At 39.6% G+C, this 60,485-nt stretch overlaps 1 protein-coding gene and 1 long non-coding RNA gene across 2 annotated transcripts; one reads left to right on the top strand and one right to left on the bottom strand.

Annotated features, from left to right (window-relative positions):
* The first annotated feature begins 18,021 nt into the window (after positions 1-18,021).
* Positions 18,022-49,512, top strand: GDA (guanine deaminase). The gene is made up of 14 exons (XM_086869342.1): positions 18,022-18,326; positions 23,318-23,406; positions 25,102-25,273; positions 27,823-27,910; positions 29,157-29,262; positions 33,585-33,612; positions 35,030-35,137; positions 35,603-35,710; positions 37,822-37,919; positions 38,419-38,486; positions 38,936-39,082; positions 41,284-41,402; positions 42,225-42,252; positions 42,972-49,512. The coding sequence occupies exons 1-14, from the start codon at positions 18,096-18,098 to the stop codon at positions 43,040-43,042; spliced, it is 1,461 nt and encodes a 486-aa protein (XP_086725468.1). The 5' UTR covers positions 18,022-18,095; the 3' UTR covers positions 43,043-49,512.
* Positions 26,241-32,556, bottom strand: LOC111941609 (uncharacterized). The gene is made up of 3 exons (XR_002870133.2): positions 32,058-32,556; positions 30,068-30,145; positions 26,241-26,344 (listed from the first exon to the last, which is right to left on the bottom strand). It is a non-coding gene; the product is annotated as an uncharacterized LOC111941609 (long non-coding RNA).
* Positions 49,513-60,485: the final 10,973 nt, after the last annotated feature.

Below are 60,485 nucleotides of genomic sequence, written 5' to 3'. Positions count from 1 at the left end.
TTAGAGGAATTACTTTCACGGCTGGAACAATAAAAAGAAAGCTATAGATCAACAAAAATTCATCCAGAACAAATAATTCAAATCAACAAATCAAATTCATCCAGATCTGAGAATCTTCAGACCCAAGGTCTTGCAAATTCAATACAAAGAGTAAGTATGACATGTCTCAGCCCCCGTTAGCTGCTCTGAGCCACCGTGGAAATGGGAAAAGATACCATTGCTGCCATTTGTACCCTAAAAAAGCCAACTAACAAGTGCTTTAGGAGCATGATTATTTCTGAAACTTTTGACAGGAAGGAGAGAGGGAGTTGCCTCTCCTCAAAGGTATTTGATGGGATCAGGATTTATAAAAAAGAGATATTAAGCTGTTAGAGAGTGTTCAAAGGAGGACCATGAGGATGGTGAAGGGCCTTGAGGGGAAGCCTTGTGAGGAGTGGCTGAGATCCCTTGGTCTATTCAGCCTGGAGAAGAGGAGACTGAGGGGAGACTTCATCACAGTCTTCAAAATCTTCATGAGGAGAAGCAGAGGGGCAGGCACTGATTTCTTCTCTGCAGTGACCAGTGACAGGAGCCAAGAGAATGGGCTGAAGTTGTGTCAGGGGAGGTTTAGGCTGGATATTAGGAAAAGGCTCTTCACCCAGAGGGTGGCTGGGTACTGGAATAGGCTTCCCAGGGAAGTGGTCACAGCACCAGCCTGATAGAGATCAAGAAGCATTTGGCCAATACTCTGAGGCAAATGGTGTGACTCTTGGGAATGGTGCTGTGCAGGGCCAGCAATTGGACTCAATGATCCTTTTGGGTCCTTTCCAACTTAGCATATTCTGTGATTCTGTCACCTAGATGAAGGGATTGAATGTCCCCTCAGCAAGTTTGCTGATGGTACAAAACTGGGGGCAGTGGCTGATCCACCTGAAGGTTGTGCTGACATTCAGCAGGACCTTCATAGGCTGCAGATTTGGGTGGAGAAAATCCCAATGAGGTTAAACAAGGGCAAGTGTAGGGTGCTGCCCCTGGTGAGGAATAACCCCAGGTACCAGCACAGGTCAGGGGCTGACCTGCTGGAGAGCGGCTCTGCCGAGAAGATCAGGGAGTCTTCATGGATGACAAACTGGTTGAACACACAGAGAACAATTGTTTTCCATATAAGGCAAGGTGATCATAGAATGTTTAGGGGTTGCTCTGCCCCTAACCAGTGCTGTAGCCCCATCACAGATCACCAAATTTGTCAGGCATGATTTCCCCTTTGTAAAGGCATATTGCCTGTTACCAATCACCTCTTCATTTTCAATATACCTCAGCACAGTTTCCAGAATTTGTTTCATGATCTTCTCTGGCACTAAACTGAGACTGACTGGTCTTTAGTTCCGAGTATTTTTTCCTCTTTTAAAAAATGCATGTTATATTTCCTTTTTTCCAGTCATCAGGGACTTCACCTGACTGCCATGATTTTTCAAAAATTATGGATAGTGGCTTATTTCTGAATAAGCAACTTCATCTGCCCTCAGGACCTAGGGAGGAATCTCATTGGATCCCATAGGCTTGTGCACATTCAGGTTCCTTAGGTGGTCTTGAAACTGATCCTCTCCTATGGTGGACCTGGGGATTTTATTCTCCCAATTCCTAAATTTTCTATTCCGGACTTAGGAGGCATGGCTGGAGAACATTGTCAGAGAACAGACCTTGAAGTTCAAGCACAAAAACTTTGCCTTTTTCAGAGAACTTGTAGGTGGGATCTCATAGGAAGTATTCTGAAGGGGAAAGAGTTCCATCCAAGTTTGTTGGCCTTCAGGGACAGCATTCTTCAAGTACAAGAATAATCCATCCTCATGAAAACAAGAAGACATCTATTAGTAGGCCAGCTTCATGAAGCAAGAAAATTGTGACACATCTTCAACAAAAAAAGTACATACAGGTGGGGAAGGAAGGAATAAATAAACACTGCCAAGGCATGTAGAGGCAGAATAAGAGAAGCCAAAATTCCATTGGATTGCAAGAAGTGCCAGGGGCAGTGGATGTTTTTACTGCTACGTTAGTCACAGGAGGCTGACCATTGCAGGATGGGGTTGGGGATCCAGTGACAGCAGACGTGGAAAAGGCAGGCCTTCACCATCCTGCTTGCTGTCACCAGCAAAGTCTGACAGGTCTCTGCACTCAGAAGGAGGAGAAGAGCTATCAGTCCATTTTGATGGTCAAGTCAGGGATGATGTGGGAGCACTTCACACCCACACACAGCCTGGGACCAGCTCTGCTGCACCCCAGGGTGCTGAGGGACATAGCTGATGTCCACGTACAACCAGTTTCCATCGGCCTTCCAAGGCTGCAGATACCAGGGAGAACCCCAACAACTGGAAAAAGCCAAGTGTCACAGCTGCCAGGAACCACATGTCTGTTGGCTGACAATCAGTCTGGGGTAAAATCAAGGAGGGATACATCCTGGAGCCCACACCTGGGCACCTGAGGGAGAAGACAGTGATGGGGAGCAGTAGCAAGAATTTACCAAGGGTATTTGTTGCTGCTGGAGAAAGAGTCTCACAGTCAAACTCTCAATCCAGAGAATTTACATTTGCAGAAATAAACTAGGCATTCATCTGAAGTAAACACAAATTGAGCTACATGATGTTTTCTTCAGCTGTGAAATGCTTACTTTTTCAGAGGTTGGGTGATTGGAAAGTGGGAACCAGAGCCCAATTCTCGTAACTCCCAAGCCTAGATGGAAGATTACTGGATGCTGTACTTATCCTACAGGAAAATGATTCTACTTTTGCTGCATTCTATCCTTTTGTGTGGCAGCTGTATTATGGGGGATGCTGAAATATGTACATAATGAATAAATTCTTAGGGATCATAATCTGCAGAATGTCTCTTTTGCTGCTTTCTATCCATCAAGTTTTCCTGAATACAATGAGTGATCATTCTATGGAATAGTCAATATGTACCATCCTAGTAGCAGCACTAGCCACTCTCATTTCTATATAGTTTCAGAAAATAAAATGCAATCTGCTTTCCATTATTTCTCCTATTGCACAAGAGCTGGAAAGTATATGATTCAATAAAACACACTGGTTTGTTAAGGTAGAGAAAGATCCAGAAGGAAAGACCTGTATGAATATTTTAGATTCCTGAATATGTCTTCCTCTTTTAGTCTTCACTGAGTCTTCAGGATGACTGGAAATACAAAGCCTGATTTTAAACCAGTGGGAGTCAGGTCAGCTCCATTAAGGACCAATCTGTAAGGCAAAATGGCCTCTGAGTGTCAGGCTCACCTGAGAATCTTGAAAGGGAAATTCAGTTTAGCCATGAAATTGGTGTATTTTTATGAGCTGATAAAGACATGAGAGAAGGACTCCCCCATTATTAAGAACAGAAATAAAATTTAATGACACTTCCCAAATAGCTCATAAATATAAAACCCCTACAGTGAAAATGATTTTACTCTGAAGCAGAAGAATAGTAGGGAAACATACATGATGCATTCAGCAATTCTACAGAGCTTCCCTAATGCAGAAAGCAGCAACTAATCTTTCAAGCCCTATCTTTCAAAAATAAAACTAACCAATTTCTCAAGTATCTCCAAAACACCTGTAGAAGTAATGTTAAAAATAATGAAGAAACAGTTTTACCCAGTGTCCCAAGACAGAAAGAATTATACAAGGGAAAAAAATCTCTTCTGTTTCATTAAGAGCAATGGACTAATTTTTTCCCAGAATAAAATCACCACCTTGTTTTTTGGGTCCTTCTTTATTATGCTATTCACAATTCTCATCACAAATCTTTGAAATGCAACCTTACTCTCCCCTTCTACTGCAGCTGCAGTGATCCATAATTTGAGTTCACAGCAGATGCAAGCCTTATTGCAGCCTCCTCTTACGGAACTTCTAGTATGAAATAGGGAAATTAGTTTGGTGTGTTATTGTTTAGGAGTGGTGTTCTCCAGTTTTGTGCTCCCACTGAAACCATGAACTGCTCACTCCCTCCTCTCCCTCTCTGGTGCAGTGTGCTTGAGAGGGGAGCTGGGGCACAAAAGGCAAAGAGCAGGGGTTGAGATAAGAACAATTTACTGGAAACAACAAGATAAGAAAATAACCAGAAACAGCAACAATACTAATGACAGAATGTACAGGAGAGGGTGATTCATATGTAAAATGCTCACCTGTCAGCCTTGACCAGAAGACAGCCCTACTCCCTGGAAGAGACTGCCTTCCCCCACTCCTGGCAATGAATTGAGATGGTATAGAATAACTTCTGGGTTCTGGCCATGACCCTGCTGGCTACTGCAAAAATTAACGCTGTCCTGGCTGGAATCAGGACAGATGTGAAATAAGTTAACATATTTTTATTTCCTCCCTTCCTTTCTTGTCCTCCTGTTACTGAATTCCCATATTCTTCATCTGAAGTCTGTCCAGCCACAGTCTGTTGTAACTGGGGCCTTTGAGAGAACAGGTGTATGACCTACAGCCATTATAATTATGAAAGAACAACTTATTACCTGAAAGAAAAACCTGACAGAACAGCTACTTGTGGAGACCATTTCATTATAAGAGACAGGCTGACCTCAGTTCTGTCTTCTCACACTGTCCTCGAGATCTCTTCTTGAGATAAAATTAAACTTCCAAATTTTTAAGTAGAAATCTCAAAAGCCCTTCAAGAAAATCCTTTGGGGTAGGAGTTTCAGGGCTAGTATAATAAGCTGTTTCACATCCTCCACATTGAAACCGCCTCTCTGAAACTTTTTATACCTCAGTTAGAGATCTGTTAAGCAGAAAGCTATGAAAAAGCTCTTTTTTGGCTCTGCAAGCAAGCACCCAATGGAGATTGGACAGTCACAACAAAAAGAATTGCTGCTAAGTGAAATACATAATTTCAGAAGCTTAAGTCAGAAAAAAGGAAAAAAGCAGGGCCAGAAGTACGGGTTAGGCTTGCACATACAAGCTTATCTATACCCCATGTGAAACACATATTGTCTTAGCAGGCACACTTTCACTGCAAAAGCATGTAATATGTAAACAGTCTTAAAAAACCCCTCAAGACTATCTTTAACCAGGTCCATCTGAGCATGATTTAAAAGAATGAGTTATCAACAAAGTGGGTGGTTGCATGTGGGAAGTGAATGAAGTTGTTCGGCAGTGAGGAGTTAACGAATTCTGGTGGGTGTTGCTATTTTTATTTAAGGCACACAGAGTTGCTGTTAGTATTAATACAACCTCCAATAATCAGTTGCTTAGTCTTTAACCATTACAGGGTATTAGAAAAGGTATCTTCTATCTTCTCAGTCCCAAAACTAGTTCAATTAAGTTGCCTAGAAAGTGAACCACAATCTGGCATTTTTTATGCCTTCACTGTACAAAGCTTCACAATACATTCCTTCTCCCTGGAGGAAGAAACAGGTCCCTATCAGTAATAAAATACAATTCTAATATACACAAAATCATATATTTCTGCTGTATTTTACTGCCAAAAGTACAGGCAATTGTAAACCGCAGTTTCATTTTGTGATGTAAAACACAATTGCCCACTTTTTCCTTGTAGTTTGGCTGTGTCAAAATAGCCTTGTTTTTTCAGTTCAAACTTAATTGCTCGTCTGAGGAGTGAAAGATGCAAATGAAGGTTCCACTGCAGATCAGCCTTCCTTATAATTTGATAACTTTCTTATTTAATCAATTTTGTGATTATATAGACGAAGCAAAGTCATGAAGTCTAACAGCAACCATTTCATAATCACTGCCTGTTATTTCATTTCATCCAGTTCCAGTTGATTCAAGATTCCTAGACTTACATGGGATTTAAGTTTTGCAGCAGCAGAACTTTTAGGTCAGTGTTTAAGGAGCATCACCATTCATAGCAAGAAATCAGAATGGAGTAACTGAGTAACTGAGAGGTCCATGACATTTTCCAGTCAGAAACTTGCTTGGATATTTCTGCATGATTTAACATGGTTAATTATTATTTAAAATGCTGGGTTTTGCCAGCACATGGCTCTGGAATAGCCCAGACACATCCAGCTTTTTAGTTTCCCAGTGTCCCCTGGCCACTGGCTGTGCTGTGCAAATGCCTCTGCAGCAGCAATGTGCTTTCTGGAAACCAGGAATTGCCATGCATCTCTTGAACCCAGACCACCACCTAACTGATCATCATCCTGCTTGGGATTTGCCCTGGATGTTGGCAATCCCCTTCTGCACAGTGAAGATGGCCTTCCCTCTTGGCAGTCACTATTGCAATACTGGATACCAATTATATGCCAGTTTCAAAATCTGTCTGGCTTTATCATGGAATCCACCTACCCAGAGCCTCCACTGAAGAATGGCACACATATGTGACCTCTGATCTTGCAGGCCTGGGAGGTCTGTAGGTGCTGCAAGTACAGCTATAAACTCATTGACTCATAGCACTTACACTTTTCAGGAAGTAATGTTTTGCTTAAATTTCTTGGAGAAAAAGCATTTTAAAAGCAAAAAAGTATAGACAGAACCATTTTCTATAACATCCATTTTTGAGAATTAAATTAGAAATCAGTGTTGATACCGTGGGAGTTACAGAACTTGTCCTGGGTATGTATGGGAGCTGCTTTCCTTTTCCCTCAGCCCAGCAGGTGTTTCTGCCTCTATTTGCCTTGGAAGCTGTAGGGTTGGGATACAGCAAAACTTGTGTGGCTGTAGAGTCACAGTGTAGAAGTTCTCTTTCTCAAGTGACACAGCCAGAGCAGAAAGAGTATCTTTGGCTGGTACTTACCTGGTTGTCCAGACATCCATTTTTTTCTCATTTGACAGAGCAATAGGATAAAATAGCTCATACTCTAGACAGTGAAACACTCACTGAGAAACTGTGGTAGGTGCCTCAGCTGTTTTTCTGAAGCTCAGTGTGGAGGACTGAGAAAAAAGAGCCTATTTGATTTGCATAAATTAACTGCCTTTAACAAAGGCTTAGTTGTGTTGTTTTTTTTTTTCTTTTCCTCCCTGTTGTATCTAATAGAAAAAAAAACCCAAATTAAAGTGTTTTAACAGTGAAAGTGTGTGAATGAGTGTGACTTACCAGGGACCAAGATTCTCAAAGCAGACAATCCACTTTGCCTGCTCTGTCTTTCTGTCATGGTGTACTATTAAAAGCATCATACTTGCATATCAAAAGAGCCTGTGAGTCACGACAGAACTTCTGAATCACAAAAAGTCTCGCTTGTGCCACGGATGAAAAAATAGCTTTGCTGTGAATGCTAGCAGGCAGCAGATAATTGAATACCTATGTTTATGAGAGTAGATGTCCAAAGCAGAGCTTCTGCATTCCCAGGAAGCAGCTTGCTACTTGAGCTACTTGATAGTTGCAAGGACCATAGGGTGGACCTGAAAATATTCATAATACATGGTTTAAATACAGACGGCATGTCCTGTGTTCTCCAATTCTTTAAGGGATGTAAGAAACCACTTAAGAGACTGATGACATATTCTGCTTCTGCACACAGACTATTTGGGTTAGGAAAGCTGGAGCCTGGAAAAGAGTGGGTAAAAAAAAAAAAAAAAAGATGATTTCCTGGAAGAGAAGGGAGACTGGAGATCAGAGGGCTGAGTGAAGATGAGTGCCAGGAGATGCCCAGCATTCTTAGCCAGCAACACATGAGAGAAGTGACTGCCAGAGGTGACACAGCAGGAGCTGTGTGAACACACGTGACATTCTGCCTGACAGCACTGGACCAGCAGTCACCTCCCTGCTGCAGACTGAGGTTGACAATTGGAAGCCTAATGGTGGGGGAAGTGAGGGTGTAAGTACTCAGCTCAGTCCCCAGATCCTTGATGAACTGTCATTCAATATACCTCATCTGGGAAACCTTGACAAGTCGCTTCATATTTTTTATTTAATGATTATTAAAGTATTTCAGAACGAAGATTTACTAATGTGTGCCAACTGATGCACACAGATGCTTTGGAGTAGAGATGCTATTGCTCTTTCCCACAATCATTGAAAGAAATGATGAAAGAAAAGAAGCACAGGAAGTATTTACCTCAATGATTTTCAGCGCTTTTTCCTCTTAAACAAGATTTTTCTGCTATAATGGAAGGATAACATTATGAAAAGCAATATTGAAAATTTAAAAAAAACTTCACACTGAATATTTATCCAATCTGTTTTATCAGAAATAACATAAGATGGGGTACCATACACAGTCTGTTGTTGACCATCCCACTAATTCATACAAGAATGGCAGACTTCTAGCCACACTATTGATGTGAAAGTATATTATGGTACCTCCGTTAGAACTGTGAGGATACCGAGGCTGTGCTCTACATTATTCTTATCAGCCTTTAAAAAAAAAAAAATACAAATTGTCATTGGTACACTCTTAAAAATACACAGATATGAAGAGTGGCAGATAATAGAATTTCACTTCTGTGATCTGAACATCTTGACTCCTGTGTCTCAAGCAAATTGTGCATACATAGACAGCAACAAATATGAGCTGTATGCTGATGAGTGACTAATGTATATTCCATTTATTCTGCAGCTAACTGAGATATAGGATTGACTGTGATCTATAAGGCAATATAACTTGTCAGTGCAAAATGACAATCATGTTGGTTTTAGCTGTATAAAAAGGGACATTACATAACCTCTGCATTTGGCTTTACCGTGATTGTTTCTAGCATATGGCATTCAGTTTTCAACGTCCATGACAGACACTGAAATCACACACAGAATCAGAAAAAGGCACAAGGAACGTTTAAGCTGGGAAAGTAGGCTGTATTTTTAAGGACAAAAAATGCAATCCATTTAGCCTGTCAGGCAGAGAGAGTGAAGGGATCTGCTTGATACCAGTGAAAGCATAACTTTTATAAAGAGTTTTCCTACTCAATATAAAAATTTTTTTTTGTTTGGGAATCCAATGTGAACAAGGTCAAATTATAAATAAAATGCCTTTTTTTTTTTTTTTTTTTTTTTTTTGCCAGGAAAGGTAGTTATCAATGAAAATAGTTTGGCACATCTTATTGAAGACCATAATGAATTCTCTACTACTGCTGACAGATTATTGATGAAGGTCTTCCTAGAGATATTTGAATAAACATACACAACTTTAGGTGTTGCCAGTGGTGTATATTACATAGATCATCAGACTATACGAAAACAGTTGTCTCTTTTTTATAGAAAATTTAGCTACATGTATGAATGAAAGGAACAGCTGTGGAACACATCACAGTTTAATAGCCTTGTGTTAAGTGTCTCAGCTTCAAACTTGAATGGAAAAGGACATCTCTTTATGTAGCTGACATGAAAAACTGAAAGGCACACTTAAAAAAAAATTGGAAAATTAACTGTAAGTTTAAAGGAAGCCTGAAGAAAACTTTGTGTAAACTATAACAACCCTTGAATACTGCAAGGCAACAAAACATGTCTGAGAACAAATTTGAATATGATAGTATCCATCCATTCACTTAGGCTGAGGGCAAGTACATGAGTTTCAACAAGGTCAAGTACTGGGTGCTGTCCTGGGTCAGAATAGGCTGGGGCAGAGTGGCTGGAAAACGGATGGCAGAAAAGGACCTGGGGATGCTGTTCAACAGTGGCTGAACATGAGGTAGTGTGTGCCCAGTGGCCAGAAAGGCAGAGGCATCGTGATCAGAATCAGCAATAGCTGATTTAAAATTATTTTTAAAAAATAATAAAAAAAAAAGATTAAAAAAAAAAGACTGATATCTTCAGAAAAAGGAAGATATTTAGAATCACTGAATGGTTTAGGGTTTTTTTGACACTTAAACTCATCTAGACCAAACCCTCTATCACAGGCAAGGACACCTTCCACTGGTCCAGCTTACTCAAAACCCCATCCAACCTGATCTTGAGCACCTCTCCATCAGAGATGGAGCACCCACAGCTTCTCTGGGAATCTGTTCCAGTGTCTCACCACCATTACTGTACAAAATTTCGTTCTTATGGCCAATTGGGTCAATGGTCATTTTAGAGTCTTTCAGTTTTAAATTGCTACCCTTTGTGCTATCACTAAAGGCACAGGTAAAAGTAATTTGTATAAGAAATAATTATATGAGATCCATGTTAGAAAAAGATATGTTGAAAAACCACAATAAAATCTCTACTGGAGTGTTTTCTTCTCCAGGCTAAACAAGCTCAAATTTCTGTCTTCACAGGAGAGGTTTTTCAGGCTACTCATCATCTTCATTGCCTAACTTTAACAAGTCCTTGTCTTTTCTGTGCTGGGAATACAAGAGCTGGATGCAGTACTGCAGGTGGAATCTCACAAGAGCAAAAGCACAGAACGCTCATCCTGCTGGCCACATTGCCATTTGTGCAGCCCAGCATTCAATTGGCTGTCAGGGCTGAAAGTGCACGCAGCAGGTTCATATGTAACTTTTCAACTTCCAATACACCCAAGACATGCAGGGCTGCTCTGTATTCACAGTTCCCCTGCTGATGCTGATGACTGCCCAAATCAACTGGATATTTTTGAACTTCATGAGGTTCACACTGTCCCAGTTCTCAAGCTTGTCAAGGTCCCTCTAGATGTCATCCTGTCCCTTCAGCTGTACCACTCACCTTAGTGTCATCTGCAAGCTTGCACTCAAACCACTGCTTCTGCCATTAATAAAGACACAACCTTATCAGGGCCAATACAGATCCCTGAGGGGCACCACTTGTCAGGGATCCCCTTGGAATACTGAGGCATTAATAACAAATCCTTGGATACAGCCAGTTTCTTATCCATCTAGTAGTCTATCAAAGAAGCATATCTCTCTTAATTTATCAACAAGGATGTTGTGTGAGACAGTGCCCTCAATGGCTTAAGGTTCCCACCTCACCAATTGCCATGATTCAATGTGTTAACCTGCTGGAGGGTAAGGAGGAAGGGCCTTCAGAGGGATCTGGACAGGCTGAGAACACATGAGGTTCAACAAGGCCAAGTGCCAGATCTTATACTTTGGTCACAACAATCCTATGCAGCCCTTCAGGGCTACAGGGGCAGGGGATGGGGTGGCTGGAAAGTGGCCCAGGGGAAAGCCCCTGGGGGTGCTGGTCAACAGCCAGCTGAGCATGAGCCAGAGTGTGCCCAGGTGGCCAAAAAAGCCAGAGGCATTCTGGTGTGTATCAGTGTGGTGGTGAATAGGACTAGGGAAGTGACTTCCTCCTGTACTTGCTAGTGATGAGGCTGCATCTCAAATCCTGTGCTCAGTTCTGAGCCACTCAGTTCAGGAAGGACTTTGAGGTGTTAGAACAGGTCCAGAGAAGGGCAATGAAATGGGTGAAGGTTATGGAGCACAAGTCTGGATGAAAGGAGGCTGAGGGGAGACCTTATCATTCTCCACAACTGCCCAGAAGGAGGTTGTAGGAGGACGGGGGTTGGCCTCTTCAGGCAACCAGCAACAAGACCAGAAGATGCAGCCTTAAGCTGAGGCAGGGGAGGTTTGGATTGGACATTAGAAAGAATTTCTTCTCAGAAAGGGTGATTGGGCATTGGAATGAACTGCCCAGGGAGGCGGTGGAGTCACCATTCCTGGAAGTGTTCAAGGAAGGAGTGGGTGTAGCGCTCAGTCCATGGTCTGTTTGACACGGTAGTGTTTGGTCACAGGTTGAACTCTGATCACAGAGATCTTTTCCAATGTAGCTGATTCTGTGAATCTGTGATAGAAGTTTGATTTGATGCTATCTGTTGTGGCTCTAGAATCACATACCCAAGTTGTATTTACCAGCAAATGATTTGATGCTAGCTGATGGTCATCATGATGGGCACCACGTGTCCATACCTAATGTGTCCATGCCTAATACCACATACCTTATGTGTCCATGTGTCTGCGCCTAATATATGATTCTTACATGAATAAGTTTACAGATTACATGTAAAACCAGATTTCTGTAGAAACATCCCAGATTTCCTAGTCTATACTAAAAGAAAACTGTGCAAGTATAAAAAGAAGATTATTGGAGGACCTTGCAAACAGAAGGGGAATTTTTTTGTGGTTTCCTGTATGCAGTCATCATTATTTCCCTTCAGTCAAGAGGAAAACCATGGCAAGCACACAACTTGTACTGACAAACAGACATTGCGTTACTTGAAATGTAGATACAAGACAAATCTATGACCAAAAAAAACAAACAGAACTTGCAAAAGGAATTTGAATGTGCAACTCCATCTGCTCAAACTGCCAACATAAACACATTTATTGGGTGTCTAGATGACACATACTTGTACTACTTTCAGCTTATGTGATTGAGTGCTGAAGAGTCAGCAAGGAAGAAGAAACTGGTTTTATGAGAAACACACAATCAAAAATCCTCTGAAAAACTAAGCAAAATGCAGATAAAAACAAGGACTGAAGAAACGAATACAGAGAAGATTAAGGTATATCCACATCTGTCATTTCCCAGCTGTAGGAAACCATGTCTTTTCATGTCCATGTGGTCTCTACAGAGGGTATTGACCAGTAGCCATAAGGCTTCTAACTAGGTAAACAGCATCCCATGGAGCCCTGTTAGGAAAGGCTGAGAAAGAATGAACATTATGATCAGCTTTTATGTGATGAAAACTCTACTTTTTTCCCACTCATCACATTATTTTGCCCTTTGGGGAAGTCAGGGGGCTTTTATCAAATTTCAGATTGAATTTAGATTAATATGTACATCTATAAGATATTGCTTCTTTTCTCTCGTGTTTCCTCCTTCCTTCTGTTCTCTCTCCTTCTTTAAGAAGAACTATTGGGAAGTTCAAAATATTGTATACCTCAAATTAGAGACTACCACTTTCAGATGGCTTCAAAATCCAGTTTTAGATGGAAATCAGGAGGTTTCTGCCAAGAAGTCATAAATTCCTTTTCAATTCCAGAACTGGTAGTCGACAAAACTAAGTACCTACGAATACATAAGTTAGTTAATTCAGTGTAAATACATCACTGTTACAAATATAACAGTGTTTGGTTATTTTTTTAGTTCTCGTGGTTTATATATATTTTTTTTTTTTTTTACTATCTTGTGGAATGAAATTATGAACTACTAATACTGTTGTTATTTATATTATTTATATTATTTTTATTTTTCTAATAGGCTTCCTTCAACCTGATCAAAAAACTTTCCATGATGATTTTGCTACTTTACTGCACACTTGAAAAGATCCTTCAAACAGCTTAGAAATTCAACCGGTGGTCATCATATTGCAATTATTTAGTGATTTTACAGGAGTAGGTTTGGATGCACGGACTATTAATTACATCCAAGAATTAGATTATTCACCATGGTACGGAGTTCACAAATCACTCAAAAGAAAATTTAATTTCAGCATAGGTGGAATTTGCTCTTTGGTAAAGCAGGAAAAGTGTTCATTTGTGGACAGCAATATAGCAGAAATAAATCATAACATCTTACTTTAATTCCTTACAACAATTTATTTGTGACTACATGTCTAAAGTGTTTTATCTTCTGTTAGCAATGCAAAGTTAGATAAACCATCACTGATAGTATGCTGGACATTATTATTTGCTTTTATTGGTTTTAAGCATGAGAATGAGACTAACACAGTCATCTTTGAGCAGTTACCTCCAGTGGTTTATGTTACTTCCATGACCAGTGATGAGCCAATCCCATTCTATAAAGTGTGTTGGCTCCACCATACAATGTAATTCCATGGATAAAGTTTATCAGAGAAAGATCTCAGGCAATAACAGCAAGTCAAGTCCATATTTTTCCCATAAACCTCTGTTAACAGCAGACACCAAAATTCTATTGTATTCTCTTTAAAGACCATCAGAGGTGAAGTCCACCAAGCACATTGATTCATCCTTTGTGTCATGTGGGAAATACAAACAAACTTGTCAACAAAATATTTTGATATATTTCACCCATTCATGCTAACACTTCTAGTGAGAGATAGGTTTTACTAATATTTGTGTAGAATTTCCTGTGTCTTTTTAAGAACTTTCCTGGCTTAGTTAATAAAATTCCCATCATGAACAAGCCTTGGCAGTAAAACAGAAAAACTTCAAGAGTGTAAGAACTAACATCATCCAATCTGTGCTTCAGTTAATTATGTTTCTGCGAGTGAGCAGCATGTGCCATTTCCAGGTTCTAATGATGGGATATTTTTTGACGGTACTATGCCAGTACTGGCCTCTTTAGGAGAGAGAAAGCATCAGAAGATAACTCCAGCATCCCCTGGCAGTGTCTGAGCCTTGCCTTCCCAAGCCTTTGTAGACTTAGGCTGAAAGCTCTAGCTGGGACCTGCAGAGTGAATACTCATGGTAGTGAATGACAGAGAAGTTGTGTTTATGGTCATTTCATCATATTCTTTTTTGGTATCATATTTTCACTTTTAGATGGAGTTGGAAAAGTTAAGTCAGGTAACATAGTCTGATTATATAAATTTTTCTGGGAAAATGAAGTGTACGAAGTAGCCTGTGCTGGATTAAAACCTAGCTCCCAACTTAACTTCTTACTTCAGACTAGGTATTTATCATGCTTCATTCCTTTTTTTATTATTTTATTTTATTTTATTTTATTTTATTTTATTTTATTTTATTTTATTTTATTTTATTTTATTTTATTTTATTTTATTTCATTTTATTTTATTTTATTTTATTTTATTTTATTTTATTTTATTTTATTTTATTTTATTTTATTTTATTTTTTTCCTTAATAATCCCAAGGATTGCGTTGTTGCATAATCAGCTCTTCCTTATACAGGGAAAAAAAATCAATTACTGGCAGATACATCAACTGGGTTTTTTCTTCACTTACCTAGTTGCTATGCTACAAATTATGGACAAGGTCCATTTTGATCATATATGCTACAATAACTTTCATTACCAGATCAGAGTAATAATTATCTTATCCTGGGACTCAGGCTGCACAGCCACTGACTTCAGCAGTCTCATGACAGAGGAATTTTTTGTTGGTGGCAAGTACCCCATCAACTCCTTTTTGAAAGCAGTGGGAAGAAGCAGGTTTCTTTTTCTTATATTTCTCAGATGTTGCAGGACCAGCTTTGGTGCTCTGAGACTCTGGATCAAGTAATCGAATTCTTCCTTGGTACTTGGTGTCACAAGTGAAGAAAACATCAGAAAGTGAAAGTGTTAAAGAGTGTTAAGGGCACTCTTATTCTGTTAAAATCTATCCTTTTGCTCCTAGAAATACAATTGGCTAATTATTCTAATTCTGAATATGTTTGGCTTCAGGACTCACCTAAAGACTCATTTCTATAGTTGTGTAGAAGTCAATATTTTAGAAGACATAGAGAATCTGATAAGCAACTGAATAATGAAGGATAAAGAAGGAGAAAAGACTTTTTTCTTTTTTTTTTTAACAGTATTAGATCAAAGTATACACAATTAATAATTAAATGTATTAGCACATACATGATAATATGAAATGCTACTAAAGGAACACCCAGTGCATAACTTACAAGAAACTAAATTTCTCTCTCAAGACAATCAACTATTTTGGGAGGCAAAAAAAGCTACATTTTAGCTTAAAAGTTAATTACTATGTAGCAGTCACAGCAGAGCATTGCACTTCTATTCCAGGCGGTAAGGTGCCTAGGCAAGTTTATCCCAGAAAAACTAAACATACTTCAGTCTTACAACATTTTGGAACAATGACTCAGTTTTTCATAGTTGGCCAAGGTCTCACCTTGACTCATGCGAGTATCTAGGGCATGCACATGTAACTGGTTGCGAACTAAAAACCAAAAAATTTCTGGGAGGAGGGAAGGGTGTTAACCATTCTTCCACCAGCAGTTTTCCACAGCTCTGATGCTTTCCCACATGACAGCTGGAAAAACAGAAAAGGCCTCTTTTTGACAGTTCTTTTGACAAGGAAACTATACAACTTCAGAGTGTTTGGAACTAAAGCCAAAAAATAAAAATAATAATAATAAAAAAATCATAAGCAGTGTTTGTTATTGACATTTCTCCCTAAAAGTGCTAATGAAAGAGACTGTCCATATTTTTGGTTTTCTTCTCTTGCATAAATACTGTCACTCAAATAACTGCACTTATTTTTGTAAGCAGGCTGGAGGTAATCCCAGAGATTTTTAATCGAAAACCGGGGTTGAAGCAGTCAGAGATTCTCAGGAGCATCCCCCTTCCCCACCAAACACAATCAAAAGGTTCCTCAGGAATACTGTGCTCTGCTGAATATTATTTTGAGCAGCAGTGTAAATGAGTTTGGTAGCAGCAGATCCCTCGGTTTACCTCTCCAGTGTGCTGCCCTAGGACAGCTGTGTGCTTCACGTAATGCAAATCAGCCTATTACAGTTTTGGCACCAAATCTCAAGCTCTTGTGCTGCCTGCTGCCACCAGGGCAAAGGTGAGTCGTGTGGAGCAGCAGCTGTTGCTGGAAAAAGTTGTTTTCTCTCCTCTCTTCACAGGAAGAGCAAGTGAATTTACCACTGCAGGGACTGGTCCCTTCACCCTGTTTCTCATCTCCACTCACCTTATTATTCAGTAGCAAAACCAGCCTTTCTCCCACTCTTTATCCTTCCTGCTGCAAAAGACAATTTTCCTTGCCTGGAGTAATAGCTTGGAAAACAGCTCATTTCAGCCTTGACGTCCACAACAACATGACCCTGAGAAACAGCTATGGGAGAGGGGTTTTTGCAAGTACTATTTGAGAAGACTTCTAGGTTGTTTTTGTTTTTTTTAAATATTACTCTCCTCTTTGAAGAAACAGAAAGCATTACGGTGTTTTAACCAGACTGAACTGCATGGAAGATTTTTATTCCAAAAATCTATTTTCTTCCCCAAACTAGATTAATTTGCAAGAGTTGTTTTTTTTGCTATTTTCTCATGATAAAAGATGCTAGAAATACAATTAAAAACTTAGGTGTGTCTTAAGTAACCAATTTTATGTCATTGTGAGTTTTCTTAAACTGCAAGACCTCTCACAAGAATTGCCAATATAAGTAAGTAAAAGTCACTTTCATATGTCTATTTTTTCTTTTTCTTTTTTTTTTTTTTTTGGACACTCTTTTTTCCCTGACTAAGCTGATCTCAAAATCCACATAAGAACATCCCACTGATATCAATAAACCAAATATTTTTTTAAGCTTCATTCTCAGTAACATAATACATTCTTATGCAAAGAAAGCAAGATAGAGGATGATAACTTGCCCATGGCAGACTAAAATTAAATTTATTCGGCACTTTCCTGCTGTGTTTCTCTTTCCTCCCACCATTAGTCTGGAGAGTGTGTAGGAAAGATAATCTGCTCGGCATTAGTATAGTGTCAGCACAATGGGGAGTGCAAAGGTCTTTTAATGATAAACCATGTAATGACAAACTTTGCAACGCAGCCTTGAGAACGGTAGTGTCAGTGCCCTTGGTGCCAAGTTCACTTGTCACTTGACATGTTGATGCATACAAGTGACTTCAGTCCTGAATTCAGAGGACATTCCTGGTGTTATCCTTGATGCACACAATTCTGCCTTTGTGAAGTCTTATTCCAACTCTCTCAATAGTGATCCTCTTAGGGTGGGTTCACTATGTGCTTTGACTTAGGTTGTTGGAGCAGAATGTCGTTCTGGGGATGCATTTCCTAGTTAACAAAATCAATTTTTCTCGGCTTTTCATTTTCCCGAGGTTGTTTTCTCTTTTTCTGTAGACCACCTCCATTGAATGAGGCTGCCTGCTTCTGCAAGTTCTGGTACCTCAGCTAGCACCTATTCTCTATTCCTACACTCTTCTAATGTCCAGTACAGAGGCTGAGAACCGACAAGACAGTCTGACATTTGAAGGTTTTAAAGGTCTTTTCCAACCAAGAAATCCTATTGTAAATTAAACTTCTGCAAGTGGTTACAACCCGCAGGTTGGCTGCAGAAGTGAGTTGTCAGACACTCGAAAGACACTACCAGACACCTTGTCCAATCTCTCACCTCTTCCCAGGGAGAAGCTGGGACTCCAAAACCCACTGGGCACCTCTCCTGTCGTTCGCGCCTCTTGCGCGAGGGAGGACACCTCTCTGGGACGGGAGCATCAGCGGCGGGGGAGGCCGAGGGCTGGGGGCGCATCCCGCACACCGCCCGCCCCCCGCCCGCGGGAAGGCGAAGGGCGCGGCGCTGCCTCCCGCCCTCCTTGAGCCGAAACCACTCCCCGTAAAGAAAGTCACCAGGGGGTGGGGAAATGGTGACAGCTCCAGGAAGCCGCCGGCGGCACCGGGAGACAGCGAGGGGAGGCAGCCCGCAGGGTGGCAGCTCGCAGCCCGCTCTCGCCAAGCCCGCCGCCGCCGCCATGGGCTCTCCGCAGCGCCCGCCGCTCGCCCACGTCTTCAAGGGGACCTTCGTGCACTCCAGCGCCTCCGCCCCCATGGAGATCCTCCACGGACACCTTCTGGGGGTGGACGATAACGGGACAGTGAGTGGGGGGCTCGGGCGGGTGTGGCGGGCGGCGGGGGAGATGCCCGGCGGTCCCTCCCGGGGCGCTCCGCGGGGCCGCGGTGCCGGCAGCCCCGCTCTGCCCTGGGGCCGCCCGCGGCGGCTGCGGACCCGAGTCCGCCTCCGGGGGTGGCGAGGGGAAGGGCCGGCCCCGACGGTCTCGGGGGAGAAAGCGGAAAATTTTCGCAGTCCTGTCTGTCGGGGCAGGAGCCGCGGAGAAGGGATTTCGCACTTGCGGGAGCTGGTGGCAACCGGGATAGCGCGTCTCCTCGGCACGAGTCTGCAGGAACAGCAGCGTGCCTAGTCCTGGCATTCGTTCAGATTCTCTGTTTTCTTTCAGTTTCACTAGCTGTTTTTTTATTCTCAGGGTATCTAAACAGTGATGGTGAACAGCTCTGTACCCACTGCACAGCTGTCTAAATGAGGCTTTTTTGACTTGTCACAAAAAAAAAAAAAAGGAAAAAAAAAAAAGGAGAAAACCAAAAAAGAAAACCCATGGCATATACCCATAAAGAGTTAGAAAGATGGTGATGTTGGGCATTTCAGTAGTATGAGCCAGGCTTAAAACAAGCATGGCACTTACTGATAATGCAGGAGAGAGTCTGGCGGGGAAGCAATGTCATTCCCTTAGCAGTATCACACTTGAAACTGAGTTTCGTAGTGCAGGTTGTGAAAGTAAGCTTGTGATTTCTTGTAGACTCAATAACATATATGAGCACCCTATGTAAAATTCATAAAAGTAATTTTCTTTCCTGTGGCTAAATGACAGGCTTCAGTGTGTGTCAGGCTTCAGTAACGTTTGAAATCTGTGCAAAGCATGTTTTGAGCATTAACAATATTTTCTCTGTTCACACGGGTCCATGATGGCCCGTTTCAAGTCAGCCCTTTCATAGCTGTTGAGGAGTCTTTGTATCAAAGGTGTATCAAAGTCTGTGAGGAGCTGCATTTTGATGAACATGAGGGGAGTAAAATCTTGCATAGTTATGTATTGGCTGGTGTTCACTAAAACAATAGATTTGAATGAAAAAACGTTTGGTTGGTGTAACTCACTTGCAGAAGATGGATATTCATACTCCATTCCACTCTCTTTAATGTCAGTTTCTGGAAAAGTGTGTCTACACAGCATCCTTAGGAAATCAAGATTTTTTTAGTGATTTTCCTAAAAAAGATGTACATTAGTAAGCTACAGCTAGGGATCTGTGCTCTCACTTACTCTCCCTCTTTTAGGGATCAAGGATTCATGGTATACTTTTTTTCCTTCCATAAATTGGCAGATGTTTTGGTTTTGTTTGTTTTTTTAATCCATTAAAACAGTCTTCCTAAAATAAAATTTTCACCAGAATACTGTGACAAGCACTCTTATTTAAATCTCTTTTTATTACAAAATCTTGACATTTTAATATTCCAGGGGTAGATAAAGTGATTATCCCATATGCTCTCCTCTCCCTGCTCATAATGTAGCCTCATGCAGAACAACCACTGGAATCACAGAAGAGTTGGCTTTTCAGGAAAGACGTAGTGGTTAGAAAATGTGGTCACCTTTATTATTCAAATTTACACCGAAATGCTTCTGTTTTCCTCCCAAATATGTGGATTTAACTAAACAGGTATCCTTTTACCTCATGTTGCTGACTCCATTGTGGAGAAATTTTGCACCGTGTATAAGAGCTTGTATGAACAACTGGTTCTATTTTGCAGTGTGATTCCCCACATGTCCTCCATGGGACGTAAAATATCATCCCTCTCCACTTTGCCCCAGATGGAAAGGAAGATTTATGAATAAAACCATTGCTTTTGTATATAAAAGTCCAAATTATCATCAAGTTAGCACAGTAAGGACCATGTTTAACTGAGTGGTTTGCAGAGTAGTGCACTGTCTCTCTTGAGGAACAGCGAAGAGAAAGACCAATATTCCTCAGGGTAAAGAAAATATAGGTAAAAACCGTAAGTTGTTATTGAAATGCTGGTGTAATTATCCTAGGTGAGTAGAAGATTAAGTAAATAGAAAAAAATAATAACCTAAAAGCCCTTGTGAAAGTCATGAAAAGAGCAAGAGTTGTGGAAAAAGGATTTTAAGAATAAGGTTTGATTTAAGCCATTTGGGAGACTGAGTGTACACAGGTCAGGTGTACAAGGAGGAAGGTAGCAGGGTACCAACATCCATCTGGAGTTCATTGCTTAGCCTTTCTCCGCAGGCTGGGCAGTTCCTTTAGCAGCCGTGTCTAGCAAGTGTTCTTGTCTCTCATTTAGCCTCACATTCCAGTTTTGGGAACTAGGCAAACAATAGGCATCATGTGTCTAATTGCAAAAGTCATTTAATAACTGTGGGAACAGGGAGGCAAGAGAGCATATGGGAGGGGAAAGAGGGATAGACCCCTTCTCATGTTCACCTATGAATGTCATAGCCAGAAATAAAGGAAGACAGCCCTGTTGGATCCAAAAAAACCATGTTCCTTCAGCCAGAATTGTTCACTTCCCTTTCTCTTGTTAGCAAAATATTTGTGGTGCTTGAAGGCAGCCAGGGTTTGCTGCCTCAGTGCTGATGCACGGTCTAATGCAAGAGCTTTGGGTGTCACTTGGTGTACAAAAGGCCTGAGTGAGCCACAGGGAGATGTTTACCCCTGATATTTGGAGGCTTTAGCCCCATTATATGAGTAACACATGAGATTCTGTGTTTTGTGATATACCTTTCCCAAAGTACCAGTTATTCTCCTCGACTTCCTTCTTTAAAGCAGAAGCTCTCAGTCTTGCACACTTCTCTTGACTCAGTAGTGACTCTGCTGCAGAATTTCTTCTTGCTTCTACAGTCCTGAGGTGCAGAACTAATTTAAAGAGCTGTGCATCCAGTTGGTTACCTTGAATGCACAAGCAAATACTGAAACAAGTATCCAAAGACCTTAAAGCATTCAGATTTAGAAATGCATCCTAAAGCAATGGGGAACAACTCTTGGCTGATTAAGGAATTCCATTGGGAAGTTTGAAAAAAATGTAGATGTCTTGCTGATTTACCCATAGTCTAACTCAACCATAATACACCAGGTGTCAGGTTTAGAATAGATTTCATGTATCCAGCTTCCTTGAAACATATTTTCTTCATTTTCCCATAATTTAAGTATTTTATTTTTCTGCACCCTAAGAGTACATAACAGCCACTGCTTTTCCATGGCAACGCCTGTTTCCAGAATTTGTCATCTGGTGTTTCATGGGTTTTTTTCCTCTCTTTTTTTTCCCCCCTCCCTCTTCACTCTTCTCCCCCCCAGCAGCTCTAACATTGCTCATTCTGCATAAATTTTGACTTCAGTCAAATGAATGACATTTTCTTTATTGCACATCAAATATTTTAGTAGGTCTGTATTCCAAGCCTTCTGCAGTTATACAGTTAATTAAGTTGGATGTATTCCTCTTTGCATGGGGGACAATACTGATTCTTGTGAACTATTAATGGAATACTATAATCCTACAATTTTTGCTAGTGGGGTATTTATTTATATGATATTATTTAAATATGTTTTCTGACTGAAAATGTAAAACTTCTGTTCTTTAGACAATATAAATCATACCAGCCATGATTAATTTAAAAGACTAGGCAGCCAACAACTTCTTGTCTACAGTTTAGCAACATTTACAGTTTAGAAGCTTTATTTATTTTTGTCTATGGGAAAAACAGAACATGGTAAATTTCTATGCAAAAGAAACATACACATAAAAAATATCATTAGTTAGCAAATAACTGCTAAACAATGCCTTTTTAGTCCTCTTGTTCTTCCTCCCAAGTTTCTTCCTACTGCAATTTTAGAAGTACTAAGTCTTGCCTTTTTTAATGTGGGTTTTCTTTTCTTTTCAACTGTTGCCCTAGAAACTGCTGTCCTGAGGGTAATACAGGCCCTCAGTGTGGACATCATCCCAGGACCAAAGGGATACTGGTAGCAGGAAGAGTATTCCCTTGAATTTAGGGGCATGAGCTCTTACACCATGGGAGTTAGAAGGCCATGAATCGGTTTCTGTCAGAAGCTGTGGCTAGAGGCAAGAATTTCTCTAAGCTCAGATAGTCAGCCTTCAGCCAGTGGAGACTTCCAACTCCTCTAAATTGTCAAGTGTTGAGGAAACTTGGATCCCACCTGGACCCTGTAGTGGGCATTGCAGTTCCTAGGCTCCATAATCTCTGTTTCCTGAGGAGCTGTCATGCCTATTAGTGGATAGACCAGAGAATCAAGGAGTTGAGGATTCAGCTGCTGAGAGTCATGTTGTAGATTAAAATACCACGGAATTTAAAAATAAGTAGGATATGTGCTAAAATTCTGACTAGGCAACAGCAACTCATCATCAGTAGAGTCTATGTTCTCTAGAAGTCAAATGGGGTTGAGTTTGGCTATAGAATGTCGGGTTTTATTTTGAAATAAGCAAAGATCTCATCATCCTTTTAGCCCATTCCGTAAAATGAAAATATTATCCACATTTTTTTCCCTCAATTTCTTTTCTCATCCTAGGCACTGAAAAAAATTGAGAAAGCCCAACACAAGCAGAAAATTAGAAAATACTTAGCTTGATGTCAGTCAGTCATAGGCAAAGCAGGTAATTTGACCCCTCTGGTGGTGAATACTGCAATTCCTGTGAATATTGCATTCCTGTCAGGCTGTTGTACACCCCCTCAGCAAGTGACTGCACTGCTAGCATGATGTTACCTTAGTGTGTTACAGCACACTAAGGTCTGTGCTGTTCTGCCAGTGTATTATTTGAGAAGGAATTAACTGTTCTATTACGAGCTACAAGGTGGGTGCGGTTAGTCGCTGGATTATGGGGAAGTATTTCAAAATCATACTTGGTAGTCAGGAAGAACAAGTGTCTCAATGCAAACCCAACACCTCCGTAGTAAGTATGTAAAACTGGTTTTAAGATATAACTTGTTTTGTCTTCACATAAAGCTGATGTGGGATGCACATTTAAAGTACTTAACTATGTTTTCTTTTTTAGATTGCATTTGTGGAACAAGCTGATCAGCTAGAGGAACTGGCGAAGACGTGGGGGTTCAAAACATCTGACATAAGACAACTGAGTAAACAGTATGTGTTTTATTAAAGGCTAACTTCAGCAAATGCAGTTTCTTCTTTGAGTGACATAGAGCAAGTCTTTGGAATACATTTTGACAGGGAGCACATCAAATCCATATGATGCCCATAAATTTAAATGGGAAAATTTCCATTTCAATGCAGTGAGAGCCCTTTACCCAAAGGTGCCTATGTTCTGGATACGACTTGGAGAACAGTCCATGTTCTTTTTGCATTCCTTGGTTTGGGATTGCAGACATGGCTGAATGGTGCTGGCTGATGTATACTGCACAGAACAAAATGCTGCATTTAGCTTTCAGGCATAATCACTTCTGTGCTTACAGAAGTGCCACTCTTTCTTAAGACTGCATTTTATACCCATGTTGTTAGTAGTGGGCTGTGCTTAACATGAAAGTCTAGATGTAGTAAATGTAGGTAACACTGACACTGCAAACATGAAACTCATTTGCTTGGACTTTGACACATTCCATGATAAAAATGAATATAATTAGAAGTTTTAAACCTTTTAAACACAGGGCTTTTGACTTCTCACTATACTGCAGCTGGAACATTTTGTTTCTTCTTCATCTACTGAAATCCCTCAACTTTATGGTGAAATGAAAATCTTTTGGACTGTATCTACTAGGCTTTGCATGTAGTAGGATTGTAAACAAAGTGTGGCTTAGAATTGAGAGCTGCAGCATCCCTCTAGTAGTCAATTGCTCAAAAATTGTTATGCTTTGCTAGAAGGCTAATCATACAATCTTTATGAATAATCAGATGTTTTATTCACTTGAAATAGCCTGAGGAAAGTGGAAGGTGCGGATGAAGGTACAAGGTGGAAGAATATGGATCAGATTGAGGAAGACTTTTCAGCATTTATAGATTGCAAGAAAACAGAAAGAAAAAAAAAAAAAAGAAAAAGCTAAAAAGAGACAAAACTCAGTTAATTCAGTAGTCAGGAAGAAGGAAAGAGGAGTGATAGAAATGTTAAGCAGTAAGAAGTTTCAGCACGAAACAAAATAGCCATAGCAACTTCCTAGTAATGTTGATAAATTAATCTGTTTCATTGCATGAACATTATATGACAACATATAGAGTTACATTGTAAATAGGTTTTTCTTGTCAAGATACTGAGCAGAATTTTTTTCACCAGCGTCTATGTCTGTATTTTTAGACGCCGTGTTTGTTCTTCCATTAAGTCATTGATTTTATATGTCTACATCGACATATAAATAATGTAGAGGAAAACTGGCATACAGAAAGTCACATTTTGTAAATATAATGGCCTGGGAGCTAGAGGCATTCCATCTATATCCATAATAGGAAACAACGCTTTACAAATCTCTTTTTCAGGTGGATTCTATAGTGGAGTAATTTTAGTTGTGGTGAAGTCTGCTCCCTTTTGTTTGTTAGGGTGGGTCAATATTAGAGATAATTGGGTTAATCATGCTCTTACATTGTTTTTCTCACAGTTAGATATATGTATTTTGCTGTATAAATGATATTATGAACTGCTTCATACCAAAAGATGGGTATGGGTAGAGGTACAGCAGGAGTTAATAGGCTGATGCTGGAAGACACAGGTTAATTTGTACTCACCATTTATTCTGGTGGATTTTACTGAAGTACACTCTCTAAAACAAAGCTAACTATCAGGGAGAATTTTGAGACATTTTGGATTATTACAATTTTATTTTCTTTCCTTAGTGAATTCTTCATGCCTGGATTGGTTGATACACATATTCATGCGCCTCAGTATTCATTTACTGGTACAAGAGTAGACCTGCCTCTTTTGCAGTGGTTGACTTCCTACACATTCCCAACAGAAGCCAAATACCAGGACAGTGGTTTTGCAGAAGAAGTGTACACCAGAGTTGTTGTAAGTCCTGCAAATGACCTTTACCTACTTGATGACATTCATTTTTGTGTAATATAAGGTATGTATTCAGAAGGTCAGCAGAAAGAGCAGAGAATGTTTTACTGTCACGGAAACCAGATAAAGCCAAGATAGCCACTGTTCTAATTGCTAGCCAAGACTGTCTGTTATTAGTTCCAGTCTTGTTCTGTTGTTGCTGGCAAGAGAGTTCCTTTAATCACAAGATTAACAATGAACCCTTTATCACCTTTTCTGAATACAATGACCAACATTTAATCTACTCTCAGAATTAGTACAGCCAGCAGGTGTAGACAGGTGCTGCTCCATGCAGCAATAACCAAGTATAGCAAAAAATAAAATAAAATTCAGGGGATGTTCCCTTTTCTGCACAAAAATCCTCTATTATGAATTCCCCATCTGCAAAAGCACATGAAAGAGAAGACACTTTTCATAGACAAATCTGGGGAGCTCTGAATTAGTAAAGGAAGATGTTGCTGCTGCTGAGATCCTTATAATGGGAATACCTTTCACTGCAGGGGCTTTCTATGGAGTCTCTCAATGGTACTATGGGACAAGAAAAGACTGTGTTTGAGCTAGACTGGTTCTGAGCATTGTAAAATCTTTATGATCCACTGGACGGACAACAAGCAGCTAGGTCATATTGCAGAGTACTAGTTCTGTCCTATAAATGAAATTTATCCTTTAATATGCGGACTGAAATATCTCCAACAGATTAAATTATTTGGCCAGCATAATTTGCCTTGCATTTGTCTATTACAGTGACAGCATCTGTTGTCAACATAATAGCATAACAAATCAGAAATAAATAGTTATACTGTTCTTTGCCACACAAATTTAAAAAGAAATTTGTACCATCTGCCATGGTAAAAACATGAAAGAGCAGCTTGGTCATAAGTTCTAGTGACAAGCACATATGCCTTCAACTGCTTAAAAATAGAGGTGACCTCACCTTCAGACTGTATGCCAAACACAGTTACAGCACAGGTTGAGTGACACCAGCATGTCTAGAGTCCTCACCCTGGAAGGTGTGTCACAATATCATCTGGAAAAGAGCTGCCAGAGAGAGGTGGAAGTTAGTTGTGGGAGCCTGAACAGCGCAGTTATTTTTGTTGATTTTAGAATTTTAGGTCAAATTCATTTTAGAAATTTAGATCATTCATTTTAGAATGTTTGATTCACATTCCCAATGTGAATCAAAGACAATAGGGTCAGGAAAATGTCTTCACCTACAGAAGATACAGAATACCAGTCATTCTGCAGTGTTTGGTGAGGCCAGTAATAACCTTCACCTGTTAGAATCAGGACTAAACTTAGATGGAGGCAATGTTTTTTCCTAAGTATCATTGTGCTTTTGAAGTTGTAATGAAAACACAGTGGATTTTTTTTCAAATCAAGATCCTGTTTCCAACACTTTCTGTACTCAGCAAAAGAAACAATTTAGGTGAAATTTTCCTGCTTTTAACTGGAGCCTCCTCTTTGTGCTGATGATTTGGAAACAGAATGTTTTTAATTCAACAATGTTGTTAGGATTTCAGAAGTAGAGGATTATGAATTTTAAAAGCTAGGAAAGACAAAGGTAACTTGTGTCAGTAATGAAATAGCTATTTTTGAGACTTTTTTGTAACTCTTAGAGATTTTCATTTGAGTATTGTAAGGAAAAGACAGAGCTTGGCTTCATGCTTATCAGATAGTTAGCTCTAGCCCTCCTCCAAACATTGTGCTGGTTGTCTCACCTTCTATCGTATTAAAAAAAAATAAATAAAGAAAATTTTGAAATTACTTGGCAGCCAGAACCAAAATATAGTTTAAGCCTGTATGTTGGATAAGTGGATAACATAGTTTGCATCAGGCCTAAGGACAGGAGAAGCTACACATTTCATAATGAATTAACGTAATTAAGATACCTATTATAATTTATTATTATGTTCCCCAAAAGTAATATGAAGAGGTGTCAACCTCCATTTCCTTTCAAATGGTATATCAGGTAAATAATTAGCTCATAGTTCGAGCAGTTGTGCTCAGTTTACTTTTACAGTTAAGTTTGTTATTTTGTATTTGGGATCAACAAAGGTTTTTGATACATGAAAACCTGACTTGTTTTTCCAGCTAAATCAGGTTGCTAAAAGAAAACCATCATCTTCCCCAAAAGCCTTGCTTTGCTAACACTAGATAAACAATCCTTCACCTATGAAGTGAAAATTGAACAGCCTTTCATAACTAGGAAATAACAAAAATGACTAGCTGTATTTCTAAATATAAGTTGGAGTATTTCTAGTTTGGGGGAAAGAATATAGACTGGTTTTTATGGGTTTAGCCATTGCAAAAATTCTTTGAGGAATTTTTTTTTTATTAACCCTCAGACTTAAAAAAGCTTTTATGAAATTAAAAATCTATATTTTTACCTTCCCACTTCACTGCAAAATTTCACAATAACTAAATGTTCTTGTAGTTTGAAATGAGACTGCCTGTTCTGTATTTTGGCAGCTTTACTGATTTTTTTCCAGACAGTTGAAACTGATTTCTTTTTTTAGAGACGAACTCTAAAGAATGGCACGACTACAGCTTGCTACTTCGCAACAATTCACACAGACAGTTCTCTTATTCTTGCTGAAATTATAGGTGAGTCTAACAGTGAGTTTTGAAGGATATTGTGTGGATCATGTTAGTTGAAGGAAACAATATTTAGGAGTTTTACACTAGCCAGGAATCTGTCTTTCTCCTAATTTGTTTTTTATTCATTGTACCTGTCACACTGTGTCCCCAAACCCCACTTGTTACCCATTTTCATTTAAGTATCTCTGTTGTACTGTTGCAACTCGTCTCTTCACTCCCAAATCTGCTGCTGGCTGAGCTTGAATTAGGTCTGCTGGACTTGTGCTCCAGCTGCAGCTCTCTGCTCTTTCTAACCTTTTGTCATTTGAGTTTTAAAAGAACTGAATGACAGGAGACCCAGTCAGTACATTAATTTCCTGGTACTCTGAGGTTTCAGCTGATAATCAGTGTCAAAAATCTTTACACACTCTCAAAAATCAGAGAAGAGGAAGGTGCATCAGAATCTTATCCTTCCCTTCTGTTCACAGATGCAAATGCCTGCTGTTTGAAAATGTTGTAGTTCTTGCAGGATTTCTCAAGGCTCAGACAGCTTGTAAAGCAAAGAAATTTAATAAGAACCTCAGATTTCATCAAAAATTAACTAGTCTTTCTGATTTAGTAGGAAATTTTTAAAACTTTTACATTAAACAACTCAAATAATAAAAGTGGACAAAGAGATCTGATTTAGAAACACATTTGACAGCCTAGAATTGGGTATCATACATATGTTTTACATATGAATTCTGATTTATTCATCTAGCATGGGTAAATCTCAGCAAAGAAGCTAGAATAGATCTGGAAAAATCTCCCTCTAACTGCATGTGGGAGACCTGTTAGCAATTTTGCTCCTTTTCCTTAAGGAGAGATGGTTTGCTGAGATCTTTGTGCCTTCTCTCATCTCCAGGTATTCATCTACTACAGCTACTGTACTTTGATGCTTGTGTTTCTCATCCACTGTGTCACAGCTGTCTACCATTAAAAATTCTGGTCGTGGTTAAACTACAATAATCTAGCTCTCATTTATAAAGTTGGGTGTTAATGCTAAATGTCCTATTTAAGTGTTGTTTGTTTCCTTATTTCCTCTTTTCTTTTTTTTTACTTAAAAAGTCACATGAATGATCCTAGCTTAGAGACAAGACAAGAGCATAAATTCTGGTCATCTTAAATGAAGCTGGGTGGGGTGGACTTTGTTTTTTTTATCTCAGTTCAAGCTTTGGTAATGGCTTCTGAGAACCAGTGATTCTGAGATTTATATTCTAATGCATCTCAACAGATAAATTTGGTCAACGAGCATTTGTTGGAAAAGTCTGCATGGACATGAATGAGACTGTGCCACAATACAGAGAGATTACTGCTGACTCTGTCCAAGAGACAGAAAGGTAAAATGATAAAATTGATGGCATGACCTTTTAAAATAAGATTTTTCATACATCTGAAAAGTGAATCTCTCTAAGAGCTTAAAGGTGTGAATTTATTAGCAAAGTATTTTTTTCTTACAAAAGTACTATCCCCTGCAGTCCTGGCAATTCCTGCACATACAGCTGCTGCACAGCCCAAGTAGCATCTCTCTGGCTTTTCCAAAGAGAGGGAGAAACCACAGATGTAGGGTTTGAGAGGATATGTGTGTTTTCTGCTGCCTCTTTTCCTTCTCACAACTTTGTGTATGGAGGTCAAGGGACCATATATGGATGGTGAGGTGGTAGCCAGTTCCTTTGTACCCATTAACTTCTAAGCTATTTCCTTCCACCATTTAGGTTAAAGCTTTATTTATCTGTACCAGTCAAACTACTCCAATGTGCAGCCAAGAGAATGAAGGAGAATCAAATGAATGCAATGTTTGTAGTGGAGAAGAACCAAGACTGGAGTATGGCAGCTTACTGTCATATGTTTTTCTTATGTTTCACACCCATGCTCAGAAAACAGTTAAGCAGATATACAGCTCTTTTTATTTATTTATTTATTTACTTATAAAAACTATTTATTTGCTTATACAAATGTTTCAAATGTCATGCTGAAAGACAAAACCCTAAAGAGGGATATAAACATCTTATCACACTTGTGTGAGGTTGCTCCCTTGTTTTTATGAGCCATGCTAAAGATATGACAATGAAAGTTAGAAATGGTCATGTATTTCTAATGGTGTTTATATTTAAAGACATTTTTAAAACATGTACTATTAGTTACCTTCACTCTTCCAGCATTTTTTTTCCCCTGTGTAAACCCCCAGTTTCCATAATATGGCACAAGTCCTGCCATATGGGCCTGAAAGAAACAGAACTTCCAGTTATGACAGTTTTAAAAGCTTCAGAAGGGTCTAAATAACTTTCTTTTAAATACCTATCTTTTACCTCCAACTCATTCCTTTTTGGTTCTGCAATAAGAAATGTTTCTCAGCTTAGGGTGAGCCACAAGTACTCCATAGCTGTCTAGGGAAGAAAGCTATGTGCTTCTTGGCATGGATCTGGAGTACTTACCTGAATCACAGCAATACAATTGCAGAACGATGAAGAGGTGTTTAATTAAGAGGGCAACATGTTAGTTGTTTTTTTTTTTTAGTTTGCTTTTTTAAGAATCTAACAAATGTGATGTCACACTGTCAGTAAATGGACTACACTCATTTAACTTATTTGGAGTTAATATCCAGAAATATTTATATTGCATGCATGGAAATAAGACAATTCCAATTTCTTCATATATTAAATTTAAATTTGTCAAGGATCTGAATCTACCATTCTTTATCGAAGAGGATTTAATGAAAAAGTTAGGGAATTGAAGTCTAGAGTAGCATATATGGCACTATTAGTTATAGTCAGCTGCCAAGGTGAGAACCTTTGTTCAAGTCGGTTCTACTACAGAAGACTGTGATTTGAAGCTGAGCTTCTTTCCTCATAGAGAAGTACATAAGCCAACAATGTGTATTTTTGCAAAACATATTTCACCACATTTCATCAGTTTTGAAACAGCTCACACTATTCAAAGAAAGTGAGAAAGAAGGAAAACAGCCATTTTGTGTTGTCACCTGGGCATTATTTTTCTGTTAGAGCTTCTGTTCAAGCCAGTATTTTATTATATCAGGTTAATCAGTAAGAGGAGAGACAGCTATTAGATGATAGCTAATTCACCCTGCATTTTGGATCTCAAAGTTATAGACAGTGGTGGGCTCAAACTCCATTGGGCTTCGCAGAAGTCAAAACTGGGTCTCTCACTTTCTTCTGGTGATCTAGCATGAGCTACAGGGCTGTGAATGTAGCCTCTAGCGTAATTTTCTTTTCCTTCTGAAGACATTTAATAAAGTTTATACAACATGTGATCAAAATGACAGTTTTCTTACTATGAACTATGACATAAAAATTCACAGATGTAGTGGTTTAGATTTGCCAATTTGAGTTTCCTGGCCAATGCATCAAATAATGTGGTGAGTTTGGCGCTGGCTAAAGTTGCCAGTACACCTACTAGAATTACTCATTTCCATCTGTGAAATGAATTAGGAGGAGGACAAAACAGGTTCAAAACTTTAAAGGTATGAAAAAAACCCTTTATTAACAGAACTAAAAGAATAAGAAGAATCAGAATAAAAACCTTCAGAACACTTTCCCTCCCTGTGCCCGACTTCTTTTCTTCCCCAACTGACAACATAGGGACAAGACCTGTCTTGTTTTAAATCAGTTACTACTTCTACAATAGTCTTTCATCAGTTCTTGTAGGGAGAGGAGTTTTCTCCTGCCATGCCATGGAAAATTTTCCACAAGAAACAGCTCTTTTGTGGCTCTTCAGTTCCATGATATAGCAGCTGCCCACGAAAAAATCTGCAATTGTGAAGCTCCTCCCATTTTCATAGCCTTCCCACAGCTGAGTTAATGGGCCATCTCAACTATTACTGTTCTAAGGGTGAGCTGTTCAAAAGCAAAGGTTCTCTTCATCTATCTTTACAATCATCTTTATCTCTGGGAAGAGAGGTCTTCTTCTCTCTGTGGGTGCAAGGGGTCTTCATCACTCTCATTTCTCTCTGTTCAAGCTTCTCATGGGATCAAAACTCCTCAGCCTCCACTTTGTTTCATCATGGATGCATCTGCTCACATCTACAGCTTGAACACTCCACCCCCCCCCCCCCCATACGTTCTCATGAATTAAAGGGAATATTTTAGTGTATCATAATCCATCTCTGTGGCCTTACCAAAAGAACTTTCAGCCTCCATACTAGGGAATCTCCTCATTCTCCTTCCACCTGGGACTAGACTCCTTCTTTACTGACCTTGGCGTCTTCATATTGTTTTCTACGTCACTCTGTTCTTTCCTCTCCCTGGAGAGGATTAAGGTCTGCAGGTCTCATCTGTGAAAGGGTTAGTATCTCGTCCAGACCTGCAGATGGTCATGGCCAGTGGCCGCAGCAGTGACGGTGACGGACTTCAGGCTGCGCTGGGCCCCTCCCGCTGACTGGCACTCGCTGTGGGGACGCCTCAGGGGAGGGAGCCTGGCCCGGCCTGCAGCCGCTCCTGGGGCTCAGTGGAGCCCAGCTCGGCGCGGCCGATGACGGGGAGAGGGCTGTGTGAGCAAGATGTTAGCAGCTGTGAACTGGCCCAGCTTTGGCCGGGGCCCCGCGGTCTCCCGTCCCCACCCTGCCGGTGCCGGGGCCCGGCCCCGCCAGGCCGCTCAGGCTGCGGCGGAGCGTGGCCGGCCGCACCAGAGCTCACTTAACTTTCAAGGCTGGAAGCAAGAGACAGAGTTCCCGGGCTTGTCTGTTTTTAAAATGTGGAATTCACAGAGGTGGAATGCTTCTAAATGGTTTAATAGGTTGTGAGTTCTCAGAGCTAGCCAGCTATTGGATTTATCCAGGCACAGAGGAAGCTCTTGGCTTCTCTCAGGGAAATAATTTCCATGGGTGGTTTCTTTTCTCCTTACTCCTCCTCTTATCAATTAATGGGAAACCAGCACAAGAGATCCTGTCCAGAAAGCATTTCAAACTGTCTTTCGGAAGTCACTTACATGCACTGAACAAATGGGCTTTCAAAGAATTTCCTCCTTTCAAAGTAGGAGGAAGTTTAGTTTGGCGATCTGCATCGATCTGCATCTAGCAAGTGTCTGCTTGCGGTTTTTTGTAGAGGTCTCAGGTAGCATTTTATTTAACAAAGTAAATCTTTATTTTCTGGAAGATATATCATCTGTATGCTAATACTAATATAAGCATTTCCAAAAAATCAAGGGTTCTTCAAGTGAATGAGGACATATGCACCCTAATGTAAGATATAAAATATTGCTGCATATTCTAATATTTGGATTTGAAAAGGTTTAAACACTGCAATTTGAATTCATGGACAAAGTTTGGCTTTTTTTTTATTTTCTTCAATATTGCAGCTGTAGGTTATAATTTTGTTTTCAATTCATTCAATGCAGCATGTGTTTGGTTTTCAGGGAGAACTCAGAATAATTATGGCTTGTCTAATGCTAAGTATTTAGATGAAAAAACTTTCATTAGTCTGCATGTTCAGAGTCAAATTCAAAAGGAGCATAATTTGGTGTCACTATCCTGACTTCATTGTGTTCCCTCTTTTTATTTCATCTGAAAATCTGGCTCAAGGTTCTGTAAAAAAATTGATCGGTCTGAAATGTTTAACAGGGTGTCCAAGTATATATTTTTTGTATTTTTCATAATCTATGACATAGAGGACAGATTTATAGCAACTTTATTTCTACCCTTTTTCAGGTTTGTTAAAGAACTACTAGAAAAGAAAGTAAGTAGTGCTCTTTTTTGAATTCACTTCTGTATTCAGAAGATGCTGTGTGAACACATGAAATAAATAATCCTGCTGTCCAAATCTGTTGTCTTAGTGAAAGATCAATAAATATATATCTTTCTGTGTAGTAGACAGATACCATTCTGAAAAATGTTCTGCTAGTCATGTTGAGAAATGTGCACTTGTAATAGCATAAAATCAGTTTTCTGTGCTCAGAGCAGAGCAATGTCTTGCGCATTTCTCTATCGAGTTTGAAATACCTGGATTCCTAGAGAGGACAATCTCTCATTTAAGAAAGGTGGAATTCGGTTCATCACTCTGTGGAATATAAGTAGACAGACTAATTGAAGGAATCCTCACCAGCAGAAATCATTGCTTCTTTAAGTAAAGTAAGTAAAGTAAAGTTACTAATCCACTATAAAATCAATGTTTTAGGTCAGCACATGCCTTATAGTATGTTTCTAAAGAAATTCATGCTTACTCTTCTGTGGTAAAGATAGAACTTTACACTCCAGTATTATACACAGTAGTACTTTTCTTATCAGCCTTTAGTTTTCAATGGTTTCTTCTGACATCTCATCTCAAAATATTCAGGAGCAGTTGCCTGGATTTTAATGCCTAAATGGTATGTATCACTACAGTGATGCCCAAACTCTTATTAGAGTAAGCTGTCTAATTTGCAAAGACACAAGCTCCTTTTTTTCTGGGGCATAATACAAAGAACTGGAGTCCAAGTTATCACTTACTGGCTTGTACAAAACTCTTGCCTCTGACTGATGACAGAACTGTAATCCTGTTGACAATTTCCTTAGGAAAATCTTAATCTAGAGATGCGAGGTGTAAACCTCTGTAGTTCTTGGTGTCTTCCCCACTGTTTCCTACTCTATAACATATCTGGTTATACCACTATTCCTTCTGTCTAGGGAGTTCAGGGCTTTGTTGCTGTTATAAGTAGAGAAGATTGAACAAGAAAATGGCTTTGGTTTTACAGAAGCTTGCAGTTTTGCATCATTGTATCTTCAATGGTCACAAGAAGTGGGACTGGAAAATATCTGGTCATTCAACTGACTTATTTCTCATCATCCATGTAGGCTGTCAGCAAATATGAGAAAGAATCCAGTGCTGCTGAAGACTGGTAAAATTTCAATGACTTGATGACAGTTCTAATGAAAACAAACTCTTTAATAAAGTTCATTAAAATTGTTGTAAGAAACCCACACTTTCATTCTCTGTTTCTGCAATGAAATGTCTAATGAAAGCAAGGAAATTACTATACAGCTAAATTTGAGTTGGCAAGGATGCAGTAAGCAGCAAGAAATGAAGACAAAATGTAATTGTCATGTAACTGCTAGTCTTACTTATGGTTTCTGAAATATATATGTAGAATACAAACTCCATCTTCTATTATTTTCAGTATCCCAGAGTACAGCCTATAATAACCCCCCGCTTTGGCCCCTCCTGCACAGAGGACTTGCTGAATGCCCTTGGGGATTTAGCACAAACCCACGATCTCCGTGTGCAGGTAAGCTCTGAGAGCTCTGTGTGCCATTTAAATGGCACGGACAGACAGCATGCTGACCATCTAAAGATGCCTTTGGGAGGAGATAAACATCTGCTGCCCTGGTCTCAGCATCTACTCCGTTGTAGGCTTGTTCTCTCTTTTACCTCACAATCACATTGTGTATTATTTTATCTATTATTTTAACATCTTCCAAAAACTGGAAGTGGGGCCATTGTGTTGCCACACTACTGGGATGGACTCATGTATCATCTCATATCACTTGTAAAAGAACAAATGGAGATACTTCTTTAGGTCCTGTGAAAGCTTCTTCAGGTCTGAGGAAAAAAGAAATGCAAGGACTAGATCTAACTATAGGCTTTACAAACACTGTTTTTTCTGAATGTATGTTTAACATCAGGAGATTGCTCAGATTGTAATGTCAGGTTCAGTGCTGTTTAAAGAACTCTATGCATTTTCTTGTTGCAGAGTCACATAAGTGAGAATGAAGAGGAAGTCAAACTTGTGGAGAACATGTTTCCTGCCTACCAGAATTACACTGAACTGTATGATAAAAACAAGCTGCTAACCAGCAAGGTAGCCCCATTAAAAACTTCCCCAACATAACTTGCATTAATCCATGTAGAAAATATGATGGTTTTCTGTACTTACCTGAAAAATCTGTATTGTTCTGTCAAGGTCTGTGACATCTGGGAAAAAGTAAATTTGTTTTATGTTCTCTGTTGAGGTGTTGGATCTTAAACAAGCCGACACTGTTACTAAGCATTTTAGAGGGGGTGAAAAATAAACATATTTTTATGCTTCCTGATTAATTTTCCAAAGGCTCCAAAAAGAATTAGTGCAGTGGGATTAGAAGGAAGCTAGGTAAAGCTGGTTTTGTATGAATTGGTAATTCTTGGACAGTACCTAGTTATCCTTATATTGCAAGGACATTATCCAGTTTTTGCACAATGGCTTGCCTGAAGATTTCTTCTGTGGTGTTACATTAGAACCAAATTAATTTTCTTCCTATGGAGAAGCAGCCCTCCCTGCTTAATTCTGATCATCAACCTTGCTTGCAGACAGGTGCACTTTATCGCTCTGACTATCCAAAAGCACTCTCATCTCATTTTACCAGCTGATTTTACCAATCTTCAAGAGGCATAATAGCCTGAAGAATTGAAATTCAGTCAGCTTTATGCTGTTGAGATAAATGTGATATACCTGCCCACTGTTATTACAGGCTGGAGAGCCATGGCACACCTAACTAAATAGTGGACTGCCCATGCAAAAGTGAATATGAACAAACCAACTACAGTCAGAGTATTTAGACATCAGTCAAGTTCATTAAAAAATATGGGATAGAATTTTCAGATGCACAAGGAGAAGCTGGAAACTCCCTGGGAATTAGCTCTTGCACTCCCATTTCTGTGTTTGAAGTCATACCCCGGTGAATGACTTGTTTATTCTTCTTTTTGCTTGAGAAATCAATACAGACTAGAGAAGTATGTACACAGTATTAATCTTTTTTTCCTCACATGGTCTTTTGCAAGCTGATTTGATGTTCTGAGTGAGTGTTCTAAAGAGCATATTTGTGCTGCAAAAGCACTGGTCTTAATTCTGTGACTTGTATGCACACAAGTGAAAATGGTAATGAAAAGTCATGATTACAGGTGCCTGCTGGAGTCAGGCTCCTGGGTATTTGGAAAGCATTCTATTAAATACAAGCATAGCAGTAGAACCTCAGATATTGTCTCCCCATCCACTCAAACTAAGTCACCAAGTCAATTTTTTTTTTTAAGTGTTTTAAAAGCAGGGGGCTTTTTGAGCTGTTGCTGAAATGTTTCTTTTTAAAAACAGTACAGATTGGCAGGGATATGCTTCAGTAGCTACCATATGTAGGTCCTTATCTGAAGACGTGGCTATTCTCCTTGAGTTTTCAGCTACACTGAGCTTGACGAGTAGAGATGGGAGAGGCACAATGTTATTAGGAGATGCTCAGTGGAAGCAGTCTCTGTGCAATACTCAATTTTATGTGCAGATTGCTAGATCTTACAGAACTCTTGCTCTTCTCTTTCAGTGGACATTTGGCATATGAGGTAATGCCAATTAGATTTGTATGGGAATAATTGGTTTATGCACTATTAAATTATCCTATCCTATACTTTCATGTTTTTCTTGTGAACTTATTTTTAATGTCAGTTATGTAGGATAAGAAATAAATGTAGTTTATCAGTTGCATAAAAAATTAGATTATTTTACTTAAAGAATATTTAATCTCTTCCTCTCTCCCTGGTGCAAACCTTTAGAGACCCAATAGGAAACATTACATACATCTTCTATTTTATCTGATTATTCCTAGATCCAGTACTTAATTTCTGTGTTAGCTACAAAATATAAATTGTAAGCTTGCTATGGCACTGGGACAATTGGGAAGTTCTCGCTTTTGTCTTTGGTCACTGCAAATCACTGCAAGAGCAGGCACCTTATATTTTAAAAATGCAAAAAAGCTGAAGGAATGAGATGTCAGGCACACTGACAAACTAATCAGTTTTTTCCTTGTAAGTTTAAGAGCTTCGTTCAAGAAGTGCATTCATTTCACTAGATGGTAACATGTTCTTTTTGGCTATTTAAAGCCATGCAACAAACCTCACAGCCACAGAAGTAAATGAAATACTGAGTAAATTGGTGATTCTCATTTTCTTTAGACAGTGATGGCTCATGCCTGTCATCTTTCTGAAGAAGAGCTGAAACTTTTTAGTCTTCGTGGAGCTGCAATTTCACATTGCCCCAATTCTAACTTTTCGTAAGTTAAAAAAAAAAGAAAATAGGAGTGGTGTATAACTAAATAAAGCTGTTGTTTGTGTAGTACCCTGAGTCAATACTACCATTGCAAAGCTATTTATATGATACCTCATTACATCATAAATTATGTTGGATTGAAGATGACTGTTCATCATCCACTTCTGCACAGCGTGCTCTGGACTGATTTGTGGTCTTTCAGTTTAGTTATTGCATCTGTAACCATATATATACATATTTATTTTCTAAAAATTTGTTTCTTTTGACTGTTCTGTCTGTAGTAGATTCAAGGCATCTCCCTTCCCCCTGAAGTGTGCTTATGTTTTGAGGGAATAGACTATAAAGTCTTCTTTCTATTGAGCAGACATGAGATACTGCATGTATCCAGCCAGAATAAATAATAAACCAAATCTTGTCTTTGTCATAAAATGACTCTACAGCCCTGCTTTTCCTGAGCTTTTTCTGCATGTACCCCACAGAACACATGTCTTCTTCCAATCTAGGTTGCGCAGTGGTGTCTTAAATGTGCGAAAGGTTCTCGAACACAATGTGAAGCTTGGTCTTGGCACAGGTTAGTAGTTTGCTGTGAAAATGGTTTATTCTGGAAACCATTAGGAGATACAAAAACATTCATCTTTTAACATTTAAAAGTCAGCACGTCTCCAACTTTTGGTCCTCATTTGTTTTCTCCACTGCAGTAAGGAGGTCTTGACTACTGAAATCTAGGGTTGGTCCAAAACTGTTATAAAAGAAAACAAGAAATTAATGAAGAGTTTTGCTGTTGTGAGCTTAAAAAGGGCTTGAACAATAACTTTTTAGGCTTCTGCTTTTGTGTTGTGTTCTATTCACCTGACTGTTACAGCACCTTTATTGGGAATTATGCCTCCAGAGACATTACTTAGCAGTAGAACTTGTTGGATTTACCACATATGTCTTTCACAAGTTTGAATTAAAGCTTATAGAAATTTAACATAGAGAATTATACCCAAAGCTTGTTTCTAAGAGTCTGATCCCTTCTAGATGTTGCTGGTGGATATTCAGCTTCTATGCTTGATGCTATAAGGAAAACAATGATGGCATCTAATAGCCTTCAGATCAATAAAGTGAATGAAACAGGACTAACTCTTGAAGAAGCTTTTCAGCTGGCCACTTTGGGAGGAAGCCAAGGTAAGAAGAAGATTATTTGGTGTGCACACAGAGGGCTACAACTCTTTTTGATTATATGTCTCCCTGTCTTCATGGGAGATCCACAGATTTTCTTTTGCCAGAGTGGGATCTAACTGGTGGGCAGAGATAATCCTTCAGTTTCTCATACCCATACTAGGCTTTTCAGAGAAGTGTACTCTATTAATGCTGAGAGTTTAATAACAAAATCTTAATGGCTTTTCAGGGTTGTACATTTGCTTTGGAAAGATCCTCAGACTTCTTAGTCATAAGGCTATAAGTGCTTGTCTATTTAATGTACCAGCTGGAAATCTGTTTTCTCAGCAGCCATCACCTAGAAGAAAAACTGCAATTACTGTAAAATCATGCATTCTATTTGTCATCGGTTTCTAATTTTGCTTGTGCTTTTTGAGCTGTAAGCGAGGCAGTTTGTTGCAAATCAAAACATCATGCAAATCACTCCTCACTCAGGGAAAAGCAGAAAGTGTAAACAGGCTTTTCACCGTGGTTGTCCAAAACACAGTTGCATCTGCAGAATACAGTCATATAGTGTATGTGTTATCCAGTTTTGGAGAACTAGTTTTGTTATGATCAGTGTGCACATAGAAATAGATACCATTAAAAAAGCTTTAGTGGAACCGGTATGATTTAGCAGAGAGAAAATCCACACATAACTGGAAATCTATTGTTTCAGTTAGCAGAAATGAGTTCACTGCCTTCTTAAGCACTGGTCCCAAAGCTTCACAGTGTAACATGTCTGTAGCTGTCAAAAAGCTCCATTGGGAATTATTAATGGAAGCTTAAAAGATGTAGTGAAAATGTCGTCAAACAGGTCTTCTAAGGACTGTGTTTGAATTCCTGGAGAGTGTAATGAGGGAAATAGAGAAGACAGAAGATGAGTAAGGAACACAAAGTGTTCTTTTTCCTGCAATATATACTGTTCCACAAAGTGTGAGAATAAACCGAGACACAGAAAGGAAGAGTTATAAAAATCCCAAACTCTTATGTGGTTTCCCTTCCCAGCTTCTCTTGTGCTTTTTCTATATTAGGTTTTTCTTAGTAAAGTGTTAATTTTGTGTATTGATTTTAAGCTGTTTTATCCTTACTGAATCACTTTTAAGGGTAGAATATAAATTACTTCTACAAGCTTTCAGTAGCCTGGATACTGAAAGGGAGAATTTCGATAGCAGAAATTTAAATGCGTGATTATTTTGTGGGAATAATTTGCTTTGTTAAGACTTCTAAGCACTTGTCACCCTCTTGTGTTTAGTCTAAAAATTGCATTCTGCTCATAAACGTGTAGGAACATGAGATCATTTTAGTTGAAACTAGTAGGTAATCAAAATATTTCATAATTTGTGGGAGTTTAAATGTCTTTAATATATTGTGATATTCTTGTCACTCACAAACTTCAATGAAGACTGAAGTTCCTTTATTAGATCAATCTGAAAACAAATGAACAAAATATGTGCAGATATGTTCTTTGATAATTGAATTTCAGCGTACTGGAAAAATTAATTTTATTCACAGATACTTTCTACAACTTCTAATTTATTTCTAAAGAGGCTTCTCTTTAAGTATTCTAAGCACTTGCAAGCACCATAATATGTAGCAAGCACCAAGATGAATTTTTTAGGTTTTCAGGGCACGTGGACCTGAGAACTTATAGATGTAATGAAACTTGGAAAAAATAAAGCAAAATAATAGACCACAAGCCAACCAATCCTTACAGATGGGTATGAGACCTTCAGACTGGCTATAATTATTTTTCCACACCATATTATTCTTCGTTCCTGCTAATTACAATTACTCACTGGACACCTCTTTCATTATCATATTACTATATATTACTATTGAAATAGGCTTATACAACCTTTCAAAATTGCTTAAACTTATTAAAAAAATTCAGTCTAATACTGCCTTAGCAAGGTGGGTGTTATAATATGCTTTACTGTTTCTCTGGCTTAATTTTATTGCCTCATTTGGAGTTTGAATGTTTTTGCAATATAACCTATTGTTTCTTAAGTCTCTTAAGAGCTCAGGTGATAACATACTCACTATTCAATTTGGTTTTGGGTTTTTCCTCATAATCATCTAAGTTTTTGTTTGCCTTATGAATATTTCAAGTAAGTTGCCAGGTACTTCTAAATGGTAGAAGGAGGCTGGTCCTGAAGACATGTTTATGAACTTGTTTTCTTCCTCAGCTCTAGGATTAGATGATGTGATTGGAAACTTTGAGGTGGGCAAAGAATTTGATGCACTGCTAATCAACACGAAGGCTTCAGATAGCCCTTTTGACTTATTCTCTGCTGATGATTTTGAGGTAATCAGAACAGGATTTGTGATCAAAAAAAAAAGGGGGGGAATAATGTGGGGAAGGTCCATGATACAGACAGAAAAGGTCTCTTGATTCTGGTGACAAGAATTGGGTGTACAACAACACTGCTGCCTGTGCTTCAGCCTAGACATATTTCATATATTTCAAATATTTCCATATTTGTTTTTTTCTTCAGAACCTTGCTTATCCCAGTGACTGCCATAACACCATGAGAAAAATGCATGTAATATTTCTAATGCATGTTTTATTAGCCCAAGATAACAGTTAGAGTTATCTATTTGCAGTGACAAATAGCAGACAAGAAAAAGCAATTTAATTTTAATCAATGCTTAGAGTTCAGACTGAAAAATGGCAACCTGTTCTCAGAGAAAGGTTAAGTTGCCTTTTCTACATTGCTGTTACAAAATGAGGCAAGCACTCAGGATGGCTAATTTGAGTTAAAAGCACGGTTTTTATGTTAACATTAAAGCAGTGTTTGTCTTATGATATTGAAATAACTTCTCATTCAAAAACCTTCTCTGACTAAATAAGACAATTAAGAGCAGCTACTTCAATTTATAAATGTGGCCAGACTGCCTGGAAACAAATCCAGTTCTATAAAAAGTATTATTTTTAAGTTTAAATTGAAACCTTTTAAGCTAAATTATTGGTCTTTAGCACTTGACAAACATTTAAGTTTTGCTTAAGTTAAGTGTTACTGGGAATATTTAGGAGAACTGTTTTTATCAGTTCTTTCAAGTTCCAAATGATTATGATCCAGGACTGCAGATATTGCTTTCTGAATTTGTTTTCTCCCATTTTTTATAGGACACTCTCCAGAAGTTCCTGTATCTAGGTATGTTTTGATTTTCAATTCAAGCTGAATTCTCATTTCCTACATCAAATGCTGTCTAAATTAATGTGGGGGTTAATAATAAATTTATTTTTATATAAGTAAGTATACATTTCTTTGCAGTAATTAAATATATTTATTCAACTCTTATACGAACATTAAAACATCTCTAATAATTAGTATTAATATTTTGCATTAATAAATAAAAACTGGCTTATAGTTATTTGTAAATAATGCAGTGTCCAGACCAGGGCTGGACTGCTGCTGTGTTGTGATGTTGAGGTGCCTGGTGCCAGCTCTGGCCACAGATGTGTCATGCTCTAACGAGACTTTTGCCTTTCTGAGGATCTGTCTGGGTCACACCAGCTTTCTTGCTGGCTGGTTCCCCAGACAGTTCAGATACTGTGCAACAAATAATTTTCTGTACAGGTACATAACATTTTGGGGTTTGGATCTACTGAATGTGCAGAAAATCCATGACACTATTGCAGATGTTGAATGCTGTATTTATTTTAAAAAAACCAAAAACATGGGATGTTAAACATTTATTGGTCTTTGTGGTAGCCCTGACTGTTTCTCTCCAAATGGGCTTTCTTAGTTCTAGGAAATGGTTGCTACAAATAATGTGTTCTAAAACTGTTTTTGTGGACTGCATAATTTTCACTAATTAAATCAGTGTTTGTATTTATGTGTAAATCTCTTGTTTGACCATGTTATTTCAGGCGATGACCGGAATATTTCTGAAGTGTATGTGGCTGGAAAGCAAGTGGTTCCTTTTTCAAGCTCTGTATAAATCCATTTTACTCTGCTGATCATTCTGCATCTGATTCGGAAAAGGTTGATTAAACACAGTGCCTGGTCATAGGGAATGACACCTTACTTTTGGATAATGTTATAAAACTTGCAAGCATTGAAAATTTTGTTAGACCTTTCGAGAATTACTCTACCGAAATTACTACCAAAATAGTTCTAGAGGAAATGGCTATTTAAATTTCTTTGTAAAAAATAGCATTTGTGCATTGATAGGGGATCTGATAAATAATTTATTTAAAGAGGACACCTGCTGCTGTGCTTAATAATAGTATAGGAAGCATTATGTGGAATGATGAGATGTTCATTGCCTATAGGAATTTAAAAAAAACCCCACTGCTTGTAAATTGATTTTGCAGGTAATGAATATCATGGAAGAATGCAATTTCCATAATATTATCATCGAGTATGAAGAAATCAGTGTCATTTTGGGGAATGGAGTTTTCAGTTTTTCCTAGGAGCTCTTTTAAAAAAAAAATATTTAATTTAAAACATTATTTTTGAAGAGGCGTTAAGTAAGAATTGTGTGTTTATAAATAAATAAATAAGGGTCCTTATCAAAGAATTTAGAATTGTCATTTGTAGCCAGGCACTCCATTGAATTATCTTGACCTGAGTGATGGCTGAATGAAACTTCTGTTAAATTAGAAGCAGGCACTAAGATGTCTCTGCAGGCTACACAATGGCAAACAAATTAAGAGGGTTTTCTGGACTAGAGGGAATGCTTCATCTAGTTCAGTATCCTGCAAAATCTTCCCAAACTCATTTGCTCCTGACTGTTCACACAGGATGGTATGATGTCCCTTCTTCTTTCTGTAAGGGAATTGTGTGCATTTAAAAAATTTCCAAGAGAAAAGGTCTCTTTCTGGCCATTACCACCTTTGACTTGAGGTGAAAATCAACACTGAAAAGAAGCAGCTTAGCTTTACTGTGCTCTTCGCATTTTTCAATGTGGCAGCCATAAATCCAGCCCTGTTCAATTACAGGATTCCAGTTTAAAAATATGCCCTTTTTTTTTTGGAAATCTGAGTGACTTCCTTTCCTAAAAAGGCATATTTCTCTCCTTTATTTTATTTTCTTTTTTTTATTTTTTTGTTTTGTTTTGTTTTGTTTTTTATTTTTTAGTAAGATTTGTTTGATGAGGGGATTTCTTCCTGTTTCTCTTTTTTGTTTTTGCAACACGAAGAATGTAAGCTTTAATTTCAGGGTCATTAGAGACCAATATTGTATTTAGATACTGTAAACATGGTTTTAAGGCCTGCTTCAAACTTCTTTGATTTCACTAAGCCTTTTTTCGCACTTTTATCTCACTGCCTGGGGATATAGGACTTACCTCTGTTCACAAAACAAGGGAGGTCACTGCACCAAAGTTTCACTTCATGTCTACTTCAAAGAGAGTGCTCGGCCCAACGCCACTCATAATGTTCTGATTTTAAAAGCTGACTTTCAGAGCTTATGTATTGTTATGATTATGCTTACATGAGACAGCACAGAGTCAAGGAAAAACGTAACAGCTAATTTGGGCACCTACAGCAGTACAGTCTGTTCATTGTGGTTTTTTTGCTGAAGCTGAGGGGCCGTACCAAACAGCGGGGAATAACCAGCAGGTGTCTTGCAGACATCGCCTGGACGCAGCCGCTCGCTGAGAGTTCGCTCAGGTATCTTCCAGGCTGCTGCACTGTGCCGCTGCTTGCCGAGGTACAGCCTTCCTACCCATTATGTCCAAAGACTTCTAAGGCTTTAGGAGTCAAAATCTAAGGATTAAGATTTACACATTCCATCAGGGTGTTTTCTCAACCATTATGTTTTTCATGTGTCCCAATCACCTACACAGTAGCACACTTGTTCAGCAAATAACAACCATTCAGCTCTTTAACTTGGTTTCCTGATTCAGGGACATTTTTTCTCATGAATTTTGACATGAATTTAATTGACCAAATTTCACATTTCAAAACCAAAGAACTGTGAGACACATGTTTTAATCCTCCCAGTTACTGTTTGAAACTATTTTTAGGGAATTACATGGTTTTCAGCTTTGGCCTTCCTGTGGTGGAGAAAGATCACACAGACTTGTGTACAATGTGTGCTAGTGCCCTACTTCTTTGCCTCCAGAGCTATGAATTAAATCAATGCTTTTATTTTAGTGGTAGTCTTAACTGTCTCTGACTTAATTGTTTTCCCATTATTTTGTGGTGTTTTTAAGAAAGGGATTCAACATTTCTTCTTAAAATTCTTTTGGGGGTGGACAGGTTGCTTATTTGCAATACGAGAACACACTAAAACTTTTTACAAGTTCAGGACTACACTGCTGGCCCAGTTACAAAGGGACTCTCTATGAATATTGCTGCCTGTGAGCTTTGTATCTGTACTTTTTTAATGGGTCATTAACAGTTTTGTTTAAGTTCAGGGATAAGGTAGGAACTCACCTTTTGGTTACAGCTTTTTTAATGTCTAGTATCCAGACATTACCCAGACATAGTAATGGAAAATCATCTTTTTTAAGAACCTCAGCTAGGGGAGGAATTTCTGCCTGCAGGTAGTGCCATGGGCTGCCTCCAGCACTCTGCAATGCTCAAGACCAGGAGGAGTGAGGCCCAAAATGGATAGCATTATATTGAATGCTGAGGTGTTTAGGGATAAAGGAGTCTGAATCCGATGTCTGAGGAGGCCAGTGGAGGAATTCATATAACGAATAAACTGAGGCCCTTTTGACAGCAACTTTTAAGTAAAACTGAATGGAGAAAAAACCTGCTGCAAGAAAAGTTCGGTGGGGTCATTTGAGGCAAAAGCTTGTTCAGTGGAAGATGGCTCATGCACAAAAAAAATTAAGGTTTCAGATCAGACAAAGAACGTAGTAGTCAGAATTCTCTGAAGTAATTTAGGGAAAATGACTCACTAAGGAACACTAAAAATCCCACTGTGAAGTTATGGTCCTTGAGACTCTGTGCCTGTAGATTGCCAAGATGTTTGTTTTGGTGGGGGTGGATGAAAGCAGTTACTGCTGAGACTTACACATCTACACTATAAGAAGCTCAAGACTACATATATTCTGCTTCCTTGGACAGATGCCCCTACTGCTTATGCACTTCGAAGCAGGCCAAGTAATGGGCTCAGGTTCTTAGAGTCTCTTTTAGAGACTGGAGTATATTTGGAAGGCAGCTGAGCCTCCAGTGTAGTTTCCTCCAAAACAAGCTTAATTCTTGTATACCAAAACCACCCTGAAAACTGAACTAAGGTTCAATAAAGGAGAATGACTAGGAATTTAGAACAGCACTATTGTCTCAAACCAAAATGCTAATGGAGGCTAGAACTTGAGCTATTCCCCCTCTGTCCTCATCCCATCACAGAACTTAGCAGCTGAATACAAATTAAAACAACCTTCTTCTACCTTCCTCCCTTTTCCCCAACACCACCCCCTCCAAAGAAAAAAAAAACCAAAAAACACCAAAAAAAACCCACCAAAAAACCCCAGACCCTAAAATGAAACAACTGAACACTAAGGGGATATGAGTATGTGGAAGAAAATAAAGGAATAATTTTCAGTCAGTATAAATTGACACATGTGACAGTATAAGTTGACTGATTTAAGATAAAACCTCTGGAAAAAGTGTACATGCAATTCCAGATGTCTCTCCCCACAAGTTCTCTTACCAGATGGTGGACGAGATCTTTATTTCTTTCTTAATATGTCTTTATGTTCAATGGTAGCACACCATTCAGAGAACAGGAAATAAAAAAGGGTATTTGTGTAGAGCTTGCTTGTTGGGACAATATGCTTACTGTGTTCTGTGGTCAGTTGAGCACTTATTTATTATAAATAGAATGTATTTGAATTACTGTTATATGTTGATCTCATTGTGTCACTTTAGGTTTTGAAATACTAGTAAGAATTGCCTATGCATTATGCAGCATTATTTGAATTATTCATGTGTGGCAAGTGGAGTTCTGCACTTTAAAATGTTGCCTTGGCCTAATGTTTATATTTATGCTGTATTTTTGTGCAATCTTAAGGTTTTGTAGGGGAAACAAATGTGTATTTTTTCACTGTACTGAAATGTTCAGTAAGTTGGCTTTCTTTTAGAAAAGGGAACTTGAAAATTACCCTGTCTAAAAGTCTGGGCCTGATTATACACTCGTGAATAGAAAAAATTATAATGGTTTTATGAATAGTAACATTTAAAATAAAAATAAGTGCAGATAAATAGAATTTTAAAAATATAATTAGATAATGCAATGTAAGTTAGCAAAAGCTATTATTGTTGAATATCTACAGTTTTATTGAGCAAAAGAGAACGCAGTTATTCTTGATTATTAAATTAAAAATAATGCTTAAGTCTTGAAAAACAAAAAAACCCAAGTTCTTTCAAAGAATATCCCAGTTTTAAAAGGAAAAGGTACTAATATCATTAGTCAAACAAGCTGTTTAAAAATATTATTTTTAGCCTTTCCAAGGAACAATCAATAACAGATGATAAGGTGATAAGAGATGATAATCTTTTAAAGTTCTGGATTTTCATGAATAAACCATGCAGCCCAGTATGTGTTAGGAGTAAACTCACCTGTAAAATTATAGTTTAGAGTCACAGAGTAAGCTGAGTTGGAAGGGATCCTCAGGGATCATCATGTCCAGCTCCTGGCCCTGCATAGCACCGTTCCCAAGGACAGGGATTGTAGAAGACATTTCAAAAGACAGGTAGCAGAATACAAAATACTGCAAAGTAGAAGGGAGATAGATCAGAGGAACTCATAAAAAGAAGATGACGTGTCTGTGAAATTTTAGGTGTGAAATGCTCAGAAAAAAAAGATGCATTCTCAGGTAATATTCTATTAGATCATGGATGTCATTCCTTCTAAAAGTCATTGAGGTCCAAAACCTGACCAGGTTTCCAAAGCAATTGCTTACATGCTTAATAATACAAGCCCAAATACCTGCTCCTGGCATAATTATGTAACTCTTGATAACTTCTAGACCTCTGCTCCAAGACTGAAATCAAAAGTACCTGTGACAGCTGCAGAAGAAACATCATATAGGGGCATATTATTTTTTATCAACACCTGTCCTGTGAAACACTTAGCACTGGCCAGAGCAGAGGCTGACTTAGTCTGGTCCCAGTGGAGAATTTCTGCTCCTGCATGCCCCAGGCATCATTCCCTGTCATGTGCCTGGTCATGCAGTGATAACTGAGCCCAGCACAGGACAGAGTCTGGTGTGACTGAAGTGACTGAATACAAACTCTTTTAAATATCAGATTGTTTAGAAATTAAGCTCATTGCTGAGACCACATCACATTTTAAATTACACAATCATATATCTAGTACTGAACTTCTAGATACTTTGGCTTAAACCTGTTTTTAAGCCTTAAAGGGGTTTTTAAGCCCTTGCACTATATGTGCAACAACTTGCGCTTCTCTCAACAGAGAAACCAGTAAATGACATCCGTATGGTATGCAAAAGGGTAACCACAAAATCAACAAATACCATTCTTGGGAAGCCAAAAGCACATCATCAACATTAACAACAATCTGTTTTTTAAAGTTAATAGAGCTGTTAGTTTCTGTGGAAAGGTTGAGAAGTGTTTTTGGGAGGCAGTTTCCTGGAAACTTCAGTGTAAATTCTTTCTTAGAAAATGCCCAGAATCAGTGTGCTCCAACCAATAGGTCCCTTGTGGCTTCTGCAGAGGCAGTCACTTCTGAATGCCTAGACCCTCACTTTACCCTGTCATGACTCAGAAGTGTGTATTAGCTTTAATTCTGGCATTGATTTGTGGTTTCTCACAGACTTAGTCTTAGTTTGAAAATAACTATGCTAAAGGAGTGGAGCTGGGAGAAGGATAAGGATAAAGGGCAATGTTAAGCCAGCCTGCCTAATGCTTCAACACAAAGTATTTGTCTTACCAGGTAGATGTTGTTATGTTTGCACAGCTCTTAGGCTCAAAGATGTAGCTTAATGACTTGAGTCAACTTGTAAGAATTGAACTCAGTCAATGCTAAGACATAAACTGTGAGGCAGTTTTGGTGGCAACTGAAGGCTGCATCCTGTCTGGCCTTGTGGCTTTGGAGCTGAGTTGTGTTCTCCTCTAACAACTTCTACTGATAAAGCTTTCAGAAAGCATTAGCATGTGCTACTTACCTGAGGATATTTGTGCCCCTTGCTTCATGACAAATTTTCTTTCCCCAAGATAGAGTTCACATCTTGCTGGAGTAAGTTTTTCTGATGCTGATTTGTCGGCTTGTCATCTGTTGTGCATAAGCTCTGGTTCATGTGAAAATGCCTAACTGGAGTTAATGTTGTTGAATTTATCCTTCCTTTTGTACTTGTGCAGTTTCAAGGAAGAACAATGTATTAGGAGAAATGGTATATGCGATTACCACTGTTCTGCTTGGTTTTGGTCATGCTAAATAGGAAGTCATGTACCGTTGAAACAAAATAAAGAGGCCTTGTGTTTACACCAACCCTTGTCTCTTTCTGTGTTTGACTTTTGAGAAGAGAGAGCTGACAAGCTAACTTATAAGCAATGAAGGCCTAAATACACAGCAACACACCCTGTTCTCTGGGGAACCTGGGCAAACCCCATCACAGGAGTTTGCAAAATCTGTTCAGTAAGTACAATGTTATTTTAGGGGAACATTTCAACGTTCTTATAGGTTTTGATGTATCTTTGTTACCAGATTTGTTTGCCTCATAAATTGGAGTCAGTGCTTCAGTAACCACTTTATTTCTTTTGTGTTGAAGTACACTGTCCTGAAATGCTTGAGTCTTCTGCTTAACAAAAGAGTCAGATCTCTTTCGTGTTTCTTCACACATACGCATTTTTTCGCTTTCTTAATTTTCAGAGCTTAGGCATAGAAATGTCCCCAGTCTAAGCAGCTCTGAAACGCACGAGAAGTGGATTTTCTTAAATCAAAAACTGCCATAAGAGGACCACTAATTACACACTGAGGAATTGTATACTGAAATGTTGAGAATTATGGGCAAGCTGTCACCAACTTGCTCAAAATTTTGTACAAGAGAAATAAAGCTGTTCTGTATTTTCATCAACCAGCAGAGAAAAGAACATGAAAGAAAACTTCTTTATAGTCTGCTGCTCTCAACAGGAGGGCCCATTTAGGCTTTCAGAATGGGAATTCTGCTACTTGACACTTTACTTTTTAAAAACACCATTAAGAAATGCTTTTGCAGTATTTCACTGGAGTACTTTGTTGAGAATTACCTGTTTAAAACAGTATGAGCCCCAGATGCGAGCAGAGTTCTTATGGTATAAAGGGTTTCCAAGTCAGTTTGAAAATCTGAGAGCCTTTGGCATGCTCTCAGTAAATCTCAGTATATAATTACCTCTTTCACTACAATGAGTTGATGCAGGCACAGTTTGTACAAGTGAAAACAGAGTTTGCAATTCCCCCAAAAAGTCACTGAATAATCCTGAACTCTTTATCAACATAAATTTAGCAGTCTTCTCCCATGACTGTAAAGCAGAAAACAAAAAATTGTCTTGGTTTGAGATCAGATACTGGATCACTTATATTTCAGCTTGATGGGTTTGCAGTTCATAGTTAAAATGCAAAATGCAGGTTCTTGCCCTATGCTTTTACTCTGTAATCAGCAGTCTTCCTTTCAAAGTATGTGACTGCATTCTTGCATTATTTTTAATTAAATACGGGCGTTAGGAATTACTTTAAAAATATGGCATAAAAGCCATGAAATCAAGCTGAAATATGAGCTTCCTTTTATATTTTGTCTTAGTTGTAGCATCTCAAAGTATAGAAGTATTTTTCTTCTTAGAACCTGAAAGTATTACACAGTATTAATCATTTTCATCTCAGCCCCTTCTTGAACCAATCTCACCTCCCAGCATACTGGTGAAAGTTCACAGCTGTCAGAAACCCAGCTTCTCTGATAATTCATACAGAATATCAATTCCAGCTAGCTAAGGGTGGCATTAATGCTCGCTGTATTCTCTCAGTGCTCTAAAAATTACTCCCTGGCCTTTTGTTTATAAGAAGGAATCCCCACTGTTGTATTTTTATGACTTGTGAAACAGCAAACATGATGTGCCACATGAGATGAGCACTGTCTCGCAGGACACATCAGCCAGTGCTGAGCAATCCTCCCTACCCCTGCCGAGGGGCTGCGTCTGGGCATTTCCAGTATTGCTATACAAAATTCACTGCTTCGAGGGGTAACAGGAAGAAGAGAAGAGTTTGGAGTGTGTGCAGCAGATGCTGTTACAGAAAGAGAGATTCGCAGATTTTGTAAGTGTAAACCTATAAAGAACTGACAAGTTGCAATCCTCTGCTCTGGCCTATCCAGGTGAGAGAGAGGTGTCTGAGGCACCCATGAGGCCATGTGTGCACCCACCCTCGGGGCCGAATGTCTCCGTGTAACACTGTAACACAGAGCTGGTTTGAGTGGCCAGGATTAGAATTGTTTCAGGCACAGTATGTATCAGCAACATAACACTGTGCACCTGCTAATCACCCAGTGTCTCAGCTTATGATGAGTCTTGTTCCCTTAAGCGCAGTGCTGTGATGAACCCCGTGCTAACAATTTGGGAGGTTGCTTTGACACCCCATTGCTCAGCTAGCCTACAGATTTTCCCAGGGAGCCTGTTGGAGAGCAGGGAGATCCCATCACGGGTGCATCCTCATCTCAAAGACGTCACAAACTGTCAAATTAAATCCAAATTTCTGCATTTGCAATTCTTCTGAAACAAAAGCCATCTCAATGCAGTTTATGTGCACAGACAGCTCTCAGCTGCACCCCTGCCTGTTTTGGGAGCTGCTGCTGTCCTGTAGCAGCTGCCACTTCTGGCTGTAGGTGCTGATGTGGAACTGAGACCTGAACTTCAACTTTTCCTCTCTTTAAAAGGAACAGGGCTTGGCAGTATTCCCCCTCTGTAAAAACCTGTGAAGAGGGAAAGGAAAGGAAAGGAAAGGAAAGGAAAGGAAAGGAAAGGAAAGGAAAGGAAAGGAAAGGAAAGGAAAGGAAAGGAAAGGAAAGGAAAGGAAAGGAAAGGAAAGGAAAGGAAAGGAAAGGAAAGGAAAGGAAAGGAAAGGAAAGGAAAGGAAAGGAAAGGAAAGGAAAGGAAAGGAAAGGAAAGGAAAGGAAAGGAAAGGAAAGGAAAGGAAAGGAAAGGAAAGGAAGGAAAGGAAAGGAAAGGAAAGGAAAGGAAAGGAAAGGAAAGGAAAGGAAAGGAAAGGAAAGGAAAGGAAAGGAAAGGAAAGGAAAGGAAAGGAAAGGAAAGGAAAGGAAAGGAAAGGAAAGGAAAGGAAAGGAAAGGAAAGGAAAGGAAAGGAAAGGAAAGGAAAGGAAAGGAAAGGAAAGGAAAGGAAAGGAAAGGAAAGGAAAAAGGAAAGAAAGAGCAATAGTAATAATGAGAAGAACAGCAGGAAGGGAAAAAAAATGTGTTCAGCTTATTCCTACAAGACTTCCTTGGCTTTATCTTACAGAGGTGTTTCATACCAGTGGAAGTAGCTCAGGGAGGTGGGTGGAGGGCAGTGCTTGGCTGTGCTGCTCTTCCCTATCCCTGCAGAAGCTTTCTCCCTCTTCCCTTGGAGCATGACTCCTCAAGGCTGGCTGGCAGGATAACTACAGTCATCTGAATCCCCTGGTAAACCACAGCCCTCTGAGAATGCCCCTTCAAAGTATTGTGTTTCATCACATTTTGCGAGCCCTTCTCACCTTTGAAGCACAGTCCATCACCTAGAGGATCAACGGCTTGCATGCAATTTGCAGTTGTTACCCTACAATAACCACCACCATTTCATATTTTTGCCCTCAATGCCATATAAACTTTCAATTAAAAAAGTCCCCCAGACTTCTTTCAGTAATGAAATCTGCACTGGAGAAGAGGACATGACCTGGCCAAAGAAACACTTTGTTGTTTAGGCCATGAAAATTGCATTTATAAAATCACTGCAACAATAACAGAAACCCCCAGCAACACAGACCCTCCAGGATCTGTGGAGTTACCTGATGGTTGTTGTCCAAAGTGCACATTTACACAGGCTGCAGTGCTGAGGGCTACAGCCTGTGCAAGCATGAAATGAAGGTGGTACCACCTTACAGTGCCTTACCTTGTCCCAGCCACACATGAGTGTGTGACAGCACATCACAGGTGGCTGCAGGATCTGTGCCAGGCTTCACAAAAGCTCCTTCCAGGACAGGAAGTTGTGGACACAGGTGCTTGTGCTTGCAGCTAACCCTCTCTACTATTTTCTAGGTCTTTCCTGCAAAAAGCGATTTGATTTAAATTAAAGTGCCTGGTAATTTTTTTCCAAAAATATGTTTGCTGCTGAGTGAGAAGAAAGAAGATATACTTTTAAGGTGATGAAAAAAGAAGTTGTCACAAATGAGTGGATTAGATCACTTGAAGAATCACTGTCATAGGTATTAAAAAAACAATTTTAATATAAATTTCCAGAAGCACAGTTTAACAAAGTTCAATGGCAAGATTCTCTGCATTACATACTACATGGGTGAAACATACAGAGTAAAGTCAGATAAGAACTGATTTAGAATTATTTACTAGGAGACATAAAAAAGTAAGGATGCAAAAGGGGACAACATACTTCTGAGTCATGAGATTCAGGATGGACCTCTCATTTTCAAAACTACCAGCAGGTATCCATCAAGTTGAAATCCCCCATGAGTGCAAGGGTGACACTTGTGAGATTTCTCCCAACCTCTTGTAGAATGAATCATCTGTCTATTCATCCTGGCTAGGTATGACCCAGCTCAGTGCCTTTCACATCCTTGCTTAATGAATAATGCAGTTATCTGTAACAGGCTACCAGGACATCCACTCTGCTGACCTTCCCCTGACCTTTACCCACTCAACCTGTCATCATCATCATAGGTTTCAATCTAATCTAAACAATCCCTCACAAAGAGTACAACACCACTGTCTCTACTGCTTCACTTTTCTAAACTTCTTATAGCCAACCACTGCCAAAAAAAAAAGAAAATAAAATAATAATAAAAAATTATCCTGGAAAATATTATCTGTAAATTCTGCTGGGAATATTAAACTGTTGTGGGACTAAATAGGCATCAATCTGGCTTGAGCAGCTCTTTCTCCTACATTATGTCCATTCTGTGGATTCACAGAAGTCTTCAGCCGTCCCACTGATAACTCTTCAGACCAAAGAAACCCATAACTTTCTGATGTATTAAAAATAATTGATTAGGGGAAAAAAAACCAAAACAAACAAACAGCAAAGGGAGTGGGCACAAGAATTCCAGAGTTGCTAAAAGTATTATATTCTTTACATGGACAGCGGATACGTCTATATGACACACCACCCTCTCCTCACTGTATGTCCTCTGCAGGGATAACTGCACTACTCACATGGCAAGGATGTGAAAGGCACTGAGCTGGGTCAGATCAAAGGTCTATTTGTGGGAACTGAATTAGCTGAGATAGGTAAAACCTTGGACCAGGTTCCTAACAAAGAGGGAATAAACCTGAAGCCTTGGGAGGTGGGTGCTGGAGGGAAATTGACGGAGTCATTCCACAATAAGTCATGTCCCTATTGGATTGGGGATTGGTTCTCTGCCCTCAGATACCCCTTCACATTGTGAAGCTCACCACACCCCTGGGTCTTTGGATGCAACCCCTCTGACCGTGTGGTCTCTGTGAACATTAGAATCTGTCTTTGGGGACTCCATTGTACCCGTCCTGATTTACTCTGCCACGCTTGACCTGGCCAAACCGGGAAAGACCCGTCTCAGAACCCCACTGTGACATCCATCTAGCAAAACTGTCAAGTTTCTAGAAAGCCTAATGAATATTAAGGATACGGAGGAGGAAAGCAGGACACACAACAAGCCTTCCTTTGGAGACTCCCCTGCTTTCAGCCAGCAAATCATATACATTTAACACTGTATTAGAGAAGTTGGTTTTAGCTTTTTAATTTGTCTAGTCCCTTTCTGATACATTCAGATTTTTTGCTCTTTGCAAGATCCAGCAACTGTGAATCCCATCTGTTCATTTTTTGTTGGGTGGCACAGTCCTTTCTTCTGTTTGTTTTGCTGGCTGCCTAAACACATCCCTGATTCCCAAACTGCAAGCTCTAGTGAATGATACACTGTCACCTTTTCAGATAGCATCACTGTCCTTAGAAATGGTTTCAAGAAAGACTAAGAATATTTTGTGTTTCTTATATTTTTGGTTCAATTTATCAAAAGGGTGTCTTCATGTATTTATTTTGTAATTTGATTTGACACAGAAAGATTAGGGCTGGACAGTAAATTACACATGACTGGACTGGTTTCTCAGAAAACAAGGAGGAGCTGCCAGTACTGCCTATCCCCCCAAAAAAACAGACTATTTCATAGACCTGGAAGCAGCAGAACATTTTGCACATTTTGCAAGGGCCAAACAGCCTGGCATTTGCCTGAAGCCATTAAAACATCTTGTTTCTCCATGCTAAAGGCTGATAGACATGCTGAGCTGGGAATTGCTGGAAGATGGTGTCAGACTCAGGATTCACCAGACTTTAAAAAAAAATGTTGTGCAGCTAAAATACTTTCTTTGATCCAAGACTGATTGACAGTGTCAAGTTTCCACATTTTCCTCCTTCCTGTACAAACGTGCAGTGTGGTATGAGAGCCACTGTGAAGAGGATAGCAGAAACTCTATGACAGGGCTAAGAAGGAAGGGAGAGAAGGAAGAGAAGGGTATTTCCTTCTCCCCATTGGCCCTTGTGTATGTAAAACCTAATTCTTTAAATAGATTATTTCAGACAGAACAGGAGTACATTCAGAATATGGAATGTTGCACTTCTAGTAAGGACATGAGGGGAGCAGGCAGTTTAGCTGGTTACAGTGTCGCCCTGGGTGTGCCATCTCCTTTTGGAGATGTTTTGTGTGTTCCTGCTGATGTGCATTCTGTAAGCACTAGCAGAAATTTACATTCTGGGACAAGTTTAAAAATTTGCACCGAACTACAGACATACTTGAGTTCTAACCTCAGCGAATTTAAATGCTGCAACTGGATGCACAAAGTGCAAAATATCCCTTTGGATCATTTATTCAAACTCACTTCTGTTATTCACATGAGCACTCAGAAACATTTTTTTTTTTAAATTGTCTGGATAAAATTCAGATACTGTGGTGGCAAATGTATGATGGATGGATGAACTATATGATATTACTAATAGCAAGGATAAGAATTTGTGAGTTGTTTCCTGAGGTTACCATGCAACCTCAACATGAAAAAGACCATGAAAATTTCAGCTGGCCTTCTCTTGGAATAAGGTCACAAAACCAAGGTATTAGACATTACCAAGAATTGCTTCATAATTACCACAACAGCCTTTTAAAAACACGTAGTCATTCTTTTACTGTAGAGGGCAAGATCAACAGCATACTCCTGCTGCTTGTTATGTCTTTGGCAGAGGCCAGGAGAGATCAGATGGACACTGTGGCTTCCCTGGTACAATGATGAGCACCTTCCTTGGGCCTGGAGGAGCCTGCCAGCTCTGCTCCTCTCTGGAGCAAAGGAGGGCAGTGCTGACTGCTTGCAAAGGTCTAAGCGTCTTGCTCTGCTAGCTCTTGAACAATTGCATTGTACTCTTCCCCTCTGAAAAGTTGGTGCTGCTTTGAAAGAATTAAACCTTTCTGCAGGCATAATTTAACCAACCACTTCCACTTTCAACAGCATGTGAAGATTTTTATAAAGAGAATTCTTGCCTGTTGAGTAAACACTACACCCTGGTTACTAAAAATGTCTATATAATTGTTTTGGGTGTTCTGTTACTTGGGCAGGCTTCTGAAGTGTTAACTGTGATATTAGTGCTAAATGCACTGAGCTGTCTTTTGCATTTACTGGAATTGTGACTCACTGAGCTGACTAAATCGCTACATGTTTAACTTCAGAACAAGGCAGAGCTAATGTATTTCGAAGCGGTATTTGATAAGCAGATTATTCCACTGCCTACAAAAATCCATACTAATAATTAGAGAAAATTAAGTATGAGAATGAATTACGTGGTGTCTCTTGCTGACATAAATAGCTCCCACACTCCTCTCTGCATTTTGCTTGGTCTATTCACCATGCAGAGCGTGAGTACCTTGAAGCAACCACGGCCTCAACATTGTATACTGGACTTTGAGGCTCCTATTTTAACATTTTATCATATTGTCATAAAAACAGGACAAACACTCTTATCTCCTGTTACAGTCATTATAAAATTCCACGTTTCAAATCTTTATAAAATCATAAACCAGAGGAAAAAGTATTCCCCGTTCTCTCACAAGTCAGAACAGACATGGCCAAAATTCACATAGAGGCCCTATACAGAACAACCATACTTCAGGAATTAAACCTTCCTTGTTATTAAAGGAAAAGCATTTGAAAATCAAAAAAGGGTCTTGAAGCACAAAACACCCTCATTGGATGATCCACATGGCCGCTTGCAGGGCTTTGTGCAAGCTGTTGTGGCACTGCTGTGCCTTGCCTCTGACCATAGGTAAAGTGAAGTCAGTGTCTCTTGTTGCAACTCAGTCATCCCTGGCACTTGCAATGAGTGTGGGGGTATGAGAATGCTCATGCTGGAGCAATGGTGGTGGAGGAGGTGCTGTCCTCCCCTCTAGCAGGCTCAGCTCTGCCTGGTGACTTGGAGCGTCTTCTCCACCTGATAGTGCCTTGTCCCAGCAACCTGGGGACCAGCAGAGGCAATACGTTGGGTGTAAGCACTCACCCCCTCCATGGTGCCCTTGGCAGGGCCTGGCAGCTGCCTGCATCCCCTTACTGCTGAAACTGCAGATCCATCATCTCGGCGGTGCTGTGCCGTAGACAGCCCCAGGGCACCATGCTCTGGCCTGCTCAAAGTCCTTCTGAGCTCTGGTGCTGAGCAGTATATGGTCAAAGTGATCTGATTGTGCCACAGCTTGGCACCATCAGCACAGATTAAAAAAGCACACCTGCCTAAAATATTTACTTGTTCCTGGAACTTTGCTCTGGGACTAGCCAGTGTGACTGACAAGTTCTTTAATTGAAAAAAATAAGGTCGTTTCACCTTTAGTTTTTAGCCTTGGGAAAGGGGAGCCTTAAGGCACCAGTTAGTTTATTTTATTTCAGTATTTTTCTAAAAGCAATTTCCTCATATTGAAATTCCTTTTAAGTACCCAGGGAGGAGGAGGAAAAAAAGGTTGTTATTTAGCTGGCTGAGTCACTGAAGGGAGAGGTTTGTGGCGGTGCCAGGAGGTGTTGCAGGGATGGTGTGGGCTGGGGTTGGCGCTGCAGCAGGTCCAGCTGGGACCCCTGCAGCCCTGCCAGCCAGCCTGGGGCTGCTACAGCGACACAGGATGCCCAAAGTGGGCTCTGGAGAGACATGACAGCTGGGACTCCTGCACACATGGGGATGGCAGTGCCAGGGCTCAACCTGCAGCAGGGAGACCCTGATGGGCTGTCCTGGACACCCTTTCTCTGCAGCTGATTTTTGTGACTCACTTTCAGAGGTGCCAGAGGGAAACTGAGGCACAGTGAAGACTGGCTAGCCACTGGTTATGTTAAGCTGAATCAAACTCCTGAGTTGGTTGTGTTCCTACATTTGTGGGCTGAGAATGGCTCTTTCCTTGAAGCAGGGGGAAAAAAGCTATGAAGTGTGCTCATGGAGGTAAACCCTGCACACACCAAAGGCTTTGAAACACAAAAGCATGCATCTCTGAACAAAATGCTTTCCTTCTCTACACACAGCTTTCAGAGGCCTGGGAATTTTCAGATGCAGCTGTTGCCTAGAACAGAGCTGTGCAGCAAGCAGGTGCATTTGAACAACAGACTGTTTAAAAACTCAGTGATGAGGTTTGGGGAAACAAGAGATTTCAAACAGTACTCTTTGTCGGTACTCCACCTAACTAAATTGTGTTAAGAACAACCCAAATGGAAGCTAGCAACATAACTGATGTTAGTAAAACATTCCCTAAAAATAAGCATATTTAGAAGAAAAAGAAGTGGAAGTTACCCTGACTGCTAGGATTTGCAGTCTATAGTGGCATTCTTGCTTTCAGCTTTTCTAAAAATAGTTCTCAATTTGTAGCCCACACCAGCATACTACTCATACTGCAGGCTGTGCATATATTAACTTACTTTCTTCAGTACTAATCAAGTCTGTAAAGATATATTCTTGGCATAACCTTTTACCACAATTAAAAACCAACACATTCACACAGATCAGCTTCTCAAATTGTGTGAACTGCTTTAAGAAAATCAGACATGTTTACTTCAGACTGTTTAAGCGCTGTCATGAGTGGGGATGAAATGAAAGAGAAAAGGCCTTTCAAAGCTTGTGCAGGAGTTAAGTTAGAGTGAGGGTAAGGCAGCAGAAGTATATGGGTGTTCTTGCCTATTGGTGCTTTTCTTGTTTGGCATTGGTGTGACACAATTGTTTCCTGAGCTGAAGTGCCAGTGACTGAAGAATTTTAATAGCCTGATGAGGACCAAGTGTGTTGCTGGGTGGATTTTAGCTTCCAGAGAAGCATACCAGAGTTCACAGATCTTTTGGGGCAGTATTTGCTGTAAGGCAAATATAGAAATGGCAACTCTAGGCTTCACCTGGTTTTGCCCACCAACATGATGTAGTGGAGCTGTGTCTTGAGTAGTACCTGTTCAGGCCCCAGCCAAGGGGGTGCTGCTCCTCCCCTGGCCCTCCCTGATACCACTCTGGAGCTTGGGGAAAGCAGGTATGCCACAGTGACACTTGAAGAGGCAAGGAGAGCTGGGTCAAGGACATGGCACTGCTGCTTTTCCCAGCCAGAGGAAGTTTAGAAGTCCAGATGTTACACTCTTCTTGAGAGATGGCATTAGTCGGTGCTTGGGGCATTCCTAGATGTTGGATCTTTGCTTCTGGAAGCATAACTCACCCACCCTCTCTGTCTCTGTGACACTGCTCTTTAAAACATGGCTTCTTAACTTGGGTCACTTGACCAAAACCAAATCAGGAAGCAATTGCACAAGTTAGGGTAACACTGGTGCTGTAGAGACAGTCAAGCAGCTGGTGGCAGTGGTCTGGTATGTCATATGGCACAGCTGGAGCCAAAACTGCAGGACTGTGTCCTTGCCAACCCCTTCTGTGCTTTGTCCTTCCCTGTGTGCACCTGGGACAGCAACCCTTACCCACCAGCATGAGGGGCTCTAGGAAACAGGGGCAGAGGGACAAAAGTCCTGATGTTACTATTCACTGATAAAACCTTTGGCCTCCAGCAGCTATCTGCAGGGTGCCTCTATTTACTGAAGGCTGGACAACACTGAGAAATGACTCAGTGCTGAACTCAGCCTCAGCAGAGGACAAACACACCTGCTTAGGTGAAATGAGGTGAAATTAACTTGAACCTCAAGGCCATTTCCTAACATATCACTATTTCCAAAGTCTAGCTTAGCAAATGCTGCTGAGAAGCCAGTGAACTGCTGGCGCTGTCAGAGGTC

The sequence above is a fragment of the Cyanistes caeruleus genome, chromosome Z, assembly GCF_971803275.1.
Source record: "Cyanistes caeruleus chromosome Z, bCyaCae1.hap1.1, whole genome shotgun sequence".
NCBI lineage: Eukaryota > Metazoa > Chordata > Aves > Passeriformes > Paridae > Cyanistes > Cyanistes caeruleus.
The sequence above is the reverse complement of the archived record's forward strand: the minus strand, read 5'-3'. Positions and strand labels throughout refer to the sequence as shown.

Excerpts from the sequence above, each read along its gene's own strand:
- GDA (XM_086869342.1), top strand. The coding sequence starts at position 18,096 with ATGGTGACAGCTCCAGGAAGCCGCCGGCGGCACCGGGAGACAGCGAGG. Across the intron at positions 18,327-23,317 it reads GGGTGGACGATAACGGGACA|ATTGCATTTGTGGAACAAGC; the intron begins GTGAGTGGGGGG and ends TTTCTTTTTTAG. Across the intron at positions 35,711-37,821 it reads ACAAGCTGCTAACCAGCAAG|ACAGTGATGGCTCATGCCTG; the intron begins GTAGCCCCATTA and ends CATTTTCTTTAG.